Source organism: Agelaius phoeniceus, chromosome 6, assembly GCF_051311805.1.
Source record: "Agelaius phoeniceus isolate bAgePho1 chromosome 6, bAgePho1.hap1, whole genome shotgun sequence".
In the NCBI taxonomy this organism is placed as follows: Eukaryota; Metazoa; Chordata; class Aves; order Passeriformes; family Icteridae; genus Agelaius; species Agelaius phoeniceus.
Window position 1 is genome coordinate 58739498 of NC_135270.1, and position 72089 is coordinate 58811586.

The following is a 72089-nucleotide window of genomic DNA, read 5'->3' on the forward strand; positions in this document are numbered from 1 at the left end:
CCTGTGCTAATCCAGCCCCTCGGATTAGGTGTTCTGATCCCCCCTCAACTATGGGACAAATTCATTTCTGTCAAACACCCGGCGTTTAAACGCTGCCTCCGCCCCCTCCTGCTCCCGCCGCCCCAGTGCTGCAGGATGGAGCCTTAATGCCACTTTAGTCCAATTCTACAGTTGTTTTCTATTCCACTTGATCCCGGATTAGGGTCTCATCCTCAGCACCGATTTGCCGTGGCTTTGCTCCTCTCGCGGTGCGATGGGGAAGCCACGGTGGGACAATTAAAGCCCGGCCGACTTCGCTCGCTGTTAATGCACCTGAGCTAACGAGCTGCGGCCGGAGCGTCCTGATGAACGGTGTTTGCAGCCCTTTTAGAGATCGCCATCATCCCCCAGCTCCAAAAACTGAATTTCTGCGCGTAGCAGCACGGTACAAACAGAAGAAAGGATTTATAACAGTCCGTTTTCCATTTAGTGAGAATTCTGTTTTAATCACACCTAGCATTCCCACACCTTTGATTTGAATGGACGTGGTGGAGTGTGGGCACAGGAGGAGCGTGCAGGATGCTGAAGGAGCTTTTCCATCAGCAGCACTGCAGTCCAAAGGCTTGGTAACCAGCTGGAGTACGGGCTACACATCTTGTACACAAACATCTCTCCTTGCATTCTTCATTGCCTTCTGAGAACATTAAACCTCTCAAACACAACTGCTCCAGGAGCAACGCTTTACCTAAATTATAAATGTTCTTTTTCCCTAAGTGTGGTTTCGACTCTTACAAATCCCATTTGGTTCCACTAGACATTTGGTTCCACTAGATAGTAATTCAAATGCAGTTAAAACTACTTTTCTCCCTTTTATGTTACAATGTGTGGTATTGTCTTGCAATTTTGACTTGTTTATTGTGTCAACAAGGCTTTTGACTGTGTAAATCCTTGAATTGCATTTTTCTTTTGAAGTTTAAGAAATGAATGGCAAGGTTTCGATCAGCTTGGACAAAATTCTGGTCGAGTTTGGTAAGTCATTATATCATACATTTTTTATTAACAATTACTTATGCACTTCATACAGTCAGCTTTATTTTCTGCTTTAAACAGTTTTATTAACTTCAAATAAATGTGTAATATTAAGCTTTTGTTCTTTGGCTACATAATATTAGCTGGGAGGTTGTGGAGAGGAGTCCTGACAGGTATTTAATAGGAAAATTTCTATGTAGATATTTTGCTAAAATAGTTGTTAATTAGAGTTTGCGCAATTAATGCTGCACAGCATGTTTGTTTCACAACTCCACTCGTATACATGTATATAATGAGGGGTTAATTTTCTTCTTAAGCTTCCCAGATAGAAAAGAATCGCAGTGCTAAGGAACATGTGGATCATCAGATAAATTGTGAGTAGTGATAAATGATCATTTTACTGGATGCTGAACACCGATTTTGTTCCGTTAATCCTGGGACATGCTCTGTGTCTCGGGGGCGGAAGCAGGATAAACAATGGAAGCTGTCCCGTGTCCTGCTCTCACCCTGCCTCGTCTTTAGCCATCAATACTTGCTCATTCTCCCCAGCAGACTTTGCTTTTGCTCACCACTTTTAGCCGAGGCTGCTCAGCTGCCTCATGGACAGGCAGTTTCATGCTGCGCCATTTCCTGCTCTGACTCTGCAGCTCCTCACAGTCACTGGCAGCCCTTTGATTCAGCTGTGCTTGCTCAATACATCTGCCACTTGCCTCCCTTTCTTTCTTCATGGTTTTTGTTCTTTCCAGATTTGGACCTCTGCCTCACTACATCTTCTCTCTTTCTGTTTTCTTGAAATAATGAAAGTTCTCTCAGTTGCTACTACGTACTCAAGCCTTGTTCTTCTTTTTTTGCAATCAAGCAGCTGGTTACTTTATTTGAAATTCAAAACAGTAAACCCAAAGAGAAAGTCTTGCTCTGCATCAAATTTGCTCTGTCCCAGGGCTTCCAGACAACACAATACTATGGACTTATGTCTGGACTGATTTTTTTAACCATGCTGCTATGTGGAATCACTTCATGAAGTCTGAAGAATAGTTTCTCTACCACAAACAATCTGAGAACATCTGTGCTCACCTCTGGTACTTCATAGGTAGATATTCAAGCACATAACCTCCATTAAAAAAAAAAAAAAAAAAAAAGCAGAAGAGAAAATTCGGGTCTAATGGGTGTTCTTTTTGATTATAAAATTTCTAATAATCTTCACTGATATGTCCAGGTACTTATTCATTAAGAAGATTATCACAATTAAATTGAAGCACCTTAAACATGAAAACATCTGTAACACTAAATCTGGCACACCTTGGATTCTGGTTTAATTCTCCAGTCACACAACTGAACCTGAGATAAGGCTTTTCTTAACATTTATGCAGGCTTAGGGTAAATGCTCTTAGAGAAAACCCAGGGGCTGTGTAGTAACATGGCATAGCTGCTTTTGTGTTCAGAGATACCTAAATATGTGTAAACACACAGCCAACACTCAGGCTTTTAGCAGCTTGGGTTAAGTCTTCCAAAAACTTAGCAAAAAATAGCAACACTGATGTAATTTTGTCTCTGTGTGAGTATTACTTGGCAGATGAACAGCTGTAACATTCAGCCTTGGACTTTTGGTGTGAGATTCATGAGGCTCTTTGGCTACAGTCCCTTTCTTACCAGTGGAGGGAAACAGGCACTTTTAGGATGTGATTTACCTTATCCTGAAGAAACAGGTTAAAGTGGGTTAGATAAAGTCAACTTTTAAAATGCCAGCTTCTCCCAGCTGCATGTAGCTGCAGCCATGGGTGAGCTGTTCTGAAGAGGGTCCCTGCACTTTGGGGTGAGGTGGATCTCACCCACCAGGTCCTTGTGAAAGCACAGGGTGAGTTGAACAACTCACAGAAGTGCTTGTCTGTAAAAAAAATACTCAATGAGATGTGAAGTGTTTATTTTGTTAATAATGTTATGTTAAATTCTGGTAAATCTCAAAAAGCAGGGTTCTGCTACACTCAGCTGTTTGTTTACAGAAATGAAGCCATGTCAGTTGTCCAATATTTATGCCTCATGTTGAGTAAAGACAAGTTACTGACTTTAGATATTGAAAATATTAAGGGACTGAAGATAACTTAAGGATAACCCAAGATATTAAATGACATTGAGAAATTTTTTCTTTTCACTGTCTGACTCTGTGAGAAGTGGTTTATTTTTCTGCTATAAATGCAGATGCTGTTGAAAATTAATATATAGCAAATAGTGCAAAACCAGAGCCAAAATTCAGGAAAACTGAAGTTTCAGAGCAGTAATTCCAACAACTCAAGGCCCATGTTGCATCACTAAGACGCTCTTCCCAATGGAGTAGATGAGAGAAGGGCAGGATGTGATTGACTTCTCTGTAGGGCCACCTACTCTGGCATTTAGTGCTTCAGGGCAGCAGTGATAGCAAGGGATGATTTAGCGCTGATAAATCTGAAATCTTGCATAGAAAAAAAAGAATTTGAAAATGCAGAGAAAAAGCATTCACCAAGTTGTGCCTATTGCATTGCAAGGTGAGCATGCATGACAGCTCTCACAGCTTTTACTTGTGAAGAGAACACTGATCATGTTCAACAACATGGAATCTTCTCTAGCCACTCATTCAGAAAGTGTTATAAGCTGTCTGCTGTCAGAAGAGGCAGAATTAAGAGTTTGCCTTAAGAATCTCCACAAATATCATAGTCCTTGAGAACCTGTCATTATAAAGCACTTTTTAATTAATTAACCTGTGTCCTATACCAATTTATCATATATGACAAATTCCTACTTGAGTAAAATTCCTTTTTATTTTATTTTTTCTTTTTCTGTTTTCCACTAATTGCTTATATGCCTTTTGTGATGTTTTTTATTTTTTCCTTATTGTAGTCAGCTTTCCCACTCAGAACATTTGACATTCTGGGCTTCTGCAAAAGAATGCAAATGTTTGAAAGAGGGTCCTGGTTCTGGATAGAGAGTGAGGAGTGTTTCAGTGGGAACACTGAACTGGGGAATGCCATTAAGAGTTACTTCAGTTCTATACAGACTGGGATTCAGAAACAGCACAAATCATGGCAGTGTCACAATATTCAATGATAATTAAGGTACTCACCACACAGCTGAAAATCCCTGTTCTGACTGACTTTGTTGTTACCTTGCTTAACTGCCAGCTGCCCACTCACCTGCCATTATGGAGATTAAGTTTTTAGGAAGGAATTTTTAATCATTCTAAATATAGACTTTTTGTTTCATGGATTTGTTGAAAATGCATGAATATACTTTCAAATTTATTTTTTAATTTCAGTGTACACTGCAGAAATCACAGAAAAAAAGAATGAAATTGCTTGGTTGGAAGAAAATATAAAGAAAAGCAATGAGGCAATTGCTGATTTGCAAAAGCACAACGAGAGCAGCAAGAGGCACTGTGATGCGTGAGTATGGAAGAGCCTGAGCTCTGAGTTGTGCCTGGCACTAAGGAAGTCACTGAGGAAGGAAGGGAAAAATAAATGTAGGTGTGTTCTGGCAGCAGTGATGTTAAAGAAAACTTTAGTATTCTCCTGGTTTTTTTAAACTGCAAATCTTTAGGTATAAAAATTACCCATTCGCTGAAGAAGAATTATAGAAAAGCAGACTACATTTAATTTTGGGTTGATTTTTTATTTAAATCCCCAGTTCTCAGAAGATCACAGGTACTATCTTTGCAGCATGCTAAAGTATTAATGCAGTAAGGTAATAGAAGCATAATTTTTCTACACTTGGATGCACCTGAGTTTTGTCAAATTTGACCAATATTAAGAATGCTGTTTAAAAAAAAGGCTTCCTAAAATTGAACATCTTTCTATTCTTTCTTCATCATATGTTTCAAGTGACTTTTTGTTCTACCCATATTTTTACACCAGATGTGCCATAACTGGCTCTCCACACATGTGTGTGTTTCTGCTGGCAGATTCCAGTATCAGTTTTGCTCCAGACTGCAAATTTGGGCACAATCTTTTGGTGCATGCAATGGGCTGCCATTCACAGTTTTCCTTACATAAATGTTTGTATCAGATAATTAGTTCAAGTTTAAATGCTGATCACTTTTGGATCTTAGTAATTAGAAGCTTTTCAAGACATAATTTAGCTACAAAGAATTTCATCTTCCTGACACGTAATTTTTAAAAATTAAAACCTCAGATGTTTGCAAGGATAGCTGAAAAGGCAAATCTATATTTGACAATACAGAGAATTTTTCCAAACTGATAAAATCCACCAGAGTTTTCTATTTCTCCACAATCTGACTAGTTCCTCAAAAGCTGTAGTGAGGATTTTTTGGGCAAATTACGTTTTGTTTTCTTGCAATTCTATACCTAAAGGCAAGTACTTCAATAAAAATATCTATGACATACATTTGAAATTATTTTTTGCAATTTGAATGGAGACTGTGGGTGTTTCTGAGAATAAAGAAGGAAGTAAAGGTGGCATTGGGGTCCTTTCTAGGTTTATTTTGAACTTTCAGAAAGAAAAAGCAAGAATGGAATCATTAGTGAATAAAGTGGGTGTAGTGGCTGGCTTATTTCAATGAATTGCCATTCAATACTGATTTGTAGCTTTACCATTAAATGAGTTGGGAAAAGATCTGACCTTGGTAAAAAAAAATCTATTTTTCCATCACATTAAGTTCTTGCCTCCAATGTAGTATAAAATGAACACAAGTTTATGAAACTATCCCCACTGCTTCCCTTGATATCTTTTTGAGGCTGCAAAATCTGTTTGCAAATGACAAACTGTTAAGTGATGCAAATGAAGGAGTAAAAAATTAAGGGTAGAACTAAGGATCTGATCTAAATTTTAATCATTGAATTCAATGGGTTTTGGCTCAAGTCCTACAAAGAATAATTAATGGCATTAGTGTAAAGAGACTGAAAATGAGAAGTGACTCATGAATGAATACATGTATTCATAGAAGGACAATGCTTGCAGAAGAGTAGAGACTTTGTGTCTTAAATTATTGGAAATGTCATTTAACGACAGACTGAAAACTGCAATAAACAAGCCCTGGCTATAAGATCAGACAATTAGAGCACTTACACAGTAGAATCACCCCAAACTTCTAAAATTTATTCTAGTTGACACTCCATCTATACTGGACATGATTCTAATGTTAGTTTTGTAAATTCAGATACTGTTTTGGAGTCACAATCACCCTCACAGTTGACTAATTGCCAGTGATAGAGCTCAACAGAGCTCTCAGAGAAGCAACGTTTTGTCTGGGCTACAAGACATTCTGAGTATATCAAAGCAGTTTTGAAGATTCTGAGCAAAATACAAGGTTCTTATATTCAGCAAGTCTAGAGAAAATATGATTTATGGGATAGATGTATTGGGATAGTACTGTGTTTTCTGAAGAAATCCATATTGGTCTATGTAAAAAAGACCTGAAGGCAGAAAATGACCCAAATGAAACATATTTTTAGACAAGTGATGGCATTTTGCTAATATTTAGTTTCTTGAAGGATTCAAACTAGAAATGTTGATCCCAGAGTGGTAAGAGGTAGTGAAATTCTGCTGATGGAACCTATTCCAATTTTATTATTTCTCTTACAATTTTTAAATTTGGATGAAAGGATCGTGGGATTTAATGGAAATAGAAGATAATTTTAAAAAGCCACATGAACTCAGAATGTTGTTAGGAGAATTGTTGTCTTGTGCCAAGACAAACTGCAGGATCATTTTATTGCTTTCAGAGTAGTGTGGTTAAAGATCTTTTCTATACCCTGGCTGATGAAAGGAAGGACAAATAAATGTGAAGGCTACCAAGGACATCCATGAGGCAGTGATGCATTTTGCAAACAAGTAAATGAGCTGCTTGAATCCTGCATGCCTGGCTGTGTTCACAAACCACTGTTCTTATACCACATGTTTTTTCATGTCCACAGAATAGATGTGAATGAAAAATGTAACTCACAGCATGGCTTGTGCTCTGATTAATAAAATCTCTATGAATTTTACAGCTCAGTTTGGTTTTTTTTTTTCCTCCATAGAAAGTAATGGAATTTTCTGAGTAAAAGAACAAAATAGTGTGTGGTGTGCAAGGACATTTTTATATAAGTATGTTGGTTTCTGCTTTTGAAAAAAATCTGACCCTTTTGAAATTCAGCTTTCTGTAGAATTTGCAGGACACATGGTGAAGTAACATTTTGTAGTTCCACTTTTAATCACCAGTGGTGATTGAAAGACACCAGTGATGTCCAACAATTTGTGCCAGGAGTGCTGCATGGTTCATGCTTCTTATACCATTTTTTCCCTCCAACAAGATTCTTTCTTTTCAAAAACTTTTTAATATGCCTCTCCTAAAGATGACATCAGAATTTCACTTGAATCAGAAAGTCCACCTGCCTGTTTTTCTGGTATTCCCATAGCCAAGGCAGAGCTATCTCTAATGCCTGGATGTTGAGAAAGTCCTGCTCTTTCTATAGTCCTTAGAATTCAGTGAAGCTGCTCTGCTCTCAGTACCATCCACAGCCTCCTGCTGCAGGAAAATCACTTTGATGCCTTCTGAGCAGGACTTGCTTGGCAAATGGGGAAATTCTGAGTGCATTTGGGTGTGAGATGGGTGCTGGTGATACTGGTGAAAATGAATGGGTGTCTCCAACAAGAAGATTCAACATATCTAAAGGATTTATTAATGGTGATGTGTTGAGGACCTAAAATGTGGATTTAGATGCCTCATTACTTATCATTAGCTCAAAAAAATTGTGACGTTCATTCCATTAATTTCTTAAAAAGTGCTTTGTAATGTTTCTTAATTCTAAATATATATATTTTTTATTTTCTTCTTGAATTTGCAGGTTTAAAATATTAACAAAATAAATGTATGCCTGCAAAAGATTTCATTTATATTTAACTTTCAAAAAATTAATAAATCATTTGCAAGCTAGCTAAAGTAACTAGGTGTTTTCTTTTCTAAATGTTTTTTACTAAGAAAGACCACTAATATGCTTTTATTTTTTGCTTAATTTGTCCACAGCTGGAGGCCCACCTATGCAATTCTTCAAAAGCATGGAGAATATTTGATAAATGAAGTGAAAGCTTTAGAGGAAGACACAGAAATTGAGAGGTATCTATGATCACATAAGATGAGGTTTTCAGCAATAGTACTGACTAAACTGATCAGCAAAGCTAGTGCTGTCTGCAAGAAAAAATTGTTGCAAACTTTTCAGTTTATAGTCACTTATAAGTGACTGAATAATTGAAAGAATTTTTATTTACATTACTATGAGATCATGTTATTTTTTAATTGCTAAAGAAATATGGTATGAATTCTTGAAAATCATTGCTTCCCATCATAATGCCTATTATAATTTTTCAGAAAATTGTATGATTTTTTCAGAAATATTTTTTTCAGATATTTTTCAGAAAATTTTTTTCATAATTTTCCAGAAAATTGTATGAAAAGCCCAATGCATAAAAATAATGTTTTCAGGTAACAGTTAGAAACATTTAGATAATTTTATGCTTTTCCTTATTTTTGAATATGAATTGCATAGCATTATCAGAATATACAAATCAAGTTTTTTGTATACTGTTGTATATTCTTCAAAATAACCACAAAACATGCAAACTCACTCTTAGGTCCTGAAAAATGAGTAAATAGCTCAGAAAATCCTGGTCTAAAACCATTTTAAGACTAGTTGTGGGCAAGCTTCTAGTCAGCATTAATTGCAAATTCAATTCTGTTCAGTGAGTGGCATCTCAGCTCTTTCATCTTCATTAATTAGACTCAGAATTTAAAAGAAATTATTAATTGTGTAATGTAGCTGCCTACAGTCAATGAAATAAAGAACAGACCCTGAAGATTCTCACAGAAATGTTCCAAATGTGCTGTGCCAAGGTAACCCTCCAAAGTTCTGCTGAACAAAGTAAAACTGATCTCCAGTTTGGGGGGGCTGCTCACCTGCACTGCTCTGCCTGTCAGGGGGTGGAGGCTGCTGCCCTGTGGTGCAGAAGTCATGGCAGACCCCTCCAGATACCTAAATACCAGTTAAGAGTTGAAAATTTAGGCAATTTAAAACATTGCCTTGGAGTTTTTTGTAATCATTCTTTTTGCCAGTTGTCCAAGACAGCAGAAACAGCATGCCTGAGAGCCTTTAATTAACTCACTTAGTAGCTTATCTTTCTTCTTCCTGTTCAGAGCTCTAAATTTGGTGAAAAATAAGGCTAAATTGGCTTTCTATGAGTATATGATTAAGCCTTTTTGGCCTTCACTAATTTGAGCTGACAAGCCAAAGAAGCATTACTTTTAAATTGCTTCTTTGGATAACTAGTTGCAGTTCCAACATGAAAGTGTTTGATCTGTTTTCCTGAGCTTAATTGTAAGACATCATGAATACAAATCACAAAATAAATTTAATTCATGCATTTTTCAAAACTGTGCCCCAAATATAGTCTATCTGCACCAAAGCATTTGATGCTATGTTCAAGTCAGCAAGATGTACATTCAGTGAATTCTAAATATTTAAATTAGGAAGGAAAATAAGTGTCTTTAGAACTCTATGAGCTGAATGTTCTTTTTAATCTGACTTTTGGGGGCACTGAGGACATGCTGCTTTATATGGAAAGATGTGTTTTAAAGATGGGCAGATCAGTTCATGTTTAATTAGGCACTTATAATGGAGGTTTATAAAATGTTCCACATTTTTTGTTGTTATTGGTTTCAAAAACATATAAGAATGTATTTATGAACTGGAAGTTAATCCTGAAAATAAGTGATATGAAGAAGGAAAAAGTAATAAATTGCTATCCACATAATGTTCAGGGGCTTGTGAGTGCTGCCTTTTCCCTGTTGTAATTAGATTAAAACTTTTTCTGATTAATGTGAACAGTGGTGAATTCTAAATAGTCTGTGTTATCTGCATGAACTGCAGGATGTAAATTACTTGGAGAAAATATTAAAAATAGTGATGATTACTCAAGACTACTAAACAATACATGGCCACAAATATTATCTGTGAAAAATAGATTTTGGGAAAAGAAGATAAAGTTTTAGGATTATATTCATAAGCTTGAAATGTACCTGTTACAACAAATTACTTTACATATTTATATTATTTATATCTATTTGTAATGCATCCTAAGTTTATTAGCAAATTTATTTTTGATCAGTTATTGCTGTAACATTTATTTAATTAAATAGAACTGAACATTTTTCATCTTTCACACCTGAGAAATTTTGTACAGTATACAGAAATATTAAGTAAATAAAAAAACTTAGATTCCTGAGACCACCTATGTAGAAAAGCACATAGATTAGTGTCATTTTCTATGTGAAGTTTGGGAAATATCAATTTCTAGGTTTGATTCACAGTGTTGACCTACAGCTTCTCTCCTCTAAATTTTAACAGTCAGTTTAACAGGAACTCTTGCCTGGAGTGTAGTTTGATTTGAAAATTAGAATCTGACTGTGTTTTGCCTTGTGAATTTGTTTTCCTTTTGTAAGAGCAGAAGATTCTAGTATTGAATTTAGACTTAAGTTTTTCTCTCTGCCATTGCCTGGCACAGCCAGTGGGCAGCCAGGGCTCTCAAATGCAGCCTTTCAGTCATGCTGCAATTAAATGATAAATAGCAGTTGGAGATAAAATATGTTCCTTAAAGGGGAGTCCCATTGCTCTGCAAGTGGTGAGAGCTGTTCCTTAATATAGGGGCAGGTTAAGAGGTGGATTTCTGGCTTTAATTGCTTTTATGCACCCTAGTTCTTTCCATAAAGGAATTTTTGCTAATCCTTAGGTGTACTAATTATTTTATTTTTTAAAATTTGCCTCTCCATTGTTCACATGAGTTTTTCCTGCATTAATTGATGTAACCTACTTCAGAATTCATAGCTATGTGGTCACATGGTGTCAGTGAAGTTACATTTAGTGTAACATTAATTTACAGGGCAGCCCCACAAGAAGCTGAGTGTTCTGGCTCTTTGCCACTTAAACATTTAAGTGTTTGCTTAACCTTAAGTATGAATAGTCCTGTTGTTTCAGTGTGACTGATGTGTGTGCTTAAGGCTTCCCCAAGTCACACAGAGATTACTCAGCATCTCCTTGGAGGCAGCTCTCAGTCCAGTGGTGCACCAGGCTGCTCTAAATATGGGAGCTTTGGCCAAATTCTTTCCCTCTGTAACTTTGATCCAGCTCCACCAAAACTGATGGAATTGTGCCAACATGCACCAGCAGAGACTTTGGCCTGCAGTGAATTTCATGATAATTACACAGGCAAAAACACATTTGTCATCTGCCAGGCTGCCTTTGAATATGGTATGGTCTACATTCCCCTCAGAACAGGGAGCTTTGGCTGGTTTTTACATCATGACTATTCTTTGTTACATACAACATAGCCTTCCCTGAATATAGCTGGAAAAGGAAAAAATAAAGCCAAACATTGCCATATCACATATAATCTGACTTTTCTTCCTATGACAGCAGCAAATTAACTGAGCTGATGCCAGAATTTATAGTTTTTTTCCTTATAAACAATGGTTTCCTGTGAAAAAAAATTAAATTACATGTATTTTTATAGGAAAATCTATGAGGATTCCTTAACCCAGTGTAGGATGAATTTGGAGGAACACCACAAAAAATATACAGAAACTGCTCTGGCCCAGAAGTATTACCAAATAAAGGAAGAAGTTGAAGAAATTCAAAAGGGAGTTTGGAAACGCCTTGAAAAATACAAATGGAAAGAAGATGTTTGCTTGGATATTCTGGGTACTGCTATTGTCAATGCTCTTGCAATAAAGCCTTTTGGCAGTGCACTGCACATTAAAGGTGCCATACAGAAAATCTCTAATTTTCCAAAGTTTCCTTTAAGCTAATAAAATATATTCTCTTTGTCACACCATTTCTAGGGAAAAAAAAAACCTGTAGCAAATAAGAATTTAGATTATACATACTGATGCTGCTTCCTCAAACCCATAAATGTAATGGGGAGAGATTTGTTATTGAACTTCTTGGGGTAAAAAAGTTCTAAGATTTCTTTAGATCGAGCCTCTCAAAATTATAAATTTAATGTTCATCACATTTTAGTGCTGTTTTAATGCCACTACTGTTATACTGCAATCTTTGTTATCTATACTAAGCCAGGATAAATGCTCCTGATCTATTAATTTATCTTGTATTGTTTAAGAAAATTGATTTGTTAGTTAATGATCTGAAGGTAAATTTGATTTTTGCAGAGGCTGTTCCTTTTACATCCATAAATGATTGGGCTGAACGTATGTATCCTTGATTTCTAGTGTTTGTTCAGTTGTCAGGAAAGAAGTTTTATATTTACCTTTCACAACTTTCTATTAGAAAAGATAGTAATTATTTATATATTTATATATTTATATATTTATATAAAATATATATTTATATGTATATATTTATGTTTAGAGTGGCAGCATTGGCATTTCTCTGTGAGAAAACTGGAGGTCAAAGTCAGCTATTCAGTTTGAATTTATGGGAGCATTTTGGGTAAAGAATAGAAAATTTCATTTAATAGCATATCCATCAAAATGCTTCATTTAGGAGAAGCTTAATAGATGTTAGAGTTGAAGATTTGCCAAGGAAATGCAGATTTATTAGGGCTTCCTGCACCTCTACCATTTGTGTTATGGCATAGAGAGGTCAGGGATCTGGTGGCATCCCTTGCTTGAGAAAATATATTGTTGTAAAATATATTCCATATATTGTTGAAAAATATATTCCATGACTTGGAAGTGCCTCTCTGAGGAAAAAAACACAGGAAACCTTGCAGCTTGCTGAAGCTGCTGCACAGGAAACCATCAAACTGGAAAAAGAAGCTGAAGAATTACAAGTGAAAATTGACTGCTTAGAAAAGGTAACTGTATCCTAATTTTATTTTATATAAATATGTGTTATATATGTATATATAACAGTATATGTATATATAACAGTGTTATACATAGCACTGTTACATTTTCTAAAACATCAAAAAAGTAGTGTATTTCAATCTCACAGACAACAGGATGATCCCATCCTTATAATTACATTTCTATAGCATCACATGTGTTTTCTTAGAGAAGAGGGGGCCATGGATGTGAAGGATTTTACAGTTTCCTTTCTGCTGGCCTCAGTTTGTGGCACAGTTTCTGCTAAGGCACCGTGTCACGATGACTTTGGTGTCAGCTCAGGAGAAGACATTTGAAAATGGATCAGGGCCACTCCTCAGTGAGCCCCAGGGTTTGAGTGTGTAGCTGTCACCCAGTGTGTGAAAGCTGCACACTCTTTTTCCTACTGGCTTTTTAAGGGTTTTTGTTTAACTAAATATGGTTTACAATAAGAGTAATGGAAATTCTTTCTCTCCTTATTTTTTTCCTCAAAATATATGTGTGGGTATGTAACACCCAGCAGTAGAACTGGCTGATTGACTAGGAGAAATGCTGATTCCAAAGGGAGAATCTTCAAAATAATCAAAGGGATTTTATCAGTACAGATTTTGGACCTACTCCTCTGTAAAAGGTCTCTCCTAAGCCTGAGTAGCCCAATCTTGTAAAGGTTTAGTAACTTTTTATGGGGATTGCATCTGGGTGCTTTTACCCATCTGTCTGGAGCAGATGATCAAGGACTCCATTCAGTGCCTTGTGCTGATAGCAGCACATTTTGCACAGGTGGGTTTTCTGTTTATATTCTGTCATCCTGTTTGACACTCCTGGTTCCAGACTGAAGTTCCCAATGTGGTTTGTGCTGTGTAAACAGAGAGAAGGGATGTGATGAATTTGTTTATAGCTATGAAGGAGACCATGTAAAGAGCTCCAGGTTCTGACATTTACACCCATGCTCCAAAACTTCTCTGTTTATTCCAGTTGTTACAGTTGACCCAACAAAAAAAAATATTGCCTCTTTTTAACCTTGTTCTCCTCGTTTCTTCAGAACCTTTTGGCTACAGAAACTACTACTGAGCATTGATTCATCAAGTTTAGAAAACTTTTGCAGCATGTAGCTAAAATACTTCAAATTTTGTCAATTTTTTTTGCCATTTGTTGTTTATCTTTTAAGAGCTTCAAAGAGACTAAAGAAGATAAAAATAATTCCAAAAAGATTGAAGGAAAAAATCAGAAAATTCTTGAGAAGCCAGAACTGTTTAAAGAAAGGTACACTTCAAAATATTTTTTCCCCTTGCTTTTATCCAGAATACTATGTCAGAATTTACACAAAGACTGCTACAAAACACAGATTGTTGTTCAATAAGGACTGACAAGCTTCTCTAATCCTGGTCATGTGATTTAATTATGTAATTTTAAAAGTTTTATGTTTCTGGAGGTTAAGATAGTGACAACTTTTGATTATTGGAAGCTCAATGTATCTGGAAACATGCTATAAAAATATTTTGTAGAAGCATTTTCTCCTCAGCTACTGCTGAGAGATCTGTGTGAGTAGTTTTGAATGCAACTGCAGTGACTGTGCAGTCAGAGATAAAATAACATTAACTCTACTAAAGATATGTATTTGGAAAAGGAGTCAGGGTTCCACATGTCAGTTGTCTTCACCTCTGAACTACTTAAGAAATTTAACTCTTAATTTAGCTCTTAAAAACAAGCATGAGTGAAAGTTTCATAGACAGGATTAATGGCTTAGTAAATTAGTCAGTGATCATTTACAGCTGGGACTCACTTTAATTTGAGCTCAATTACAATGACTGAAAATCACCATGAGGACCATCTTGCACTTCTCTAGAGTCCTTGGGAATGTTAAAACATCTCCTGTTGAGCTGGCACTTTTAGACCAAAATCCATTTTAAAGGAAAAATATGTCTGAAAGACTTTGTCTAAGTAATTTTGTCTAAGTAATTTTGTATTATGGTGTGCTTGAAAAAGAATCCTTTTGGGCTTTAAGTAGGCATTTAGTGGAACACATCTATAAAAAAGTGTAGTTTTAGTAATATTTTTTTCACAGGGAAAGTATTTCAAGTCTTTAGTATCTTCTTACAGACCTATGAATCATTGAGATGATCATTTCTGTGTGGTGTAGCCTTTGCACCCATTTTACCTTCTCATGTAAGAATTTTGTAATTGGCAAGAACAGAAACATGGGAAAGCAAGAAATCCCCCTGGTTTCAAGACAAAGTAAAAAAAAAAAAGATGGAAAACACTCTGTTTGAATTTTCAAAGAAACCCATGTGTGTTAAGTCTGCAGAACAAAAAACACCAGTTAAAGTGCTGCTGTAAGAGGCAGAGATCCATGCTCTGGGTGTGGAGGGGTAAGAATCCCTCAGTGAGGCTCCTCGTGGTAAGGAATCCATAAGGTGCACTGCCAGGTCTGCCATTTGTACATTTATTTTCCTGTCATGGAGTGTGCTTGTACCTTCACCTGAAGTTGTGTATGTTCCACAACATAAAGACTTGTAGAAAATGGCATAAAATTGGCTTCTCAGTATTTTTATCTTACATTGGTGTACTAACCAAAGTCTTCACTAGAAAGCGTGGAAGTGACTGCTCAAGTAACTGTTGGTGTTAAAAACGGGTGTAACATGAAGCTGTAAAAAAAAACCAAAAAAGAATGTCACAGACATCTTTTATGAAAAATCCTTTCCTTAGGATTTTTCCTCCTGAGAAGCTGAGAGGCCTCAGGGACAAAATGTAACCAATGGTTATCTGCTGCTGTGGAATGCAACAGGTGCATCTGGGATGGGTCTCATGTGGTTGTTTCTAATTAATGGCCAATCACAGTCCAGCTGGCTCAGACTGTCTGTCCAAGACACACAAGCCTTTGTTATTCATTCCTTCCTTTTCTATTCTTAGCCAGCCTTCTGATGAAATCCTTTCTTCTATTCTTTTAGTATAGTTTTAATATAATATATATCATAAAATAATAAATCAAGCCTTCTGAAACATGGAGTCAGATCCTCATCTCTTCCCTCATGCTAAGACCCCTGTGAACAGGGTCACAAAAGAACTCTGAAGAAAAAAACCCAGTCAGAAACTGTGTATAGAGAAAATGAGCCATAGGAAATAAAACCTTTGCAGACTCAAAGCAATGTACAAAAATAAACAGCAGAATGTGGGTGCCAAAGGCAGGAGTTTCTTTCAAGCTGTCCTGCAGCCACTACAAAGTTACTACTGAGCAAAAAGATATTTGTGAAGAAAGGAGATATCTTCATCTTCTGCCACAAAAGAAGAAGAAATAAAAAGGAATTGTGCTGTGAATCTCCATGAAGTGGTCCAGACCAGCGTGAAACCAGCAGCAGCAAGGGAAAGAACTAAAGAGAGCAATGAAAGCACTGGGCAGAACAGATTGTACAGATTGATACCCATGAAAACCTTTAGAAGGCTTCAAGACAAGAAGCCAACTTGCAAGCCCATGAATAGGGGCTGATACACATGTTCTGCCCTGGGCAGCAGGATGCCAGGGGGAACAATTCCTTTAAAAGCCTGGAACACTGTTGTTTGAATCACTTAGGTCTGGCCAGGTGCTGGTTAGGAGTGTAAAACACAGATTCCTCTGCTCTTACCAGCTCTTGTCACTGATTCACAGCTCAGCAGTTACACTGACAAGCACCAGAGTTTAATTTCCAAAGCAAGAGCTCTCATCAATCAACAAACAGGACTCAGCTCTTTTTGAAGTTCTGGTCTTGATTTCTCAATTAGATATTCCATTTATTACTTAGAAAGGCTGGTAGTTGAACTGTGCTATGGCATATAGAGTGTTCAATCTCTCTGCTTTTGTAAAATGGTTGGGAGACATTTAATTCCATGACTCTGTAATTCTTTATTTCTTTTTCTTTCCAATTTGGTCATGTATTAATTCCATCTCTTACTTTCCAAGTGAGAGCTTTTGGCTACATCTTCACTTAAAGGAGATTCCATGGTGGATTATTGCAGTTCTTGCAGCATCTTTGCATCAGAAGTGATTGACTTCTACTGAGCAAGGAAAAAACCAGCTAATATAAATCTTAGAAAAGTACTTATGAAGTTGTTTCTGAATTTCTAATGTAAACATAGATGAAGAGCCAACTCAAAAGAATGCTCCTGATGAGAATATTGGATGTGGTTTCAGTAACTGTAAATACCACAGAAGCAGGTGTGATTCTTCATATGTATAATGAGATACACTTGATTCCTGTAGTGGAAATTAATATTAATCCTTGGGTTTCTTTATGCTACAAAGAAGAAAATACTACTAAGTAAATGGCAATTTTTTTTGGCTTAAGAATATCTGTTTTTCTCTTTGCACTTTAAAAAACACGTGCAGTATGGATCAAGATAAAGAGTTTTTATCTACTCAGATGTGTAATAACAATGAAGTAGAAAAAGAAGAAAAATTATTATTCTTGTTGCTGCAATTTGGATTGTTTTGAGCTCCATGATGCAGTTTTGGTTTTCTTCTGGTGGTATTAATTAGTGTCAGAGAAGATGTGCATGGTTTATATTTTATTAGTGCTTATGTAGAGGGAAGAGAGCAGGTGTAGAGCATTTGCATACAGTTTAACTGCAGGCTCTTTTGGAAGGCTTTGATACTTAAAGAATGAATATCTTAAGAACTTCTGAGTTCAGTTTGTAGCTCTGCCTTTGAAATGTTATTCTGTATAGACATGCACTGTAAGAGGATTTTTTATTTAATGGAGAGTAAGTCTTTAGAGCTATAGAGTTGTCTGCTAGGCTTTACAGAAGCACAAGGAAACTGACTCCAGGAACTTTTAAAAACAGAGTTTGACACCCTAAGTTCTGGGAAAAAACCCAAACCAACCAAAAAAAAAGACCCCCAACCACAACCCCCCATTATTAATGGCAATCTAACTGATGGCCTCAGGCACAGTAGCCTTGCTCAACTGATATTTGAATGATGATTGTGGTAAAATGAGCCATTTGGAACAAAGTGAAACAGAACTCAGCCAGAGTTCTGTGTTTAGCTCTGATTTCTCCATGCTTTTGACTCCCTGCATCTGAATTTACAGATAGACCAGCCACACATGTCTTGTTTTCTGTAGCATTCATTCTTGACACAGGTTTATCTAGAGCTAGTGTAACTGAAAGATTTACTTTGGATTTTAGTTTTTTAGGTGGTTTTGTGCAGTTTGTTCAGTCTCAGTCCTGCACAGCACCAGGTATGAATGTGATTGCAAGAGAAAATAGTCCTTTCATCAGAGATGCTTGGCTGAGGTGCTTTCAGGGTTTTATGAGAGCACAGTTCACACAGCTCACATCTATGTATATGAGTTTAATGCATTAGGTCCTTATATTTAGCCAGGTTTCTCAGTGGTATTTTTAAATTAGTGTTGCTAATTTTACTCCACACTATTTTATAAAGTGTATCCTACATTTTATCTTATTTTTGTTTATGGAGAATTTCAAGAAGAACAAAAAGACTGACTCAGTTCTTCATTTGTTCTGAACAGCATTGTTCAGTCAACTACAAACCAGATGTTGTAGCTAGAAGCACAGAGGCACTAAGCAGGAATGCCAGAGAGAAAATAAAATAGAACTCATTATTCTAAAAAATAGTAAATGTTCCTGTGCCAAACAGCCACTTTACTCTTCATTGTTCTGCTAACCTTTGTCTTTCTGCACTGTAAAGGGCTATTTACCCTACACAGATAATTACCCCACAAGTGAAAACACTTGCTGCAGTTTTCTCTTTTGTGTATATGTAGTGTGAGTATTCCAGACAATCTCAGAGAGAGAAAAAGTGGTTTTAAATGTGAAAATGTGATTTCAGAACTATAATAATGAGGCACTTTGATTAAAGTGCAAAACTCCACAATATTAATTCTTTTCTTTGATACTGACAAAATTTAAGCCAACAATGTTCTTATGATTGGCTTATTACTCCTTTATGGCCTCTTTTTCAGAGATATTCTCTCTCTGATATTATTTAAAGAAAACCTCATTTTTGTCAACTACTGGTGCTGAAGTGGTAGAACTTCCTTGACAACATCCAATGCCCTTGAAAATTTCACTTATTTGAAGCAGCTGTATTTTATGATTTCTTTTCTTTTGCAATGAGTAATTTTTCTTTGTAATTTAAATTTGCTTAGGGTGTTTGAAGAGCGTGAACACCCATGTTTGCCAAAGGGGAAACATCAGCTGTATAAAACATTGCATGTCCCGTGCATTCCTCGGAAATTTGTCCAGTCTGTACAGAGTTTTAGATTCTCAAAGCAAAGACCAGAAACAGGTGCAGTGTGTTTAATGACTTCAGTGAGCATTTTGGGTTATTTTTGTGCAAAAGAATGAGTAAGTGATGATAACAAACCTAGCGAGCTGCTCAACTATTTATAGTTGAATCCAGGCTTTCAGTGGAAGTTGGGTGATTACCTTTATTTATGTTCTGGAAATCTTGTGTGTCTGATTTCTACTTTGTCTGTGCAATGAGTAAAATAACACAACAGGTACACCCAATGTGTGGTGTCAGAAACATCTGAAAAGAATTTAATCTCAAATCTAAAATACCTTTAACACTGTTTGCATTAGTACAGTAAATATTAAACAGCTGTCATTCGTTTGGTACTTTCATACTTTGTGATAAGTTTCTTTTTGCTCTCTATTAAAAGGAAAATGTATAAAGTTTATTCCCAAGTTCTGTTTAACAATACCATACTTTGGATACTTAATCTTATTGACAATATTATGTAATATTTGTAAATTTAGGGAAAGAAGAAAAAGAAAAATCAGTGGAACTTTCAGTGGCCACCAGCAGTTCCTCCAGTCTTGCAGAAAATTTATCACAGGTGTGTTGCACTCCCACTGGTAAAAATATGAAGTTATATAATCTGTTTTATGTGGTTGTTTAAATCTAAAACATTTCAAATATACCTCATGGTATTATATCTAACATAAAACCTGTTAGCACTGTAAATTGCTAATCAAGGTAATCTGCAATTGCTTGGTAATGACAGCATAAATCTTTATTTTCATTCTGAAAATATCTGTGTTCTTACAAAGTGCATTCTAATGCCAAATCGAGGTGGACCATCTTACCAACTCATTTTGTATAAAAGTTTTTAGCATTGAAAATAACCTCTGTAGATTCTGTATGTAGGAAATATTTGGAACTTCAAAGGAGGATCAAAACCTTCTGTTACTGATGAATCATGAGCCATCTACCCCATAATGAAGGGTTTCATAAAGGACTGAGTGTACAGGACAGCCCACAGGTAACAGCTCCATTCTGAGGTTTGACCAGAAACAGAAATCTGGGCTGAGAGGAACAAAACCATGAGCCACAGTCCTTGGTGCACTGCAGGAGCCCACAAGTCCGTTTTCTATCTCTCACATATAAGAATATAGTTACTATGACCTTTTTGAAATGGTGGAGTGAGTTGCAGCTTTATTATTCAAGCACAATAAACTAATCCAGAAGAAAGCTGGAGGTATAACTTGCAAAGTTGTGAAAACCACCAATAGTCTCATGGAGTGCAAGACCATTCATAGGAGCAATAGATTGTTAAAATATTAAATGGAGAAATCAGAGGAGGTAAGGCCATAAGGGGTAGAAGAGTTTGTAACTGTGTTTGCTGTGCAGAAGCTTGGGGAAGTTTCTATCTTTAAACCATCTTTCTAAGGGACATCTCACTGGATAGATTTAAAATCAAAATTTAATGAACAACAAAAAATCAGGTAAAAAAAGTTAGCATAACCAGTTATGAATTTCAAGGGAACTGAAGAATGAGATGAGTAATCACTAAATGGTTTAGAATGAAGTCTGTGTGGAAGACAAAGCCTTCATAACACAAACCAAGTGGAAGGACAGTGACAGGATTGAGTGGGGCAAGACCAGAAGAAATTTCAAGCAATTCTGATTTGTGACTGGCTTAGGGAGTTGGAGATGATGAGGATGATGGAAGGGCTGTTGCCAGGGTAATCTAGAGATGAGGCTGGGAGTCTGGGACCTAGAATTGCACTTAGACAATTGTAGGAAGCAGTAAGTCAAGGTTAAGAGAACTTTAAGAAAAGGTGATGGCAACAAGGAAGAGAAGATGGAATCTGAGGAAAAATAAAAAGATTGGAAGAAAGAAGGTTGCTATGCTTCAGAAAAGGTGTGCTGTACACTACAGGAGTTGAAAGGCAGGCAGATTCTGCAGAACCAGCTCTTTTGTCCCCTGCCCTGAATAGAAATCAGTTGATACATTTTGTTAATTAAAAAGAAACAAGAACTAGACACTCCCTGTAAAATAATGTGTTATTTGATGCTGAGGCATAGATTCCTCACCCTGCCCCTAAGGCACAAATACATGCTACATAGAAGAGTGATGGCTTCTGCTCTGATGAAATTCTGTGAGGTTGGGAATATTTCCATATTTTCTGCAGTTTTTCAATCCCACATGAGACCTGTGCCAGCTGAGACTGATGTGGATGCTCAGTTGGCCTCCAGAGGCAGAGCCAGGCCTGGCCCTAGCCCTTTCTGTTTAAAAGTAGACCTTTCTGCTTAAAAGAAGGGATTTCCACTGTCTAAGGAGAAATCAGAGTGATTTCTGGCTCCAGCCCTGTGTTCTCAAGCACAAGCAACCAGGCTGCTGCAGCAGCAGCAGACTGCATGAAGTTTGTAAATGGCACAGCACTACTGGTGTTACAGAAAAGTTAATTAACCACATCTAGTTAGCAGAGCTGTGACTAAGTATTAGAAAATTGCAGAATACAGGGTATCATGCTGTCAAAATGTAGGTAAAACAAAGTTTTTACCTTGTCTGATCCTTAATTTCTGGTTGAAAGAAGGGATTTCCACAGTCTAAGGAGAAATCAGAGTGATACTGTTGAAGTGACAATTTCACTTGCTGCCTCATGTGAGTTTTTTCTGTTTTTTAGACAATGGTCATTGGCACTGCAGGGACTAATCGCCCACAAATTGCCCGAGTTCCATCAACAGTAAGCATAAAAAAACAAGTGAAATTCAGGTAACTTTTCTTTAACAAAATAGCTTTCATTCTTGAGGCTGGGGTTTATGAAAATAATTCACATTTAGGCAAACATTAAACTTTGTCTTTTAGACTGTCAGATCTTCCAAAGCCGTTGACTCCCTATCAACAGTTTGAGAGTGGAAATGCAGTAATGGGTAAAGTACTACTATAATTATTTTTATAAGGTTGAACCATATAGTTATAAACTAGGAAATTCTAGGGACCAAAGTTTAACTCTGGCATTGAGAGGGCCACCATTTGCATTTCTTTCCACCTTGATTGTTCAGCTCAAAATTTGAGTAGAGCAGACAGGCAGAGTCCTAATTTAAATAGAGACTTAACTGCTCAGTAAGGTGGGATTTAGTCTGTACTGACCATTGTGAGGGAAAGGATCTGTCCAACATCTCTTCACACCTGAGTCTCAAATGATTTGGGTAAAATGAAATCCAGTCTTAACATCTAGCCAGAAGGCATGAGAAAATGCAAAGAACATAAATATAATAAACCCAGTAATTTAGGTATCTTGAAGAATCAGATCAAGATTATTAAAGATGAAAACTAACTGGAGAAAAACATGCAGAATGCTTACAGAAAAAAAGCCAGGGTAGTTACAAATACACCTGTAGTTTTTGAAATCACAAGGAACTGAGCTTCAGTTTAAATATTTATTTTTCTAATTGAACTTCTAATTTAGATGCATGTAAGAGATTATAGCCTAGATTTTTTTACAAAGAGAATACAGACCTTAACCCACAGTGCTTGAAACATAGCACAGTCTGAAGCTTAGAGCGGAAACTCTGATAGCAGAAAGTCTGATAATATTTCTTCTCATTTCTCCTCCTGACTCTTGCCCAGTTCTTTAAACTACACTTCATCACTGTCACATGGATGTGCTTTTTATATTGTTCCCACCTGTTTCTATTGACTATTAGCCCTCTCAGAGGGTAATAGCTGGAGTAGACAAGCACAGCACTCTCAGGAACAATGGGCAGGTTTGAAGAACACACCAAACCACAAGCAGCAGCCTGAGTAATGCTTTGACAGCAACGAGTGGCAGAACAAGAGGTAATTGTTATGGACAGAGCCACAAAATGGGTTGTTGAGAAAACCACAGTCAGAACACTTCCTTACCAATAGCAATGCCAAGCTAGTGAACTTTTCTCAAGGATTCTTTCCCACAATGTCATTTTTCTGTGTTTGTTTAAAATGCTGTTATAATCCAGACAGTGCTGTCTTTTTTGTGCAGCAAGCCAGGAGGCCAAACATGTTGATGAAGCAGCAGATGAGCACATGGACTGTTCGTATGTACCTCAAGTAAGAAAAGCATTTCTTATGCCATAAGTAAGAAGTTTATTTAGAATAGTCAAATTATTTTGACATACTTGATTCAGTTGGCAAGAGGCAAGTCTCAGAGATTGGTAAAGTGTCAATTGGTGCATAACACTTTCATTAATGTGAGCTGATGAAATGTTTTGAAAAGAAGTCAGCATTTAAAACTCACTTCTTGCACAGAACTATAAATAAAGAGCCTCAGTGCTTTCTCCACTGAGAACATATTTACAGTTAAAAGGAATAATGATATTTTGGGAAATGTTGTATGTTATAAACATCATTGTATATTTCTTTTTAATAGGATGTGCACACAGGTTTTAAGCCAATTGAAGATAATCCTGACATAGAAGAAGAAAGTGCAGAACTTTTCTTAAGAGCACCTAAAACACCTGACTTGAAGGGGAAAAAACCACACTTCTTAAAAACACCTCTATTTGACCCGTATGATTTCAACTTTTATTTTAATTCTGAGCAAAAACTTGTACTCACACGTATTATATAAGCATTTCTGCTGTTTTTAAAAGACACTAGTAAAATAATTTTCTGGAAATCTCTTCTGAAAATATTTAGAATTTTTTCCGAAGCTATGCTTGATATTTATTACGTTTTCTTCCTACAGTATCATTTCCAGTTGAAGCTGTTTTGAAAGATCAGTATTTTGCTTAGAAATATATGATACACATTGTGTTTTTCTACAGTAATATTTGTCACTCTGATTTCTATCTTTAACAGGCTTTTTGGTTTTTTTGTTAAGAGGGCATGGAGTTGATAAGAACACCACCTCCCTTTACTTTAAATTGTGTTACCTGTTCTGTGATGCAAAAAGCAATTATTGATGGAAGCTATGGGGATGTAAAATAGTGAAAAAACAGGAAAAGGAAAAAGTAGAAGGAAAAAAGCCATCTACAGCACTTAAAAAGCTATTAATACAGTTTCTACATTTCTGTATTTACAGCATTCAAAGTTTAGGTTGTGAAGAAGGAACACCAAAATCTCCTGCTTTCTTTTCTCACCTCAACTTCTCCCAGAAGTCACCTGGCTTTAATTTATTTGATTCTTCTCTGTTTGGAGCACAAAATTCATCTGATGAGGTAAAAAAATGATTAATTGTGAACATTACATTTCCATGAAGCAAAATATGTGAACAAAACAGCATTGACACTGAATGAGATTTTTCAGACTGGCTATCTTTGCAGCAAGCATTTTTTTAATGTCTAGGTTATGAATCTCTCTCATCATGTACAAATATACAGTGACTCAATTCACCAAAAGGCTTCTGGTCCAGTGTTCCAGTGCAAAATTCAAGTTCTCTAGCAGAATTCATGACTCACATGCTTCTCCTGTGTGGTTTTGTCTTGATGAAGTGAAGAAAGTGAGAAGGGAAGAAAGGACAGTCTATTAGGGTTACTGAACAGCAAATATGGATTAGCTATACTCAAATACAGGAGCTAGGCAGGCAACTAAATGGAACAGGGAATGGAATCCAGGTCTTCCATTTTCTTTGCAGTGCTGTAGAGTAATTTTTCCTCTCCTGGGCTATTAGGTAGACAACTGGGGATCCAGGATAGATGCATAGGACAGGGCTTAGCATGACCTGTGTGTAGGAGAGAGCACACTGGTGTGTGGTTTGTGAACTGTTTAGGAATGAGGTGGGTTTTAAGTCACCCAGTGCTATCAGAACCCACATTATGTTGTGCCTGCTCAGCAGCAGAAACCAAGAATTTACCAGCTGTAGCAGATCTGGGATTCTTTAGAGTTACATGGGAATTTGAAGAACTTCAGTATCTATTTTAAATCTAAGAACTCATTTTAAGATTGACAAGTGGTTATCCTGCTACTCTTTCTGGCAATATGAGGCCCTGTTCAGTAGGAAGTATTTGTGTTGTTGCTTGGAGATTTTATAAAATGTCACAATTTGAATAGTTTTGAAAACATTTGGTTTAAAAACTCACCATTAAGTCAGGTCAGCTTTTGGATGTTATCAGTCTGGTTTTTTCCTAGAAGAATGGAGGAAGAGTGTTTGCAGCTGCATGCAAATATCATAAAACCCATCTGATCAAAGAACTTACCTTGCAACTTTAGGGACTGATAAATACCTTTAAATCCAGATTTTGTAAAGCTGCTAACATTCACTGAGTGTGTTTTTCTCACTAAAAGCCAACATATCAGCATTAAAATTTACTTTTGCCTTTCTCATTTGTTAAATAAAAAATCTGTTTACATTTCAGACAGAGGAAAATTATTCTCTGGGAAACCTGAACTCTCCGTCCTCACATGAAGATATTAGTAAGTCTGAAGCTCAGATGTACTTGTGTATATCAGCTCTCTTCTGCTTGTGCTCCCATGACTGACAGGCTCATGATCCAGCTTAACAGAGCTCCTTTGGTTGTCTGAAAGGATGTTCAGCTGTGATAGTGTAGCTCTGTGGTTTTTTGTGCTCATTTGTGTTTTAACTAAACCTTTAGCTTAAATCTTCCCTTGCATGTTGGGCTCCAAATGCCTGATGTATCATGGAAAAGAAGAGGTATGAGAAAGAAAGAAATAGGGATAGTGTTAGGTGTGTTTGAAGCAAAATGAGAGGACTTGCAAGGGAGAGGACAAAGTCCAAGTATTTCAATGAGTCATCACATTTTTCTCTAAATAAACACTTTTGCAGATTCTATTTACAAACACCTCAGTTGCAAAATGTATCATGCAGAAGTGTTTTGTTGTTCTAAACCTTCGAGTGCTCCACACTTTATCCCATGTCAATTCTAATAACAACCCCCTGGAAACATCATCTCTGGTGCAGCAATAAACACACAACTGTAGGGTGATTCTCAGTGGGATATTTGGCACAATATGTTAATAAAGAAACATGTGCTGAATGCAGTATTGGCTCAGATTTAATCTAATAACAAATATTATATGTATTCCATATAGGTAGCTTCTTTGGGAAACCAGAAAATGAGGATGCATTTACCTTTCCCTTCCCCTCGGAATCAACTTCTCATGCATTTGGAGATGGAAAAGATGATGTTGGTTTTTCATTTGCATTTGGACAGGATCAGAGATCACCACAGTCTCCTCCTCTGAAAGGTTTTCATTCTTCCACACAAAATACAAAGCCATTTACATTCTTTTGAATACCTTTGACTTCCTTTAAATTATTTTCCTACTTAGCCTTGACAAATGTTTCCAGTTTCTTGAGATAAAGTACAAAGCATTTCTTCTCCTTCCATTTCTTGTAAGAATACATAATTGCAATTGCTGCAATGTGTGTTCATCAACCACACATTTTGAGATTTCCTTACTTATCTTTGAAATGTGTTTGTTCATAAACTGTTATTATATGCTCTTACTAAATTGGCACTCACAAACAGAAATATCATTTTAGGGTAGATATTTTTGTTTAAGTCAATGTCAGTGTTAAGTCAATGTCTCTGAGAGCATTCAGCTTCTGATATAAACTAAATTACTTGTCTTAGTAAGGATGACTGTTGTAGCAGTTAAAGCTGAATTTGAATTAAAGACAATGTTCTTGAGTATTCTATGTATAACAGCTGATTAATAAAATATTTGAAATAAACATTTTTATTAATGTAATTTAAGTTTTGTAGGTATTTCTTAATATCTGAAGTGGAACAATGATGCAATTGCAATACTTAACACTTCATTCCCTTTCCCCTTTCCCTTCTTTTCCTTTTTCCTTTTCCTTTTTCTTTTTCTTTTTTCCTTTTTCCTTTTCCTCTTACAAAAGCCCAAGGGGAGCAGAGTCCCTTCCCCTCTGCTGCCCTGCAAACCCCTTAATGACCAAAAGCTTGATTATCTATGCCACTGTTTCTTTTATGCCAATCTTCTAAATGACTCAGGACTAATTTTAGGCCTAGAGATTTGTGAAAATTTGATTTTTTTAAACTGGAAGTGAATCAGGAAGTTTTAGTGAAATCCTACTGAGGTCTAGCTGCTAAGAAGTGAGACAGTTTTTCTAATCTCCTGCATATCTGTCAATCTGAAAAACCTAAGGTAGAGGCAAGTTTGATTCTCTGCCTTTTATTTTACACTGCTGATAATTATTCTGAGATTATTTAGAAACATAAAAGTTTGATTTTGTTTGCTCAGTTATTCCATAACCAAAGACCTTTCCTGATGAATTCTGTTGTCCATGCCTAAGATGTTACAGGGTAGAAGTCAAGGCTGCAGTTGAAGTGGGAGAAACCACAGTCCTAGGTCTTGCTGGATGTTCACTGACACAAATTGGATAGGCTGATTAATAACAAAGCAGAGAAAGCTGCTTCAGAAGAGGCACCCTCTCAGCATTTGGGATCCTTTTCTGAGGCCTAAGACCATGAGCTGCTTATACACACTGGGATTTTTTCATTGGTGCCTGTCAAATTCCACCTAGAAATGGTCCCTGGTTATGCCTATGAAGTCAGTAGCAGTTGTGTTGATGGGTTGCTGACACTGGTACACCTCTCACTGCCCAGTGTCATTTTGGTTTGCCCTTTACACACCCATCCATTGTGTATTACACCCATTTCTAGCCTGAAAGCTGGGTGGAGAGAGATTCTCTGGTCAGTGTAGCAGGGGCTGCTTGAGAGCAAACACCAGGTACTGCAGGTATCCCTCCCACACGTGAGCAGCTGAGCTGGAGCCCAGGAAGCTCCAGAAGCAGCAGCAGCTGGGAGCTGTAATCCCTTCAAAGCTGTGCAGCTGTCAGCAAAGTGACAATATGGTGACACTGTGCATTGTGCTGGGACTCCTTGCAGGTGGGGCTGCCTTTTTGTTCCCTCCTTGGATTGCATGGAGTGAAACAGAGTTCAGCCTCACAGCCAAGCCCAAAGGTACTAACAGCAAAAACCCCTCTTGAATAAGCAGGGTAGGGATTGGACTTTGAATCTCACTAGAGTATCCTAACCAGAAGGTAAATGTTTATTTAGAGCCCTGATATCTTTTCTGTTCCACTTAGGTTTTTAACGATGTTTTTGACAGAAAACCACTTCACTTAAAATACTGCTTGTAAAAGCTGATGTGCCACACTCCATTAGGTTAAACAAATATTATAATAAATATTTTGTGTCACCAACCTTGTAGGAAATACAATGATACCTGAATAAATAAACTTTTGAATTTGTTGAGTAAACAGCTTTAAAGTTTACCAGTGAAATTCACACTCTTTGCTGCTTCTATGGTGAGGAAGACACAGATGCCTCGGTTTTCTTTCTCCCACAGAAATAACAGCTGTATGGAAATGTCATTTTTCTGATCAGAAATAACATAGAGAGGATTTCTACACATCTGCCTTGTCCTGCAAAGTGGTCTTCCAGTAGAAAAATTATTTTAATATCTAAAGTAACATAACATCTGGAGCACCATCTTCTCTTTTACTGATAATTTTACTGATATGTAAATGTAAAGCACTTTTACAAACATTCAGGGATATTTGGCTGATAAATAAGCAACTGCTGTGTAAGTTTGACACTAAAAAATTAATTAAGAAACTATGAGGTAAAGACTATTGTAATGACTTCCAGGAGTTGTGGAATATAAGATTTATTTTCATGTACTGCTGTTTTATGCCTTCGGACACCACCTTTAATAGGAAATAAGGCATTCAGTAAGCTGTTCTCACTCAAAAATCAAGTTTCATGTTCAGAGCAATTTATGAATTTTCTGTAACTTCAGTCCAAGAATATGGATCTAAAGTGCATATACCCAGCATAGCACTCTGCAGGACAAATTTTGTTGTGCTTTTATGTATAATACTAAAGGTGATAAAACCACAAGAGTTATTTATATTTTATATCAGAAAAACTGGATGAATAGGGCAACTGAGAGTGTTAAAATTGTCTCTTAACCACACTGAATTGTCAATGGCAATGTGTGAATACTTTGAGGAAAACAAAAAGTTTATGTCATGATAGTGTAGGGTCATCTAATTGATCACTGATTAACAAGAGCAACCAGAATTCTGAGTTGGAAAAACTGCAATGGTGCAAATGGTACAAACCTGGAGTTACAACCCACAGAGAAGTTCAGAGAACATTGTGTAGAATAGTGGCTTGATTTCCAGCTGTAAACAGTGCTCTTAAACACAGCACTGAACCCCACAGAAATCCTCTCCATCCTTTCATCCCCAGTCTGGGCTCTATGCAAAAAGAAAAAAATAGTTTGAATTTTTCATTTCAAGACCATGAACATAATTAAAACTTTGTGTTAGGAGTAACAGGACCTCTCTGCATGTTTGTGTGTAAATGCAGGCTTTGGGGGCAGGGGCAGGTAAATCACTGCACCCCAAGAAAACAATCTTACACTACAGCATTAATTCGTTTAAGTATTTCAAGGAAATAAGCTTTAAGTGCTACATATTGTAACAGATTGGAATGTGTAGACTTACAGTATTAGATGGTCATAATCCCCCCAGTGCAAGGCTGATTGTGGGGGTAGCAAGAGTTGCTAATCCTTTTGGGCCAATGGCATAAAACAAGGATTAGTTTTTCATTTACTGCAACTGAGTGGGTCATTAGGACCCAAAGACACTAATGAGCCTGAACAGGCAATTGGATTCTGGTTTCAAAGTTATGGGCTAGTTTGAAAGGAGATTGATTGTGTCTTTTCATGATTTAAACCATGATGTTTTGGTGACATTTTGCCTGAGAAAAATGAATGAAGGATGTAACGGTGGAACATAAACCTGGAATGCTGACTTTTTTTCCTTCCTGAAACTTGAGTTGTTGCCAGATTCATTGCCTTAGAGGCTGAATGGCTCATTTAGAAATATCTCTGTTGCCTTGCTTTTATGTTCTGCTCTTGATGTCTCCAGAGTTGACACAAGTCACATGCAATCAAGTCTGTATTCCTGGTGGACAGGCACTGTCCTAATATTCTCTGACTCACACCCAGGTTGTTTGCAGCTCAGCAGTTCTGCTTCCAGACACATCACTTTGTGTTCTGATGCTAACATCTTGCTGAGAAATTGCCTCTTGGCACGTTGTTTCTTGGATCCTGTACCTTGCTTGATTTGATGTGAAGATGATGCTCTTTTTAGCACTTGCAACATGTTACCTTTGGAAAGGTAAATCTTTCCCCCTACCTTGCTACATCCCAGAGTTTTTCTTTTCAGGAATCACTTGAATTCAGCTATAATACATAGCTTCTATTTGGTTTCATTCAAATTAAGCAAGGGTATGAAAGAAATATCAAAAGGTGCTGATGCCATGCTAATAGAATGTTTAGACATACAAAAAAGGAAAATACTTTGACTGTTATGACTCCATAGGAGAAATAGTGTCAAAAATTTTAATAACATGGACTTCAATTTTCTGTATCATTCCACAGGTCCACAAGCATCCATAAACTTATTTCATACAGCACAGGACTTGATCCATAATCCTTTGAGGCTTGGCTTGGGGAAGGGAAAGAGTAGAAGATCAAGTTACAAAAAGTTCTTGCTAGTGGGGAACCAGCTGTTCTGACTGGTGGGAAGCTTGGAAGCTGACAGTCCAGACTGGAACTCAGCTTTGAGCCTGCAGTTCTCATCTGCTCCCTTCTGCCACAGCAGGACTGCCTTGAGCTGTGTGGTCTCTTGCTGCTGTTCTCTTCTTTTTCTTGAGGCACATGTGTGGCAAGTTTTAACTGTTTCCACAAAATTCCTGATGCTGTGGTCAGTGATGTTGCTCACTGCCACAGCTGCAAAGGGCTCCTGACCAGAAGTTATGGGTAAAAAGTGGTTAAAAATGTTTCTTAACAATTACAAAACCCCTGGAAGTGCTGTTTCCATTGCATTCCAGGGAGGTGCCAAGCCTCTGAAGCATTCTAGCCATTACCCAAGCTGTACAATAAAATTTCAAATTGTGCTTCATGGGCTTAAAAAATCCCATTGTTGGGATGCCCATCCCTGGGCACAATACATTCTTCAAGGTGATTTTTTTTCCTTGGGAATGAACACCACCACTCGTGTATCTCACTCCACATACATTGAAGGAGTTATCATGGGCAGCTGCTTGTTTATTTTTCTCCCTCTTGGAAAACATGCAGGTTGTTACCAGTGTGATCTTTAGTGAGGAGCTGTTAAACCAAGGCTTGAGCACCTCTGCTCAGTGCAGACCCAGTGTTTCCACTGCTGCTGTTTTGTTGAAGGAGAGTGATGCAGATCCATGGTTCTTTGACTTTTAAAAATTTTTCTTCTTGACCTAAGACTTGTGACTCATCATCAGAAACTGAAGAGCAGTAGGGTTTTGATAAAAAAAGATACAAATCATAGATTACATGGAAATCACCACTGAACTTCAGGGGTGCTTTTGAACCCAGGCTGGGCATCCAGCCAGAGCACTTAAAAGCTGGTTCTGTGAAGTAGGTCATGACTTCATGTAAACCTCCCCTTCATCTTAGATTGTGCTCTTCCCAGCTTTCTTAAAAATAGATCTTTAATACATTTCTAGCACAAGAGAAACATTCTGATCACTTAAACAGGGGGATCAATGTTTGGGCACATTTTTTTGTTGTAGATAGAGTGATGTCAAAATTAGCAATTGTAGTGACAAGTTTTTGAAGAATTTGTTAAAAGAGCCAATACTTGGATGGACAGAAGAGATGAATTCTCCAGATCTTTCTTTTAAATAGTGCTGTGATATTCTTGTTGCTTATCAATATGACACTTGGAATATTTGTCTTGTCTTGCATTGCAATTATATATGGTCCTTAGGTGAGTTTTGCCACATTATCACTGTGATTGAGCATCCATAATCCTCATTAACATAACAATGAACAAGAGTTTGGGGCCAGATTGTTCTAAAGCAGGAAAATTTCTGTGTTGCCAGAATTTCCTTGGAATTACCTTGGGAGTCTCTGTGATCCAGAGCAGAAGCAGAGGGTGTTGAAGCACAAATCTTTTTTTGGTGTGTGAGTGCCTTGTTTCCAGCACTGTAGAGCTGGCAGCAGCATAAGCTGCCCTGAATGTTTATCACAGCTAGCTCACATATTGCAGTGTCAATATTTTATCAGAGAACACTTTACAACACAAAAAGAAAGGGGAAAAAAAAGAAAAAAAAAGAAGGATGCTCCAGTGGATGCTGTATATGTTTCAGTTTCCTCTGTTGAGTTTTATCTGAGCTGACATTACTCGAATAAAGTAGATTGTCAAAGGCTGGGCAGAGTGCTTTTATCATTTGCAAGTATTGGCATAGAGTAAAATAATGATTCAAATTTCTGGTTTCTGTCTTTTGTGGATTACTCTGTCAGTTACAGTGATGCTTTTGACAAGGGAGTGCTGCTGGGTTAGTGATTTCTTCCAGAGCTTCAGAAACAGTGAAGTTATCTGGTATCATCATCAGATCAAGGCTGACAGCTGACGGTCAGCGCTTACATATTATCTTTGTAAATTACAAAATGAAGTTAGGAGCAGCAAATGCATGTCTCCACTTTTATAAGGCTAATTCCATGGGATTATTTGCCATCTACTTATATCCAGACTTGGCAACATTTTTGGTAGTAGTTAAGTTGTGCAGAACAACTTCAGATAAGATATTGCTTGGGTTTGATGGGTGGCTTTGAGTTTGTTTCGGTTTTTATTGTTTTGGTTTTTTAAGCAGGGAAGGTAAAAGTTCTACACTGAGCATGTCCCTTGAAAGATTGTAGTGTTATGGAAATATTTAGATCTCTAAAAGTTCCTGAGTGGAAGCTGTTATTAAAACAGGTGTGGGCTTCTATTACCTGTTTTTGACACGTGTCATAGCTTTATAACCTAATGGTACACCCAGGTAACATTTAACTATACATAAAATATCCCCAGCTGAAGCACTGCTCCTTATATGGACAGTTCTGTTACTGAGGCTGTAATATGAGTACAGTTTAATCAATGTACCAGCATACTGCAAGGGCATACAGTGATGGGACAAGGAGGAGGGGCCTTAAGCTGAAGGAGGGTGGATTTTGATTAGATATTAGGAAGAAATTCTTTACCCTGAGGCTAGTGAGGTACTGGAGCAGTTTGCCTGAAGCAGCTGTGGAGCATCATCCCTGGAGCTGTTCAAGGCCAGGTTGGATGGGACTTACCTGGTCTAGTGGAAGGGGTTCCTGCCCATGACAGTGGCTTGGAACTAGATGGTCTTCAAGATTCCTCCCAAGCCAAACCATTCCATTCCATTACTCTATAATTCTATATTGAAAAAAATAGGGAGGAAGAACAGAGAATTTTAATGATTGCAGTCTAAAATAGCTAATAATAAAATAGCTAATAATAGCTAATAATAAAATAGCTAAAATTCACTCACATGACAAAATGATAAATAAGTATCAAGGTATACAACTAACTGTCCTGTGCTTATTTGGAATGTAGGCCTGTGGAACTGTAAAGTAGAATTGGTGTGGCTGAGGTCTGGACAAGAGAAAACAATACTCACTGCTGGATCATATTGATAAATGTGGCTGAGATTTCAGGAATCGTGTAATAAATGAACTAAAAATAAAAAAACTAAGGAAAACTTAGTTTATGCAATCAGCTGCTTCTAAATAAAATAATCAGCTTTTTTAATTACTGCAGGTGAGAACTGGGTAAATTTTGTATACATACCCCTAGCTGGAAAAACATCATTGCTATTATGATTGACAGATTGTTTTGTGATCAATCCCTCCCATTCCCCATCAGTGGAAGCAGGGATGTGTCTGAATTACTGTGCAGTTATAGCTGGGAGTGCCATGCAACAATTATCATTTATTTTAGAGTGCCCACAGGGCACAGCTTTGTTCAGGGCCTCATTGTGTTACACACAATGAAAGAGTCCAGGCCTTAAACATTTTACAGTTTAAAAAGACTGGCAGACAATGAAGGGCTGGATGATAAAATGCTGAGGCCTTCCCAAAAGTTCTAAGCAACTTGACTGGAAATCAAATGTGACCAGTGCCTTGCAATACCAGTCAGTCTGAGCTGTGTAGAATCCATTAAAAAGAAAGTACCTACTAAAATAGTAAAGAATAAACAATTCTCACTGATTTCATAGCTTTTGCAGAAGGCAGAAAGTCTTAAACTAAATTCTAAGCCTTCGGAAATTGTGCTAGATGGAAATAAAATGGAATTCTTCTCATTGGCCAGGTTTTGTTAGGATATTTCAGGAAGGCACTGTGCACCAAATTCAAACCAGGCCATTTCCACTAGATCAATGTTCCTGATGAGCCATGCTCTGAGCAGAGTTGTCATCAGGAACTTAAGCTGGGAGAAATTTATAAAATCTGAAAAACAGCAGCTTTCAAAGTGTTGAATGTCCTTTCAAGTGCTTGTCAGTCTAGGAAGATGATGAAAGAACAAATCTGATGAGGGAAAGAGAGGCAAATGGCAAGAAGAAAGTTGTAGGGGAAAAAAGAGACAGACTGACAATTAGTGCCTGAGATGTAACACATTTCCCCCTGCTTACCCCAAGACTGTAGTAAGACTTTAGGCAGGGTTGATCAATGTCTGCATGTTTCAGTGCTTTCAGAGGTGGATTCAAGCAGAGGAAGGTGGATCTTTGGCTCAGGTGCACATCCCCAGCCCTTGGCATATTTCCTTTTATCAGGGGCTGCAGCAGCAGCTCCTGTGCAGGGCGGTGTCAGTCAGCATGAGGGACTCCAGGCAGCCTGGGAAACCAGCCTGGCTTTTCCTATCATAAATACTGGCTCTGTTGGGGCCATTTTTATTGTCCTTACTCCAGTCAGCACTGCAGCCTCTGGCAGCTGCTGAGGGAGGTGGAAAGGAGGGCGTCCATATGGCAAGAGCATCGGACCAAAGGTGCCTCAGCGTTGGGGAAGATCCCTGCAAATGTCACTGGTGGGTCACTTCAGGCCTGATTTTAGTTCAGCAAAGTCAATAGGGATTTTGGCATTTATTAGTAGGAGCAGAAACAAAACCTTAATCCCTGGTAATTCTGTTTGTGTTACATTATATGCAGTGTCACAGATGTGCACAGGATACTGTGAAAAACACGGGGTCATATGCTGCTGTCACTTGCTCTGCCAAAACAATGGGACTGAAGCCAGGATGGACCTGCAGGAAGGCAGCCTTTAAGCCACCAACTTCATTTTTTTCCATCCTATGGGACAAAAAAAAGCATTTTGGGGAAGTAGGGGTGTGTCACTAAACTTACTGATGCCACCTCCAGCCTCACTGTTGTGAGGTTGTGCTGTTGTTGCTGTTGTGAGGTTGTGCATCCTGTTGTGCTCTCAGGATGCTGAGAGCATCACTTGGATCCAACCACTTGGATGCAACCTTAGTTCCTGCATGTGTTGTAAGATCTGGAGCAGAATGACAGACACGAAGTGAAGGCAGGGGCATTGAGACAGAGCTTCAAGCAGGGGAGGACGAGCAGGAAAACACAAACTAAGCAAGAAAGCGGGATATGAGAAAAAGAACAGGATCATGAAGCGTGAAGAAGGAACACTGGGTGGGAAAATAGATCCCCAAATGGGTCCTGTTAATTCCAGCTGAGTCACTGTTCTTTGACCCAAATTCTTTATCTCCTCAGTGTCTCCTCCCTGCTGTGTGCTGGCTCCAGCAGCGCTGGGCACCACTCTGAGGACGTGGCCAAATCCTGCCAGGCAGGGACCTCTGCCTTCCTACTGCTTTTGCAGCTTATTGTGAGGACCTCAATGGCTGATTACATCCATTTAGATGGGCAGTGATCTGAGGAGATGCTGAAGTAAAAGCTCAGCAAGTAAAACCATTGCTGAGACAGTCAGGAGCAAGGAAATGTGGAAACCCTGGTGCAGAAATGCCCGAGTGTCTGTGTGCTCCCACTTATGTAACTCCCCTGCTGTGCAAAGTGCCAGCCCTGGCACTCAGCACTGCCACTGGCCTGGCCTGACCAAGGCATAAAGTATCTTTTCATCTGTGCTTGCTGACAACGTGCCCTGTTGTTGTGCAGAGCTGACCTGGGCAGGCCCAAGCGGGTTTGTGAAGTGGGCTGCACTTAATCCAGGCACTGCTCCAGCCCCGCAGGCTCCACGGGAATGAGAGCTGCAGCTGAGCTGCTGCCAGGCTGCAGAGCAGGACCTGTGGCTGGCCAGCTTCTTGGATATACTCTTGGGAATGCAAGGACACCTAGAGCTTTACAAATGGAGGATGTCCCTGTCAGCCTGGTGGGATTCTTGTAAAGGAAGGAGCAAAATCCCTGAACTCACAGCTCACTTCTTTCTCCATCTCTTTGTGACAGCCAGAAGTACCTGCTGAACTCCAAGAAATGATTTTGTTGAGACAGTTGTCCATAAGTGGCAATATTTATAATGTGATAAATTTGTTTTGTATGAAGAGTTTGTTTAATAAGAAGTCAAGTGTTAACTGAGTCTGGTTGCACTCCAGAGCCAGGGAAAGCAGGGCAAGGACAAAGCACGAGTTGCTTTTCAGCTTTGTTCACCTTGCTGGTACTTACAGCCTGGTACAAGCACCACTCACACGCTCCTGTGTCTGGCAGATCTGGCTGTTTGTGTCCTTATGAGCACAAGAACTTTGTTTTCATAAACTGAATATGTGCAAGCAGAGGTGTGTGCACATGGAAGCAGCACAATCCCTGTTCAGCTGTCAGCTCCTGCTTCCCAAGGCACGTGTGGGTGTAGAAAGGTGTGGAATCAGTGCAGAGTCCAAATAAACTGAACCCCAGAATGGCTTGGAAGGGACCTTAGAGATGATCTAAAGACAATTCTAACAGCCCTGCCACAGGCAGGGACACCTTTCACTAGAGCAGGTTGTTCCATCCAGCTTGGCCTGGAACACTTCAAGGGAAGGGGCATTGACACCTTGGTGTGCCAGTGCCATTAAATAAACTCATCATTAAAAACCATGTCACCATTTCTGGGGCCAGTCTTATTTTATTTAGGTCAATGGCAAATATCTAAATTTATTTGTTTTACATAACCTCTGGAGAGCTGGGCCTGTCTCTGGACAGTCTCCCCATATCTCTTGTTTTCAAAGGGTGTAAAAATGAACATGTTAATAATGCCTTTGTCACCATCATTGTTACTTTTATGTGCTACAAGGTCCCACACATTTTCAAACACTTCCAGGGATGGTGATTCCACAGCTTCCCTGTTCCAATACTTTTATTAGGCTGAACAAGTGGGAGAAGAAGCTAAGTTGGTTAATTTGATGCAATTTCAGTTGTGATGGGGCATATTTTGGTTGTTTGAGCTGCATATTGAACAGGGTACAATAAATCTTTTCCTGGAAGCAAGCTGAGTGTCTCTTATATAAAGGCTTATCCTCTGAGCATGAAGTCATGATTCTGGTAAAGCTGAATTATGATCTTAGTAATGCACAAACAGAGTTCACCCCAGGATTCCACTGAAAACAGACCCATATGCCACTGAAATGCCACAATCATAGAACATTTATGGGGAATAAACACTGTGAAGCTGTGCTGAGCTTTTAGCTCCTGGAGTTTCAGGTGAAAACCTGCTGCAAGCAGTTCTAAGTTTTGGTGGAGAAAAAATATTTTGGGTTTTATTTTTATTCACCAGGAGCACAGTCCTTCTCTCCAGGGAGCACATGGTCCTTCTAAAGCTGCTGGCAGGAAAAGCCAACACTGCTCACTTGGATGTTTAAGGTGTGCATTCATGCTGGGGCTCTTCCCTTTCTGAGCACTTGGAGCTGCTGTGGGTGCTGTGGGCATGAGTCTGGTCACATCAGCCCCAGCCTCTCAGAAAGGGGCCCCCTTCTCCCCAGCAAATAAACTCTGGTAACAGAACATACTAAAGATGGTAATCACTTTAGTCAGACCATACCCTGGATCTTTATTTAATCAGAGTAGGTATTTTGCTGACACTGGGGGTGTATTTGAGCCACTCACCTTCCCATGCTGTAATGGAAAGACTGCATCACCCAGCATCCAAACCTCAGCTGGGAAGGCAGAAAAACCCCAATTCCCAGCATTTTCAGCAATCAAGATACAATATTTATTGACTATTTTCTCTTATATCTCAACAATCATCTCTTGTGCCAGAACATCTCTGAACTGGTCTTTTCTTAGTCCCACAGGTGCTGTTTCCAAGAGCACCTCACCTCCTGCATGTGCAAAACAAACCAGATTCTGCTCTACTTTCATTGTGCTTTGTGTGTGTGCTTGTGACATCATTTAAATAAGCTTATCCTGCTCAGAAAGAAAAAAAAAACAACATTCCTACCACAGTTTAGGTAAACCAAGCAATTATTCTGTTACTAAGTGTAATTAATGCCTAATGATTTGCTTTGATTAATAGGACAATCAGCATCTGCTCCTAGAAATAGGGATTAGTAACCCAAGCCATCTCTAGTATTAGAAGGTAGGGGGTCCTTTTGTACTAAACCTTATTTTTCCGCATTCATCTGCAAGCAGGAAAGCCCTGTGCTGTGTTCTAAAAGCAGAATAAAGGGAAGGTAATATATTTTGGAAAAAAAAATACAGAGAAAGCTTTATAATATTCTAATGAATTTGTGTTTTTTGAGTGAAACTGGTGCATCTCTATCATTTAAGAAATTACTCTCATCTAATTCTCTGATAATTTTTACAAGCAATGCTACAGCCAAAACACTTAAAATTTTGCATCTGCTAGGCTAGAACAGCAAGCTGAACTAAATAATAAATAATAACCTATGTTTGATATTTCTGAGAGATATTCAGATATTGATATTCTGCTGAAGATTCCCAGTATAGGAAACAATAAAATGGTATTTCATAGACATGATGTTGATTTTTCTAAATCCCCTGATCAGTTTATCTTTTTTTCTCCCCTCTGTGGCTGAAGAACCACAAGACACAACCCAGCTGCAAGGCTAATCATTCTTTAGCATCTTCTATTGATCCTGGAGACAGAGCTGGAGTGGGGTTAGGCCCAAGCACTAATCCAATCGTGTAACAGACATCCCCATATGGTTACTCCCCAGCTTTGCCTTAAGCCAATCAATAATCACTTTGACAAAGAAAAATATGTTTGGATTTTTTTTTCTTCCCCTGTGGAAAAGTTGGGCTCTGAGTGCTCCATCTACCAAGTGTTCTGGACTTCTCAGTCACTTCTGAAACAGAGCTTGTGGATGACCAAGGGAATGGTCTCATTTCTGGGATTAGCACACAGCCAAGGACAGAATTAACTTGAGCCACACTTCTTGCTTCTAAAAGCTTTAAAAAGGGACTGAAAACCTTGTAAATGAGTTGGGCTTTCTGTTTAATATAAAAGAATAATAATATAAAATATTTTATTATAAAAATTTATATAAAAACCGAAAAAATGACATTCCTTGAAGGAACAATGTCAGTTGGAGCTGTTGAACTTGGGAGGTGTGTGAGGCTCACCTGGAGGCTTTTCCTCACTACTCAGGGTTTGGACAATACAAGAGCACAGACAGGGTTTGTAGTGGGCACCTGGTAAGACCTTGGTTTATTCCATTTATTGATGTTTTCACAGGAATGTTCATCCACAGTGATGTGTGCAGTGCTGAATGCAGTGATGAGACACCATAAATGCCAACTTTTCATGTGGCTCCACTTCAGCTCCCTTCTGAGTCTGGCTGGCTGGGGGCTGACTCCTGAGTTTGGTCTTAGGCCACAGAAACACCCACTCCTCTGAGTCCAGACACTGGATTTCCAATGCCCTTGCACAGGAATTCAAGCTGCAGTTGCAGGAGGACTCTGCCAGGTCAGGACTGGTGGTGATGGCTGAAGATCAAACACTCCCTGAAGGTTCAGGTTAATCCAAGGATTAATTCTCTGCTACCAAAACTTCAATATTCAGAATGAACTGCCTTTGGCCAGATGGGAGCTGAACCAGAAGGACAACACATAGATAGTTATAGGTATTTTTCCCCAGCAGGTCTTTAAATTAGAGAATCCAAACACCAGCAGGTACCAAGCACTCGAGATGTCAGAAAGATATTTGTAAACCAGAATACTGCAAAGTGGGAATCCAGCAAAATTAACCTGCCTAAGTGTTGCAGACATCTTCCATGAAAAATCCTTTCTTGGGATTTTTCCTTGTGAGAAGCTGCAGTTTCAGCAACCAAAGTAAACAATGGTTATCTGCTGCTGTGGAATGCAGCAGGTAGACCTGTGATTGGTCTCCTGTGGGTGTTTGGATTTCCTGACCACTCATGGCAGAGCTGGCTCTTGCTCTCTGTCTGAGACACAGATCTTTGTTATTCATTCTTGTCTATTCTTAGCTTAGCTAGCTTCTGAAGAAACCTTTTCCTTTCTATTTCTTTTTAGTATAGTCTTAATGTAACATATAGCATAAAATAATAAATCAAGACTTCTGATCATGGAGTCAACATTCTCATCTCTTCTTCATCCTGAAAACCCTTGTGACCATGGTCACACCTAAGAGATGACAAAATCCAGCTGCTGGACAAAGTCTTTCCTGATCTTTCTCCAGCTGGAGGATGAGACTGTTAAGGTGTGTGTTCTCCAGTGGGTCCCTGCATTCCTCATTGCACTGTGATGCATTCTTTACTTTTGCTTATAATTAGAGCTGATTTGGGGTTAATCTTGACAGCAATTTGAAGTGGGTTTTTGTTCAGAAATGTCACAGGAAGTAAATTAATGGAGAGAGATGCCAAAGGTATTAAAAGATATGAGGTCCCACATTTCAATGGAGGGAAATTCTGGTGTATATTCCAATGCAATCTTTGAAATATAAAAGCAGAGACAAAACATCCCTGGTGGTTCTTTCCTCCCTTGAATTCCATCTTTCACCACCCTATTCCCTTTGCAGGCTGGTGAGTGGCTGTTGCTAAATATATGCATAATAGTGAAAACCACTACATAATACAGTGCATTGAGAAAAGGTCCTGCCAGGCTTCTAGGTCAAGGGAAGGAATATCTCTTTCTTCCCTGGTTAGCTTATCTGCCCATTTGTCTCCTTTTGCTTTATGAAAGAGCTGATGGGGAAGGTCTCCAGTTGATGGAGCTATTCAGAAAAAGAACTGACATTTTGAATCAAAATTCAGGCTGCCTCCAAACACCGTGTCCCTGGTGCTACTAAACAATAATAAAATATAATGAAATTCATATTTACTCTGAAACCAGAAGGTACACAGGTATTTGATTTCAGAAAACCCAGGTAATTGACTTAGAAATGAAATCTGTGACAGATGGCTGTGGAATGGATGATTTAGGTAGAACATGAAAAAAAGTAATTCTTAAACCTTTGGGAAGAAGAGACAAGAGCCAACAGCAGGCAGAAATACAGATGTTTGCACTCTTATTCTATAGAGAAGTGCACAGAAACATGGGGGGAAAGGCATGGAAAGGGATCCCCACTTTTCCAAAGCCCACCAAAGTCCACCACTGGGGTCACAAACAGGGTGGTGACAGACTCAGCACAGCACGCAGCCAGTCCCCACACACCAGGGACTGCCCCTGCCTGCCTCTCTGACACTGACACTGATTTTAACACCCCCAGGCTGTTAAATTTGCACCTTCAGTGTGTTTTACACCTTTATTGTGTGGCAGTGAGGACATTGAGAGGATATTTTACTCCACCCTGTGGGTAAAAGTTGAAAGTTAGAGAGAAAAATTAGAAAGAAAAAAAAAATTAGAAAGTTAGAAGACCTAAACCAATGGCACATGCCTGCCTGATTTATGCCCAGATTCCTTCTTTGCCTCAAGCCTGTCACCAGTTTAAGCCTGACTTAGTGACAAATCCCCCACTGCTTGAGAGCTTTCTGGAGATCAGCAGAAGCAACAACTCAACTCTCATGAAAATCCATCCACATGTGCATGTTTCAAAGGAAGCTGGGGATAAACATCCCCACATCCCAAAGGTGTCAATAATTGTGGGAAAAAGTCCTCTCAGAGTCTTGGAAATGGTCTTTCAGACCTGCAGGTTTTGTGGTTTTGTGGTTTTTGCTTACTTGCTGATCTCACCACCTTCCTCAGATCCCACATAGTCCTGACACAGATTCTGCTGCCATGGAAATTGCCACAGACCAAGCTCTGTCCCTGACCCTGTGGATGGAGCACCTGAGTAATGTCTCTGCAAGGGTGACTCCTCCATCCCTGGTGCTCAGAGCTGCTCTTTGTGAGGTGATTCCTGAGCTGGGAACTGATCCCATTGCACGGCCAGGTAGGAATCACCAGCGTGTGCTCAAATTCCTGACCATGTCAAGGATGTGCCTTTGCTTCTCCTGTCCCACTCATGGGTGTGTGATCACAGGGGATAACACAAGAGCACAAAGCCAGGCAGGTGAAGAAGGGCTTTGTGTGCAGTTTGTCACCCTTTAAAGTGTCAGGGACAAGATGACCACGCTGCTGCTGCCCAGAGCTGGAATGAGCTGGAACACCACGAGGGCTGGGAGAGGAGCATTTAGGTGAAGATCCACCTAAAAACCTGTACATGTCCCACAGAGTTTCAAACATTTTCATGTCCCACAGAATTTCACACAGCCAATACTTGGATAATGCATCTCCAGGCAGGGTAATTCCACAGTGATGACCACAACCAGGGGTAGTGCAACTTGGAGATGGCCTCCCACCTATCAGCATCCCTGAGACCTGAGCCCTGCAGCAGCATGAGCAGGATTAGGGAATTGTTGGCATCCCTATAAGATCTCTGGTGCTGAGACAGGAGTGCCCCAGAGCAGCAGCAGTTTGTGCAAGCAGAGTGGGTGCTGCAGCTGCTGCTCCTGAGTGAGAATCTGTTGGATTTCTCCTGTTGAAATCCCCCTGTAAAAGCTTTGCTTTGACTCTGTGCTCTCAGGGATGTGCACTCACCACCCACCCAGCTGAACTCATCTGCCTGTTGCCTGACAGGACATCCCAGAGCACTGCAGGAAGCTCCATGCCCTTCAGAAGCTGGATGAGAAATGTCACTGAGCTAAAGAAAACATCAGAATTGCTACAACCTCCCTCTGTGCTTCCCAAGTGAAGTGACTGCACTGTCCCTGCCCTGCCTTCCCTGCCTGCCAGCTGCAGGTTTAAAAACCCCCCACCAATACACATCTTCAAATCTTCCAGGGGCAAAACTTTCCTCTGCAGTCCTCACTGTGTTAGCATTCAAAAACACATAATCACAGAAGCGATTATATGCAGTGCTTTTTATTGAAGAGCTCTGGGAATCGGGGTGATTTCCACCCAAATCTGATTCTGACCATACATTCGAGGTGAATGTGTTTTGTACTCTATCATTATATAACTTTCATGTTAATTATTAAACTTATATTGTTCTATTGTATACACAGATTTCAGCTAAACATAGCCCCCTTTAAATTTCCAACATAGTTTCTCACGATTCTTCTTATGGTTATATAATAATTACATTTAACTACTAAACAATCATCACATCTAACAATTATATCATTTATCATACTGCTTACGCAGGTGCAGTGATCTGAGAAAATAAAAGGCCTAATATTTTCAAAGACTATTTTTTAACATTTTCCAGGGCTCCACTATCAACTGCACCTCTCAGGCTCATATTCATAAGTACAGGATTTCATGTAGAATCAACACCCACTCAGCACAGAGATCGTTCTTGACACTGGAGGAAAAGTTAATGTATGAAGGGATAGAAGAATATGTAATTGATATTTCCCCAGAGCAGAAAGGAGTGGAGGAATCTGCCACTGCACATCATGCATCTCACTAACAGATCCATATTCATTGTGCTTAAATATATTCTGGTAGTTCTTATGTATTCCTTGTAGTTCCTAACAATTCTATCTGATCTCTTTGTTAGGGACAGAAAATGTAGGCTTAATAGGATGTCAACAGACAAGGAGTACAAAGTAATTGCCCATTACACTATAAATGTGCTATAATCATTTGCCAGAGGGAGAAAAAGTCTAATTGAATGAAAACTCTTGATGGTTTCATTATGCTTCTATTAAAAGGCAGTCAGGCCCCCTGATCCAAATACAAGGCTTAACTCTTCTTTCATTTACATCTGTAAAAAACTGGGGGAAATCACAATGTTACTGATGGATTTGCAGCAACAGAGAGCTGGAGTAAGAGAGCTCAGAGTAAGTCCTGAGCAGTTCTGAGTCAAGATGAAATAAAGACATTTACCACACATGTGGGAGAGGAAGAAAAGTTCAATACAAATGACAGCAAAGCTGAATAAAAAAAAGTTCAATACAAATGACAGCAAAGCTGTTCCCAGAAATAGCAGGAATCAAAATTTGTGTGTGTGGAGAAACCAAAGGAAGGGGCTAAATGCTGCCTTTCCAACTGCACTCATAAAAATCCACTCTGATGATTCGCTTATTAGTTATTAAATAAAACTTCCTTTTCTCCATCCTCCCTCCCAGTCAGAGCAGAGCTGTTGAAATCCTTTTCTGTCTTTGCCAAGATCAGCCCAGCCTTTCACAACCCCTCACTGACTCCCCCTTTCTCTGCTGCATTCGAGCTCCTTGTCCTTGTCCCTGTGCCCTGCATCATTCCAGCTCTCCCCCGCATTTTCCATGCCCTGTGCACCAACCCCTCTGCACTTTCCCCCCCTGCCACCACTCACAGCCCTCCCCAGGTGCTTCACAAAGTCATCCCCTCCCTGACTTCCAATGGTTTTTGAAGACCCCTTTTCTTCCATGACCTTAAATAAACAAAACCCTTGGTACCTTCATCCACACAGCCCATGACAAAGGGGCTGCTGCTCCTGCTCTGCATCAGCCTGTCCAAATGTGGGTCTCCAGTGCTGTTTGTCCCTGCCTCCCCAGCCCACCCACCTCAGTGCCTGCTCTGGAGTCATTTCTGGGCTCTGGGGGATGGCAATGGTGCCTTGAAGAGGGATCTCACCCACCCTGTGAGGAAAAACAGAGATTTGGGTGTTTCTGACTCCAGCTGTGCTCCTGCAGCAGGGCACGGTGGGTGACAGGGGATCAGGCTAGGAAAGGGTGGGGGTAGCCATGATTTAGGAGTCAGGAAGAAGAATTAGCCATGATTTAGGAGTCAGGAAGAAATTCTTCCCTGTGAGGGTGTGAGGCTCTGGCACAGCTTGCCCAGAGAAGCTGTGGCTGCCCCATCCCTGGCAATGTTCAAATCCAAGCCCAATGAGGCTCTGAGCAACCTGGTCTGCTGGAAGCTGCCCCTGCCCATGGAAAGGGGGTGCAATTGGGTGGTCTTTGAGGTCTCTTTCAACCCAAACCACTTTGATTCCATGATTTTTGGGTCATTCTGGGATAGTTGCTGGTCCCCTGCCCACAGCAGGAAGCTCCTGATGTCTCATCAGCTGCTCACAGACCTCCATGGGACAGGATTTATACCTGGGGACTCCTGGACACAGCACAATTTTGTGGCTCATAAGGTCAGGGACACCCCTCAGCTGAGCTGTTTCAGCAAAACCACTTTCAGCTTGTTTTGACTGATAAATGTCTCTTTTTCCAGCAGGAGCAAGCTCTGCTATTTCTTTCATGCCTTTTAAAGGCTGACTTTTCTTAATTGCCCTTGGAGGGTCTCTGAAGCATCACACACAGATCCCTGAGGATCTGCAGGCCCCTGATGGGGGAGTGTTTAGCACTCACTCCCTGGCTGCCTCTGAGCAGGCAAATGATTGAAGCTGCCTGAGCAGAGGTGTTTGTGTGAGCTGGGGCTGTGCTCTGCAGGCAGCAAGGAGCAGAGATCTCCCCTGCACGGGGATTTAAAAGTGGTTTTAAAGCCAGACAGCTGCTCCTCATGCTCCCTTGCACACATGCAAGATACTTGTGTAAGCTATAAGACAACAGAAAAAGCCCCACTGGCCATTATATTGGTGGCAGAGATGATGCTCTAACGAGAACCATCACCCAAAACAGAGAAAAAGTCAATATCTCTATACTCCTAGCAGCAAATCTTTCTGGCCCTCATTCTGTCTGAGTACGTGCCTGCCCAGACATTTTGTTGCATGCCAAGCCTTTTGCAGACTGAGAATGCAGCAAAGTTTTGCTTTCCCCCTCCCCTCTCTGGGTCTGGCTCTCTTTTAGATCTGGTCTGAGCTTGTGTCATTCATCACCAGCACCTTCTCAAAGCTCATGAGGTTCAGGGCTCAGCACAATAAACACCTGAGCTGGTTTTGTAAAAAGCTCAGCACTGAAGCTGATGTTTGGGCATGCCTGACCCTTCACTCTGATTTTTGGAAGGAAAACCCTCACTTTTTCATTGGGTTTGTTTTTGAGGGAACCACGCTGTGCTTGGCCCAGCCTCTGGGCCCCACTGGCTGTTTTCAATCACGTCTGAAGTGTTGATTTCTTTGCAGTTCTCCTGAGAAGGAGCAGAAGAGGGGCAGGTGAGTCCCTGGCTGAGGAAGGACAGGCAGGGTACAGCTGTTTCCCATGCCCAGATGTGAACATCTGGCCAAGCAGCACCTCAGCTGAGCAGAGGTGAGTGGGGGAGGCAGAGGGGGCAGAAATTTGGAGGACAAAGGAAACAGCCCCCACTGCAGCTGAGACACCACCACCACCTCAGGTTACAGCACTGCTTCATCATCCTGTGCTGCATTTCAAGCTGCATTTAATTGAACAAATCACTGCATAATTCTTGGATTGTGAATCACAGAATAATTCAGCTGGGGAAAGCCCTGCAAGACCATCCCAGTCCAGCTGTTAACCCAGCCCTGCCAGGGCCAGCACCAACCCATGTCCCCAAGTGCCACATGCACACATCTTCTACACCCCCAGGGATGGAGACTCCATCACTTCCCTGGCAGCTTGTGCCAGTGCTGGACAACCCCTTCATGGAGAAATTTCCCCAAATATCCAAACTAAACCTCCCCTGGCACAACTTGAGGCCGTTTCTTCTTGTTCTGCCCCTTGCTCATTGGAAGGAGAGATTCTGGGAGCTGTAGAGGGAAATTGGCTGCACATTTCATTAGAGATCCCTCTACACAGCACTGGGGTTATTGTTCCTATCTCTCCTGGTTTGTATAAATATAGTTACTCTCTGCTCAGGAAACCCCAGCAGAAGAAATGTGGCTAAAATTCTGTGCTATGAGCAGCCCTGTGCTCTGGCTGCTTTATTTCACACTATTGGGAATAAAAATAAATGGAATGACATAATAAACAAAACCTGGTGTAAAAGATAAGCAAGGATCACTAAACCCATCTTGTTTAAAGATTAAATATCACTGTTGCTTTTAACATTACAAAACCAAGTTCATTCTAAAATATCAGGGAGATTTTATCACTTTTGGATTCTATCTAAAACTCAGAAGTTTAAACATTTTCTTTTGGTTTAATACAGCCAAACAAAGGATATTAAAGTGTTAGCAGAAATTAGAAGTAATTTGCTAAAACCTTTAGACAAAATTTTCACCTTGAACATGTTAAAACAGATTTATATATATTTCTTTAGAAAATCTGACTTTTAGTGAGAATTGAACCAATATCTTTCCTGGTCTTGCAAATCCCCTTCACACATAGTTACATTCTGACTTCAAAACCATCAGTATTTTAAATGTTTCACCTGATGTCTTGGAATTTCAGTCCTGAGAGGGAAAAATACAACCCTGTTTTGGACAGTTATCAAAGCATAGATTTAGGAGAGTAATTTTAGGCACCCAGCCTTGAAGTTTTGAAGTTTTCTACATTGGTAGAAACAACAGCAAAGCCCCAAACCTGTGGAAAATAACAAAGCAGAAAGATCTTCTGGAGGGAGGGCAATCCACCTCCTACAAAAGCTGCCAAGGATTACTGTAAAGCAATAATTAATGACCATTGCTGCTGGGTCTCTAACTGATGCAGGGGGAATATTGATATAATCCTATTAGTGTGTTGCTCTCATTAATGTACTTATGTCAATTAGCTGAGCATTTTAGCAGAAAGGTGAATTTATGATTTTTTCCCTCCATCCAACATAGATTTCCATTGCAAAAATCAATTTTGAACAACCACCAAAGATCAAGGTCCATTAATGAATCTTATCTGACACTAATGTTGTCTAATTACATTAAAATGTCACAACTAATTTAATGGCAGCAGAGCTCCCTACTCCATAAACAAACATAAGTTTGGTTACATTTCTAAAGAATTTAATGTTTGATCAGGAAAATAATGAATGGAAATTCCAGTTTTGATAATTTTCTGCATTTCTGTCATTCTTGAGTGTTTTGAAATAAAGAGCAAGAAAATCCTGGGCTTAGCAGAACATTCCAGGAGGAATTCTAAGGCCCTCAGGAGACCTTAGAACTCCTTCCAGTACCTTGAAAGGCTCCAGGAGAGCTGGGGAGGCACTTTTGACAAGGGTGTGGAGTGAAAGGCCAAGGGAAGGTGGCTTTAACCTGACCAATGGCAGGCTTGGATGAAATATTAGGATTTATTTCACTGTAGGGTGGTGAGGTCCTGGCACAGGTGCCCAGAGAAGCTGTGGCTGCCCCATCCCTGGGAATGTCCAAGCCCCATCTGGATGGGCCTTTGAGCAACCTGGCAGCTCAAAAAGAGGGACCAGAGAGTGCAGGGGAGGCACAGTGAGAGTTTTCATCACTCCCACCGACCTGAGCCTCGAAAATGAGTTAAAATGAGACACTGAACCAGCAACTCCTCACATGACTGAGAACTGGGGCAAGGAGGGGAGATCTTAACCTAATTCCCACTGGGTTTTTTTTTTCCTTCAACAAAACAAAACAGCAGACTCTTTCACAGTTGCCAGAGCTGGAGCCTCAGTGAGAGATTATGAGGGATGCAGCCAGTCACTAAATTCGGGTACAAAAGCATTTCTGATTGGCTTCCCACAAGATGAAATTCTGTTATAAAACCTGCTGCTCATTTTCCATTGAAAGAGTAAATTGGGAAACTGTCTCTCTTTGTGCTCTAACTAGGCAGCAGATGGCTCCAGATATGTTTTACTTGGTCCTATTGATTTCACTTCACGATTTAATTTTATTTCTCAGCAGAGCAGATTAAAATATGTGAGATGTTTTTATAGGCCCCTGAAATGACAGAAACCTGCCCTGAAAAAGCTCCAGCATCAGTTCCTCACCAAGAGCACCTCTTTTCCTTGTGTCAGCTCAGAGATATCCCCTTCCTCCCCACAGTCTCCAGGAGCATTTTTTGGGTCCAGGGAATGGTGTTGGCAAACCCAGGGCAAAATACAGACAACAAACAGCTAAAAGAGAAATGAGAGATGCTGAGGAAAAGAGGTGCAATGTGGTGGTTTTTTTTTTTTAACCCATCCACAATGTGCACTTAATAAATAATTAATTGCTGTTATTTCCAAGCTCAGATCCATTTTCACACAAATGCACTTGTAATTCCAGTGATAAAAAAAAAAAAAGATGCTTTTTTGTTGATTCTTCTTCAATGCAACTTTGAAGCAATAAACCAAATTGACTGCTAAATTTAGACAAGAATACAGTCTGGCCAAGTCATCTCAGAGTCCATAAATTTATTAATAAGTGAGATCAAGATGAGTCAGGAAGCAAACCCTGAGATGCAGACCTGCTCCTCCTTTTACTGGGTCAAGGATAGTTTGGGGTATGAAACACATATTGTACTCTCCAACTTACATGTCTAAATCTGGATTTATGCTCTTAACTATGAAAAAAACCTTCATGGAGGAAAAAAAAAAACTTCCCCTGCTGAGGGGCTGCTTGTTCCAGACCTGTGACTCCACACTTCTCCTTGTGCCCTTAGGATTCCTGCTTTTTCCAGCAGAGAGAGGGGATAAGTAGTACTTCTATCTTTTTATCTCTGTATTTTTTCTTTTGTAAGCAGCATTTCCTTTGTGTTCCCTGGCAAAGGAGTCCCTGGGAGTGTGCTTGAATCCCACACTGGCCCCTGCATTTTTGTGGTGTGGTGGCTGATGCTCAGTCCCATTCCTCACACAATTCCTAACTTTTTGTCTCAGGTATGGTATGAAGTTTTCCCCCACATTTTTCCAGGTTAGAAAACAAACCCACAGCAAGGACAAGTGCTCTGCCTCCAGTGCTGAACAAAGAAAGGTACAGCCAATTAATTACAGGCATTGTGTGGCAAGGTGGGAAAGGAAAGAAGCAGGACATGAATGGGGAATCCACTCCCCTCCCTGGGGAAAGGAACTGAATCTCATCCTCCTGGGGGAGAGCAGACAGGCAGGTGTCACCCCAGAGTAGCTAATGCCATAATCTGAACTCCTGCTCTTCATCATCTCCTTGTACTTCACAGGCAAGGCATGACAAGAACCTTCCTGGAGAAGCCTGGAAGTTTCTCCGGGCACTGCGCACCAGCCCTGGCTTTGAGGAACATCTCCCATTTCTCTCGTGATATTCCTGCCATGCCAACACAGCCACAGGCAGCAGGGTCACAGATTTTATCACAGTTTTATGTGCAACACCTGGGAAAAACACTTTGGGCAGACTTTGTGTCCAGAGACTGGCCAGTGCTGTGAGAGGGACCAGGCTTTTCCTGGAGCTGCCCCTCTCCGCCGCCTTTCTCCCCACCTTTCCTTTCACCTTCCCAGCTCTTCTCCCATTCATGCCTGGGGATTGGTGCCTGGAAAGGGCTCTGCTTTGCAGAGACAGATTGTGGCAACAGCTGCATCTCCAACAAGGGCTGCATTAAAAACTGGAGAAGCTCAGAGGGAGCTGGAAGCTGAGGATGTGAGGAGGAAAGGCACCAGGTGACAGTGGGGGTGGTTTGTGCTTTGTCCTGATGGAGAACCTGTTTTCCTGCAGTACTGTCATCCTTCAGGAGCTGCTGAAGGCAAACATGAATGGATGGTGCAGGGGCTTTCTCTGGGGTTAGAGCTTGCACTCAGGACTATTCCTGCCTTTTAGATACTGAGCAGGAACTTCCCTCTACTTTGCCAGGACATTTGTGTGTCCATCACCCTCAGAGGCAGGGAGGGAAAGGCAAGAACTTGTTCTGTGCTCAGAGCATGAGCCCCAGGCTGGGGTGGTACTGTGAGCTTGACCCTGTCACTAACAGAATGTAATTTCATCACCAGGTTTTCAATACTGATCTGTGATTGTGAATATTTAAACTCACACTCCACCATAATTATGGGTGAAAGTCACTCCACTCACATCTCCAGGCTACAAACTTGAGGTCCAAGCTCATGGAATCACAGAATTGTGGAATGGTTTGGTTGGAAGGGGCCTGAGAGACCATCCAGCTCCAACAGGAGAGTTAGAAGTTGATCATCTGGAGGGATCATTTGGGTGGATGGTTGGATCTAGATGATCCCTACCAGATGATCTCTGCAACCTTCCACTATCTCAGGTTGTTCCAAGCCTCATCCAACCTGGCCTTGGACACTTCCAGGGACGTGGCAGCCACAGCTTCTCTGGGCAACCTGTGCCAGGGCCTCCCCACCCTCACAGTCAAGAATTTCTTCCTAAATTCTAATTTAACGCTGTCCTCTGTCAGTTTAAAGCCATTTTCCCTTGTCCTATCACTCCATGCCCTTGTGGAAACACCTTCCTCATGGACATTAATCAGGTGGTGCTCATTAACCCACCCACTCCTGGTGACCAAGGCTGCCCCCACAGGACCCTTTTCAGAGAAGCTAATAGAGACTGACACAATTTACAGTTCCTGCTGTCAGTAAAACCTTTTGCACTGGTGAGGAAAGAGCTCCTGCTTAGAAGCAGCTACTTAACAGTCTTTGGGATTTTTTTTTCTTCCTTTTCCTTTAAATTGCTCAAGTCGAGCACTCCACTGAGCAAAGAGGGGACAGTCCCCCAGAAGCAACAACTGCCACCTAATTTCACCAGCAGCACTTCTCCCATCTGCCTGGCCATTCTTCTTAAATTGCTGTCTAATTTTCAGTATAAAGAGTGTCTAAGGTACACACTTCCCATGATCGCAGCTTTATTACAAACCTGTGAGAGGAAAAAAGAGCTTTTGTTGGTTTAATTCCTTGGAACTTCTGAATTGAGCCTCCCCAAAACACATGCACAGAAAATGAAGAAAAAAAGGTGCTGTTTGAAAGAGTGCAAGGAAAAAGCAGTGGAGCACATTTTCTTGTCATTCTTTTTTAAATAAAAAACCCCAAGCAAATAATCCCATATCTGCAATTAGAATATTCATCAAATACCCTGTATTTTGAATTAGCTGTTGGAATAAAACCTAAAATTAAAATAAATGTATTTCTGGAGTGACTGATGGGTGCAAACTGGGAGTGTAATTCTCTAACACAGATCCATCCTCAGAACAACAGGGACCTTCACAAATACAGCTAATGGCTGAGCAGCGGGTGAAAAATAAGAGCAAAAATAAGAGTAAAAAGAAGCAGGGTAAACACTTGCTGTTTGGTTGACTTCTGCCACTACAAATCTAGGCCAGATGCAGCCCTGGGTTTCCAGTCATTGAAGAAAGAGCCTCGTATAAAGAAAATCTATTTTGCAAAATACACAAGCGAAAGAGCTTGGAAGGTCACCAAACCTAAACAGTTAAAAGCAATCACGTTTCAATTAAGATGAATTGAAACAAACAGGCTTTAGAGAGGATGGTAAACACAGCAATGTTTCACTGAGCATTAGGATGAACAAAGAGCATACATCTCCTGAAATGCCTTTTAAGAGCCATCTCATCCCAGCCCCGCCACGAGACGTTGCGCCGCCCGAACCGCCCGACTTCTCCCCGCCAAGCAAAGCACAAAAATTAAACAGTTTTTATCCTCCCCTTCTGAGATTAAATAACATGGAGAGAACCACGTGAAGCAAAAGGGAGAGAAATGGCTGCATGGTATTAAGAGAGTTAATTATAGATGCAGATTAAAAGGCAAGACTGAGTGGTGGAAGAAAAGGGAAGAGTAACCTCCGGCACAGAGATAGTGACATGCAGCAGTTGTCAGTCACCTAGCAACAAGTTTCCTATCCCTGCTGTGCTCTTTAATTCAGCAAATCTGCTCAGGATGTTGGGCTGTTCTCCTGACAAAACGCATTATGTAGTAGACTAAAGGATACAAAAATCCACTGTACACAACACTCTGCTCCCTATTGACCACTGATCCTTTCTCTCAACCCACAAAAGAGCCTTGCATAATGCTCTGAAAAGAGAAAAGTCTCAACAGAGAAAACATTTGCTTGTAATTGAGATTGACTACATAACGAAAATGATGTTCTTTTTTAAATTCAGCTTGTTGAGGCCATGCTTTTTGTCTCCTGGCTCTCAAAACCCATCCCTGCTGGGAAAAGGGGCAAACATTGTACAAACTCAAACCTGTGGGTTTTTTTCCCTTCTTTTCACTGGGAGCACACACGCGCATGCATGCACGCACACGCATTCTGTGCCTAAATGGGCAAGATGGGCTCCTGAAGACTTAAACAAGTTTAAAAAAAAATGAGGAGACAAATAAGAAAATTGTGGAGTGTTTCTGTGTTGAAGGGAAGCTCCTTACTTCTGAATGGAGGCTGAGGTGTGGAGGGCAGAATGTATTTTATAATTGTTCTGGCTGATTAAGGAGCAGCACTGTCTGAGGAAATGAGTTGTTTTATTCCCAAATCCACACAGTAAGTTATCAGCAAACTCAAGTATCACAGAATGGTCTGGGTTTGAGGGCATCTCAAGGATCGTTTCTTTCCAAACCCCCTGCCAAGGACAGGGATGTCACCCACTACTTGCTCCAAGCCCCATCCAGGTTGGCCTGGAACTATGCAGGGCTGGGGCTGCCACAGCTTCTGTGGGCAGCTTTTGCCAGTGCCTCACCACCCTCACAGTCAAGAGCTTCTTCCTCATGTCCAAGCTAAACCTGCTCTGGCTCCCTGATTGCATTCCCAGACACACGCATCCCTACAGCTCCATCCAAGTCAGGACTGTGCTCTGAGATAACAATTAACTAAATACCAAGAATAAAAAAGGAACTGAGTTTAAAAGATCTGAATTTTGACACGATGAACTCTACTATGGCCCATGGCAGAAGTTTTGTTGAGTGTTCCTCACAGAATGGCTGCTCCAGCAGGAGAGCTGAGGGAGCTGGACCAGCAGTGCCTTCCTAAGACTAATTGTTGGGTCTCATCTGAGTCCAGAAGGAAGCAAATGAGAGAAGGCAATGGCAGAGAAGCTAAAGCCCCATGCAGCTCACACAGAAGCCCACAGGAAACTCAGCAGAAGAAAACAAACCCCTGGAGAGGGGTCTGGGTCCCATTGGGCACTCAGCTCTTTGGGGTGGGAGTGGGTGCACCTTACCACAGCCAAGCATCAGCATCCTGGGAGCTCCACAAGTGCAGAAAATGGCAATAAATCATGTTTAAATCAAACTCTTCTGCTGACATCAACCAGCTGAGTCTGCAACTGTGCAGCTCCAGATGAACCAGTGGCAATGCCCAAAATCATCTGGAGTTCTCCTACCTCCCACCAGACCAGGTGGCTCTGAACCACATCCAGCCTGGCCTTGAACACTTCCAGGGATGGGGCATCCACAGCTTCTCTGAGCAGCCTGTGCCAGTGTTTTACCATCCTCATTGTAAAAACTTCTTCCTTACATCCAATCTCACTTGACCCTCTTTTAGTTTAAAACCACCACCGCTAAAAATTTTGTCACCATCCTTTGGTTCACAGTATCAAAAAAAGAGAGGTGGCTGTGCACCAGGAAATGCAGCAGTGCAATTTCTCCTCCAAAAAGCCACACAAAAGACTTAAAAAACACCTTGGTGCTCCAACTGAGAGAAAATGGAAAGTGTATGATTCATGACATGAAGCTCACAGAGCAGCATCACTTGGAGGTTGTAGCTGGCCAGGGTGAGGCTGGTGGGTAAAAAACTTCATCCCAGGAAAACAAACCCACTTGGAATTTGCTCAAGCTCAGCAGTTTCCACCCTCAGCTCTCCTAGGAAGGGATGAAGGGCAAAGATCATCATTTACCCTATAAATTGCATATTTCCAGGGATGGTAAAACACATTCCCCACTTGTATCTATAACCCCCTGAATATAACACAGAATATAACAAAGTTTGTTCAGGTTAAAGGATTGGGAAGGGCTGACATGAATATGTTATGCAGACACAACCAAGAAAAAATAGACTCTTATTTTTTAAGTTCTCTCTCTCTTAAAAGAGAACTTTTGTTCCTTTGGAAACAATCAAATTGTTTTCAATAATTTTTCTCCCCTTTTAAACAAGACAAAAAATTATTTTCGATCAGAAAATATAAATTATACAAGAATTTATTTCAACTGATAAATACAAACTTAAGGGAGGTCTTCAGGAACTGGGAATGTTCAGAAAGTAATGAGCAGCAGTGGGAAAGGCGGCTTTGTGAACCCCCTCAAGAGACACTGAAAATAAAAATCAGAAATAGCAGAAGGTTTAGAGGAATGCAATAGGGAAAAAAAGAAGATGTGAATAATTGTGGTGCAGGGGAAATACATCTTGTTTTCTTCATAAACAATATAGTGTTGCTTACCATAGAATTTAAGACTCTCTGTCATTCAGAGAGTTCTTCAGACAGATTTCATAGACGTGACAAAGAAAATTCCCTGTTTGAGAGCTGGATCAATCCTAGAATATGCAGGAGTTCCAAACTACTGAAAAAAGAAAGGAAAAAACCATCTAAGCAGTAAATCCTAGTAATACATAATTAAAAGAACACACAAAAAAGTATTCCAACCAGTTCCTGGAACTTTTAAATATAGTCTGCAGGGAAATTTGCTGAAATGCACCTCCAGTAACAACCAGTGTAAATCTTGCCCTGGCTTAGCCCTGGGTAGCCCAAGCACACAAGCTGCAAAGGGGATCTTGTCTCCTAAAAGCAGAATTTCTGCTCAGCAGGATATGAATTTGCAGGTATAGTTCTTAGAAAAGTTTTCTCTCAGAAAAGCTAAAATTAAAGTGGACACTGGGGTCAACCCGGAATAGTTGGATCACGTCCTACCAAAAATAGGAATGGCGAGGGATTCTCCTGTTGATATTTTAAACTTTTGTTCATGCAAGTTTTAATCAATTAAAATGCATTATCTACCCTCTTAACTTTCTCAGAGAGGATTATCTGACATTTACTATTCACCAGTTTTGCTGAAAAGGTTAATAGTTCACGGGCTGGAGTTGGGGGTAAACAGAATTGATCATTCCTAATGCCCTGGCTGGAACGGAGGGGCTTTGTGTTGACAGGCTGGGAGATGTAATGAGCCTCTAGTACATTCTTAAGGCTTGTTTCATTTGCTCTGTGAATGGGGAAAGTAAAATTATAGTCTATAGGTGTTTTCCATGGTCCTTTCATAAGCAGGCCTCCTGACACCAATTAAAGAGATTATGTCATCAACTGAAAAGAAAGCTATAACCTTGTATGTTAATGCCGTGATTACTTAAGACAGGGTCACTGGACCCAATAGAACAGGGAATGACCTTGGTGAAATTAACTTCAGAGCTCAATTCCTAATTAACTGTTTTCAATGAAAGAATGTGTGATTTCAGGCTATTGGTTAAAATAGTCACTTTTTTCTGTACAAGGACTTTGCCACCAGAAATTGGTCTCCAGCAGCATTAAAAAAAAAAAGAAAAATAAAAAAAAAATAGGAATAAGATTAGGAGATGGCAAACAGCATGTTCAGAGCTTTATGAAAGCAGATATTGTCCCCTGGATATTTTGCCTGAAAAACCTTTTTCTTTTGAGGCTTCTTTGCCCACAGTGCAAAATTTACCATCCTCGGGAGGAAATGACACATTTGAACACACATCCAGGGCCGGAGAAATTGAAAAAAAAAAAAAAAGTATTGAAAACACAACACTACTAAAAAGTAACCATGTATAAAATACAAGCCTGTATATTTGTAGCATTTTAAATTTAATGTTTCAAATAGAATTGCAGCATATATAAAACTTTGGCCAGGAAAGCTGTATTTTGTAGCATTGAAGGAATAGAAAAAGAAGGCAGGGAAGGGTTTTAAGCAGCTGTCTCTCAGGGAAGGGTGGTAGTGAGGTTCCAGAAGGATGGCAGATTGCCAGGGCACCCAGGACTTTGAGCTCTATTGGAGATGCTCACTCAGAGATGCACTCTCAGTCCTGGTGAAGGCCCTGGCAGGGGCTGCCCCTTGAAACCTTTTTTTGGCTCTGAACCCACCTTGGATCTCTGGCCAGCTACACTAAAGTCACACTTGTACCTGCTTAACTTTCCCAGGAAGAAATACACACCTGAAAACATTTTCAACATTAATATCCAGCTGATCTGGTGGTAAAAAATAAGTTTAACCTGTCAGCTTTTTTCTACTTTCTTAAATAACTTTTTTAGGTGTAGTCCAAGTCATACTCAGACTGGGAGCACAAGTCCTGAAGATGTTGCTAATCCAACACTCCAGCAAACAGCAAATTCCCTTTCAAAATGGTTCAAAGTTAATGGCAATTGCTTCATGTGTAGAAACACTTCAGACTTGAGCCACCCCTCTGAACAGGTTCCACTCCCAAAAGGTTTCACAGAATCATTGAATTGTTGGGGCTGGAAGGGACCTGGAAAGGCCCAATCCCCTCCTCAGCTGTGGCTAACAGGGCTCCTTGTTATCTCTGAACAGGGCAGAGGGTCCTGCCTCTGAAGGCCCTGAGCAAGGCAAGCAGAGAGGATGTCCAGGGTGTCACACAGTGTCCAGGGTGTCACACACTGTCCAGGATGTCCCTCTGTCCATGGTGTCACTCTGTCCATGGTGTCACACACTGTCCAGGGTGTCACACACTGTCCATGGTGTCACCCTGTCCAGGGTGTCACTCTGTCCAGGATGTCACACACTGTCCATGGTGTCACACACTGTCCAGGATGTCACACTGTCCATGGTGTCACTCTGTCCATGGTGTCACATTGTCCATGGTGTCACACACTGTCCAGGGTGTCACTCTGTCCATGGTGTCCCTCTGTCCAGGGTGTCACAGTGTCCAGGATGTCACACTGTCCCCAACCCAGGACAAGCTGTGGTGCCCTGGATGTGCTCCTGCTGCAGAGCTGGGGGATGGAGCTCTCTCCCCTCTGGTGTCTGTGGTGGGGTGAACATTGAAGGGGAAGCAGGAACCTCTCCCATCTGCCCACATCTTATTCTAAAGAAGTGGTGACACAAAATGTCCCAGAGAAGGTGGGAGTACCTGGTGCTCAGGCACAGCAGAGGAACCTCTGTGCCATGGGCAAGCCCCCAAAGGGAGCCTGCAGCAAAGCCAAGGATGAACCAGCTTCCTGAAACCCCACCTCTGTTCCCAATCCACATCTGTGCCAGCCACAGAGCATCACTGGCTGACCCTGGGCCAGCTGCTCCTCTCCTCACGTGGAGCCAAAATCCGCCTGGGCTTGGGCACAGACATCCCTGTTCATGGGAGCACTCTGAATTATCAGAGTGCAAAAAAGACTTTTCCCACAGTGCCCAGGTCATCCAGCAGCCTGTTCCAGTGGGGACCCAGCTCTAGGGGACAGCTAAAGGGACTGACTGGCACTGGGAATAACTCTGGTGTGACCACTGATACCTGCCTGGAGACGTGGCCTCGGATGGGAAGGCGTCAATTAAACATAAAGGTCTGTGACCTTGTATTGCAGGCACAAAACACTCAATTCCCTTCAAACCCAACCAAATGTGGGCAGCTGCTTTCTCTAAGAATCAAGAAAACAAAACCTCATAGGGCTTCCTGGCTTTATTTTCCTTCCAGGGCTAAAGCATCCCCCTTAGACAGGGCATGGATGTAACCAAACAAGCCCCAGGGTTGGGTATCACCACCCTCCCAGAGCACACTTTGCATAACCACCCTTCACACCCCAGCCCCTGGCAAATAAATGGCAAAGGAGCAGTTGGTAAATTTGCTGAAAGGTGCAATTAAAAGCAAATAGAGACATTGTGCCTGCTGAAGGCAGTGTATTCTTTACTGCTTGTTTGTGGAGGAGGGAAAAGAAAAAGAAAGGAAAAGATTCCTCCCTTCCTTGTGGACCACCCATGGAACTTATTTGTCCCCTAATTCTGACACCAGAAGAAAAAGAGGTACTTGTTGCTCACAGCTCCCAAGCACACCCCTCCCCATACAGTAAGACTTTGGGAAGTTAATTGCATTAATGTGTTCCCTGAGTAAAAACAGGTGTTGTAACACCTGCATTTTCTAAAGCTGGATTTCCCTAAGAATGTGAATTTCCAGAGGGTTGGAGCATGTGGTTTATACAGAGGTGATATTTAAGGGACTTGGGACTGCACAGAACCACTGAATTGTGAGGGTTCCCAAATAATCCCCCAAATTATTGATGACCAGAGCTAAGCCTGGACAATTCCAGCAGTCTGCAGGAATTCAGTATGGGCATGATTTTCAGGGAGTGGCACTAGAGTCCCTGTGTGTGATTCCCTTTTTGGCCAGTGCTTTAGCCCCTGCCTGGACCTGGCAAAGAAGTTCAGCCCTTCACAGGATGCAGCTCCTTGGCCAAAGCCCCTGGGCCCACGGGACTGAAACCTGCAGGCTCTGTGCCACATCTCCATTGAAGAGCCAGGCCAGAGTGGATGGGATGAGGCAGCTTTTAGGGAATAATATTATAGTAAAGAACATGTCAGCAACACCACTATGGCTGGAAAGCCTCCTGGCACCGAGGATTTTCTAGGAATAGGGAGCAGCTTAGAGGCTGCAAGGGCTGAGGTGGAAGATCTGCTTACTCACGTGAGTAAGGGCTGCCAGCAGCAGGAAGGATTGCAAGATTAAGCTCTTAAGGAATGAAGTGCTAATGGCTGTGACGGTGAAGTGGCTCTGCAGCTGCTCCCACAGCTGAGGAGATGGCCTGTGACACAACAGGCTCAGCCATGCAAGCTCCATGTGTACATGTCCATGTCATATAACACCAGCAACCTGCTAAGTGCACACCATCACCCCTCCCAGCAGAGACACGGGGCTTGCCTCCTTGTAAAAAGCATGTTAAAATCCTGGCAATGCCCACTGCCTCGTGCCAACACTCATCTGTACATTGAGTCATGTCAGGGGGATGCAGCTGGGGTGAGAAGCCCTTCCCTCAGCCCTCCCCCCCCACTTCTCTGGGCTTTTCTGTGAATTAAAGGTTCACAGCCACAGGAGAGGGTTTGGGATGCTCTGGTAAGAGCAGGAAGATGATTCCTGCAGTGGAGACAGCAGGAGATGGCTGAGATTTCACCTTCCAGGGATAAGTTCTGGTGCTGAGGGTGTGCAGAATCCAGACTATAAAGAGGCAAGGCACAGAACAAAGCTGAGTGATAATTAAGACAACTTAGGGAGATCATTCAAACACAAGTGGAACTGGGGCTTTCCTCGTGGCTGAGAATATTCAGAAAGCATTTAAAATCTGTGTTGCCTCAAATGTAACAGTGAGCATGAGTCCAGCTCTGTGTCCTTCTAATTACCATGGCCATATTTCATGCAGTGCTTCAAATTAATAATTAATACCTATTTCTATTAGGCATATTAGTATGATTATTATTACTACTAATACTACTATTATTATTTTATTATCATCCTTGCTCACATCCAGCCTTATCATACTCTCATGATCTATAAATAAAGTGCTGCATGATTTCATTCCAACTCACTACAGTTTTTAGCCCAGTCAAACCTTTTGTAGAAAACTCTCAGTTGCCAGCAAACACAGAGGGAAATGCTGCTTTTTCCCCCCACTGGGTGCACTGGGTTTTCTGGCTGGAATGCAGGACTTCCATGGGATGTTTGTTGTCCTGGACACACAGGCTAGAAACACACCACAAGGGAACCAGTTTAAATACTGGTATCAATCAAAACATTTAGTTCAAATGCTTTAGAGCACAGAAAATCAGTGGAAGGCTCTAAATATCTCCTCCAGAAAGCAGATTTACCTTGTAATGAATGTGGAATAAAATTTTCCAGGGGGAAATGAGAGATGAGCAGCAGAAATGACTGACATCCGTTTCCTTCCTTCTGTTGTGGGCTATTTTCAGTCATGGGTGACAATGGCTTTCCTTGCTTCCTCTGAAGTCCACTCTAGGAAATTCAGAAGCACAGAACAGCAGAATTGTTTTGGTTGGTACACAGCTCTAAGAGCACTGAGCCCAGCCATTAACCTGGCATTGCCAGGGCCACCACCAACCCAAGTCCCCAAGTGCCACAGCCACACAAGCTTTAAATCCCTCCAGGGATGGTGACTCCACCACTTCCCTGGGCAGCTGTGCCAGTGATTGACAAACCCTTCAGTGAAAAATTACTCCTAATACCCAAAGTAAAACTATCCTGGCACAACTTGAGGCTGTTTTCTCTTGTCCTGTTGTTTGTACCCTGGGAGCAGAACCTGGCTCCACTCTCATGTCAGGGAGTTGTAGGGAGTGAGAAGGTCCCCCCTGAGCCTCCTTTTCTCCAGGCTGAGCTCCCTCACATCCCTCAGCCTCTCCTGGTGCTCCAGAGACCCTTCCCCAGCTCCATTCCCTTCTCTGGACAGCTCCAGCCTCTCAATGTCCTTCTGAGGAGCCCAGAGCTGTCCCCAGGGACATTTTGAGGTGCAGCCTCAGCAGTGCCCAGCTCAGGCACAGCGCCACAGCCCAGGTCCCAGTGGCTTCTCACACACCTGGGCTCACCCTCAGCCCCTGCTGAGCAGCACCCCAGTTTGACTGAGGGATTCTGTGTCTTCCTGAGCTGGGAACCCTGTCCCACAGAGCCCCAAAGTCCCCTGCTGTCCTTTGGGGCAGCGCTGCTGGCAGCACACCCAGACCTGGGGCTGGGGAGGACACGGGGCTGGGTCAGGCTGGGGGCAGCCTCTGCTGACCTCTGAGATGCTGGAGCACAAACCCTGAGGCTCTCACACGATTTTATCCAGTCTCACAGAGGCTCTCACAGGATTTTATTCAGTCTCACAGAGGCTCTCACGTTGTGCCTGCTCCAGGTGTTCCCCCTCCCATCCCCTGGGCAGCCGGGCACAGACACGGTGTGGAAAACGCCAATCACTTGTTTTTAAAATGTTAAAAGTTTCATAGCAATAAAATGGTTATAAAAATAAGAATATGATTAGAGTAATAATAATTTGGACAATTTGGATTAGGACAATATGAGACAGTAAGAATGAAGAGTTACAGACTGTCTGGGTACCTTTTCTGGGCAAAATAAGCCTGAAAAAGGACCCACGTTAACAGAGGATTAACCCTTAAAAACAACACCCTGTTGCATATTCATACACCTCATACATGATGCATAAATTCCATTCAAACACAGGATTCTGTCTGGGCAGTGTCAGCTTCTTCCTCTGAATCCTGACAGCATCTTCAGGCACTAGCAAGGCAGGAAGAAGTTAATTTCTTCTGATAATAGAGCAATAAATTCTCTTTCTCAGAGATTCAGGTGAAGATTCAAAGATTTATTCAAAGATGTAGGTGTCCTGTGGCTGCTATCTCACTGCAAGTCCTTTCTTTAGAAAAAAAAGTATCCTACATAGCATAGTTCCTATTTTAACATTTTGTTTTAATGTAAAACTATATTTAACACACTACTTTAGAAAATTAATACAGCATCACTTTCTAACATAACACATCTAATATTCATTTTAATATTTGCGAAAAGCCAATCATAAAATACACATTTTTCACACATGGCATCTCCTGCCAGCTCTGTCAGTCCCAGCAAGGGCTGTTCCTCTCAGCCTCGCTGCTCTCTTCTCACAGATTTTTATTTATTTTTTTTTTCCCCTGACAAAAGGAGCTGGAGCCCTCTTGTGTTGAGTTCTGCGGCTTGCAAGGATCCCTTCGGAACTCCCTTCGGATGAAGCCACCGCAGCTTCACCGGGATGCTGCAGGCAAGCTGCTATTAATAGGAACCCATCTGCACTGCTTGTCTGTGCTTCTGTAGCAGCGTTGCACATAATAATGGGAGGAAATGGATTTCAGCTTCCAAAGCCACGTGTTTAATTATGAAGAGACAAATAAAAATCCTATGGTTTGAAGCCCTACTCTAATCTCGTCTTTTGAAAAAATGTGGCTTTTTCATAGACTCAGAGAATCACAGAATTGTTTGGGTTGGAAGAAACATTAAACATCATCCAGTTCCACCCTGAAGGTGTTCAGGAACTGGATGATGTTCCACTATCCCAGGTTGCTCCAAGCCTCATCCAATGTGGCCTTGAACACTTTCAGGGATGGAACAGCCACAGCTCCTCTGAGCAATCTGTGCCAGAGCTTCACCACCCTCACAGAAAAGAATTTCTTCCTAAAATCTGACCTAACCCTGCCCTCTATCAGTGTGAAGCTATTCCCCCTTGTCCTGGCACTCCAGGCCCTTGTCCAAAGTCTCTCCAGCTCTCCTGGAGCCCCTTTAGGCCCTGGAAGGAGCTTTAAGGTCTCCCCAGAGCCTTCTCTTCCCCAGGTGAACACCCCCAGCTCCCTGCAGAGCAGCTCCAGCCCCCTGTGCATCCTCATGGCCTCTGGATTTGCTCCAACAGATCCATTTTTTAATCCCTGCTGTTTAATTCATAGGGTACAGTATGTACCAGATAGGTAGGAAGCCTGTGCTAGAAAGGTGACTGCAGGATTTGCAATTTCACTCCAATTTCAAAGGGGCATGAGATAATTCAATCTGCTCACACCTGCCACAGAGCTGTGCCAAATGTCTGATTTCCACTGATTTCCTCTGATTTCCACTCAGTTTGCCTAAACCTGATCTTCCAGGTTGTGGCTGTGGTAGGACAGCACACACATTTGGGAAGGGGCAGCACCCTAATGGCAGGGAATTCCTGAGATTATTGGAAACTGATGGAAATTTGGTGTTGCTTTTCATTATTTTTATGCATAAATAATGCATTTTGTAATACCAGCTTGACAGTGAAAGCTGATATTGAAACCACTTCAAATAGAAGCATCAGGATTTTATTTTGAGAAGTTATTACTTAAGCAACCAATCATTAATTTGTTCAAAGTTGGGGAAAACTTGGGATGATTTTTGCTTTAGGTTTGTATGTTTGGAGATACTTATATTTGTTGTAATACCCTTCTGACAAAAGATTCTCTGCAGCACTTGGAGCTTTCTGAGCTGATAGAGCAAAAAAAGAATGTGGCTTTCTATGACCACCCCTCCCAAAATTCTTTTTAAGAATTTTAAATTTTTAAAGAATTTTAAATTTTTAAGAAATTTAAAAATTCCTTTTAAGATACTTCTGGTTGTTTATTTGTGAAAAAAATATAAAAATTCCCCCAAACATTAATCACTAAAACAAAATCTGTCTACATTTGGTTGGAAATATAAATTCAGTACAGGTGAAGGTCATGTTTGATCTTTCTCTATTTTGCCTCCTGGTTCTCACCCCATGTCAAAGCCCTTGATTATAATCTGCCACAAAAGCATTTTTGGCAGGTGATGCATTTCCTCTGCTTGTGGTTAAGCACAACACCTACAGGCAAAATGATCTTTTTGTGGTTCAGGACTGCTGTGGAACACCTGGAAGAGGGGACTGGTTTGTATTTCAGCTTTTGTGCTCTGGGTTCCAGAGCCATCAGGGCCTGAACTGCAGTGAGCAGTGCCTGAGTCCCACCCCAGCACAGCTGAAATGGAAATAATTGATGCTGATGGTACCTTTAAGTGAGAGTCCTTAATCCCTCCTGCCAGCAGCAGCTGAGTGTCTGAGCCAGAGCAAGGAGGGAGGGCTCTGACAGAAGACATTATGGTAATGTACTCTAATGGGACTTGCTGATTTGAATAAAGTAGCATGTTAAACACTCCACAGCCTCCTTGCTGTGTGCCATGACCCTATTTACAACTCCATATTTAAGATATTTGCACTCAATACAATTTGAGACAAGACAACACGCCCACATTACAGTATTTTTCCATTTGTTTTATTCTTAAAAATTTAAAAAGGGTGCATAGAAACTTTGTCCCTTGGTGGAAACCTGACAGCTCAGAACAAGCTTTGCAGCAGCATTCCCATCATTTACCTCTTGGATGCATCTTTGGCAGTGAAATGCTTGTCCCAAGCCCAAGGTCAGCACAAAGTCACCTGTCACTTGTAGGCAGCACTGCTGATCTCAGGAAAGAGCTAACACTTGGGTTTGTAGTTGTTAGAGCAATAAACATGCTTTATTGCCCACTCCTAATGGAAAAGAAGAGCTAATATTAATAACTGTACATGCTGGTGGCTGCAGAGCACCATAACCTGTGTTCACACAGGCCCTGGAGAGCACTGTGTTCCAGCTGAGTCAGAGCAGCCCAGGATGGGTGTGATGAAAATAATGATTAAATCACTAAAGATTACACTCTGCTGCTCCCCTGACCTGTGCAGGGCTTTGTTCTCCAAGCACCCTTTGCCATGCAGCCTCTCCTTCCACATCCAGAGGGGAGCATCTATTCTTCCTTCTCCTGCTGCACAGCCCCTGTCCCAAACACCTCCCTGCACCACCTTCACCTTCTGAAATCATGGCTGGCTTCATCACCAGAGGGCCAGGGGCTCTGGGTGTCTGTCCTGTGATGGAGCTCCTCCTGCTCAGCCCCTGCACTGCTGGTCTTGGACCAGAGGAGAATTAGAGCCCGATCTTCTTCCCAGAGGAAAATTAGGGCCTGATCCTCTTCCCATCCCCTCCATCCCCTCAGATTGCAGCCTGCATTTATAAAAAGCCAAGGTTTCATTAAGCTGCAAATGTCATTTGTAGTCTTAATTTAATCTTGTGTTTAACTTGAAATGGGAATCCTTTATTTTCCTTGAAGTTCCTTGACACAATTCTCCTTAAAAATAAGGGATCTTAAAATGAAAAAGTCTCATAGAAATAAAAAAGTTTAATATTACTACTGGCAAAGTGGCTTTTATGAACAGCTTAATTGCATCAATATGATTTACAGCTTTCTGAAATATTTCAACCAGTGATTATTTGTTTACTCATTACCCATCTTGGCCAAGACATTTTGAGGCTGAATCTTTCTCCCTCTTTTACCTGGGGAGGCTGCTGAGCTCTCGTGCTCAGAGCTGTGTGTCACACAGGGATAGAATGGTTTGGGTTGGAAGGAACCTTAAAGATCATCTCATTCCAACCCCTGTCAAGGGCAGGGGCACCTTCCACCACCAGGCTGTCCACAGAAGTTGTGGCTGCTCCATTCCTGGGAGCCTTCAAGGCCAGCTTGGATGGGACCTGGAACCACCTGGGACAGTGGAGGATGTCCCTGCCCTTGGCATGGGGGTTGGAATAAGGTGATCCTTAAAGTCCTTTCCAACCCAAACCCTTTGATTTTGTGATTCCAGTTTGATGGCTGAGGGTTGTCTCTGGTGGCTGCAAATGGGTAACTTTAATCTTGAGAAGATCAGTGCTGATGAACAGGTTGCTGAAACCTGCTGAGCATGGCCAGCTGAGGAGCTCTGTGTGCAATTTCTCTGCTCTTTCTGAGAGGTGCAGATGGTTATGAGCTGACACCATCCACCACAGGATGCTGTGGGATGTACAGGTGAACAGGACAAGCACCCCCAGAGCCTGTGCTGGGGCAGTGCCCAGCTTCTCCCACCTCCTGCTGCTCGAGGAACCTTCTGCAATGTGAGTGCTGGGATGGGAAGGCAGAGGGGGAGATCTGGGATGGGAAGGCAGGCAGGGGCTGGCATGGGGGCAGGGGCAGCAGTGACACTGCACTGCAATGTCACAGACTGCTGTTGCTGCTGCTGCTGCTCCTGGCGCCCTGGAGAATTCATGAGAATTGACAGTGAGGTCAGGGAGGTAATCTGAAGGAGCTAAAGCAGCTGGAAACCTGGAGAGAAAAATGACAAGTTCTTTTGCACTTTTTGAAGCTGAACCTTGTTTACTTCTGGGGACAGATGGTCAGAAGGACTGATGCACAGCAGGGGCTAAGGTGGAAATTCCAGGAGAGTAAGAGAGCATCCCTTTAGAAACAGTTGGGTTAGCAGAGGAAAATAGGCAAGGATAATTTAGGATCTGAGATCAATGCTACTGGAATTTTTCTTTTGATATAAGAAAATTTGCAGAAGATATCTCACTGTTCAGAAACCCCAAGCACACACCCAGATGCACTCAAGCATGGCCAGATCTGAAGTGTAATTCTCTCAGTGACACGAGCATCACCCTGGGTTTTTTTAGCAAATATGGGGCAGGAAGCAGACAGCAGGGAGGAAGAAGCTTCCCTGAAAAGGCAAATCTTTCATTTTGCATAAACCTAAGGTAATTCCATTCTTGTCACTGAATTCCTGGTTCATAGCCCTCTGTGAGCAGGTTTTTAGGGCACAGGTTTGTTCAACACAGAGAGGACTTGCTGAGTGTCCCAAGTTTAAGTGCATCACCTTTTGGGTTCTGTAAATACAGGAATACAAACTGGCCAACAAACTTTTGTGAATTGGACCATGAGTCATGATTAATTTATCAAGCTGTTCTAATGCATCAACTGAAATAACAGAAATATAAACAGAAGTTATGTAATTCCTCCTTGCCTGTGCTTGGGCCTTGCCTGTGATGGTGGAAATATAAACTGAACTAGAGGGTATAAAAAGATTTCCAAGAAAAAGCCTTTGTTTAATGTTTCCTATGCATCAGATATCCCACTTGCCTCCCAGACACATATATTCCAAATCATGCTTTTGCTGTCCACAGAAAATTCCCCCATCTCTTTAGACTTTCAAATCCATGATCTTATACATTAATAAATAGTAATGAAGTCCCCAAGTAAATACCAATGTGACTGTTTCACTGGAGATCTTGCTGACATTTATAAATATCTGCAGCTTTCATGGTTCAGGACACTGGCAGAGCTCACAGATTCTGTTAAACTTTATCATATAATTGTACATATGGTCCCTCTTTTGAAAGTATAATGCACAGGGCTGATGGAATATTTCTGTTAGGCAGCACTGCCTGTGTTTGCATGCTTTATGAAAAGCCATGTTCCTGGGCAGATGTATTTTAGCTAAACCCACCATTTTTCATCTCAGCTGACACCAAACAGCCCACACAGCCTGGACTTCCCCAAGCTATGGAAATGCTGCTATCTTGTGCTTACTCACTGCTCTGACTGAGTCATCCATTTCTATGTCTGTGCATTTATACTCCAGGAGATAATCCAACAGGACTAAAAGCCACTGCACTCCTTGTGTGTGCCCTTGTGTGTCAAAGGGATTACAGGGCTTGGATCCCCACGGTGGAAAGTTCAGCTCAGTGACCCAAGAAACACTTTCCAATTGAATTCTGTCATTGCCCTGCTCCAAAAGGTAAGACAGAGGAATTTCACAGGACAGCCCAGGACTGAACCTTGCACGGGGCAATCCTGGGCCAGGGATTTTGATGCTGGGATAAGCCAAGGTAAAGAGCTGCAAAGTAGCAATGGGTTTGAGTCCAGCTTTTCCAGGTATTTAAGTGACCAAGAGCAAAGGACTTGAGATGGAAATTCAATTCAGCCTCACATTCAGGGGTGGCACAGGGATTTCTGAGCCAGTTTCTTGCTGGAAACATTCAGTACTGCCTAACTGTGCAAAAAGACAAATTTCTCAACAGACAGAGCCCTACATAGTGTATGGGGAGGTGGGGAAGTGGGAGGGAATTCTCCACTCCAGAGAACTCTGACAAAGTAGGACTTTGCTCCTCATGCCAGCAGGGAAGGTCCTCACTGGCTTTAGTCTCCCAAAGCTCCTGTCATCTGAGCAGGAATCCAATAGTTGCCATCCCTGATGTCTGCTACAACTGGCAGCAAATGGATAACTTCCAGATAAAATAATGGCTAAAACTCCCTTTTTGTAAAATTTTCACACTCTGAGGGAGTTCTGTGCTCAGTCATCCCTCACCTGACATTTGGTGGAGGCCTTGGGACATCCAGAACAGAGGAACTGCTCAGAAAAAACTCCTCAGTTTGTGTGCAGATGAGACACAGACAGAGCTGCTCCCAGGAACTCTGGGATGGTGAAAGGAACTTCCATCTCCTCCTAGGAAAGGAACTTCCATCTCCTCCCAGATGGATTCTGCCAGCACTTCTGGAGCCCCAGCACTGCTCACATTTAAGGTCAGTTTAAAGTGTTATGTGCCATCTCTCTGGGAAACTCCTTAAAAATGAACCTCTGGGAAGAGCTGCTTTAATCCTCTGTCACTAGGGACATGAGACCTGTGACAGGTCACTGCTGCTGCTGAGGATGAGACTGGAAGAGAGCAGCCAAGGCAAATGGGGTGGGCTGCTGCTGAAGTAAACACTGAACCCCAGATCTGGTGGGATTTCTGCTTGCAGGCTGCAGGATGGAGGCTCACTGCACAAACCCAGCTTTTGCAAACAATGCACAAAGCACCTTTAGAGTCTCTCCAGATTGCCAGAGATGTATTTATACTGGCCTAAACCAAATGTAACACAGAGGAAGGGAGAAGGGCTTGTGCATATGCCACAATACAGATCAAGTCAAGCGAAAAAGCCAGTGTTGGTGGCACATGAAAAATTAGATCCCTGGAGCAAAGTAGGCAACAACTTATTTATGCTGGCTGGAAAAACTGCTTGTTCTACACACTTGTTTTCCTCTTACCTACAGCTCTCCCCAGATAAGGGTAACCAGCCTGGTAATTTTGCATGTCACATCTTTACATGCTGGTAATGTTTGCAGGCGCTGGATGTGTGACTTAAGCAGTGATTCACTGCCAAGTGATTTAAGACATGTAACCCATCCCCAGTTATCATTCTGATAAAGGGAGGAAAAGCAGTGATGAAAGTGTGTGCCTAAATGTCAGGATCTCTGGCTGCTCAGAGGGACCCTGAGAAAAGTTCGAAAGTCTCTTTTCCCAGCCCGGTGCTTGAAGAAGGAGTCAGGGCTCTTCATTTCTTGGTCTCAAGGTTTTTTATTGTTCCTTATCTATAAAATATTTTCTCCTGCCCTGCCAAGATCAGCTCAGCAGGGCAGTTCCAGGCACTCTGCCTGCCCCAGGGCAGTGTTATGTCTTTATACCAAAAACTACATGTGCAATGTTTACAATTACTTTCCAATACCTGTCACCTATGTTAGACAGTGAGCTTCTACTCTAAACCAATCCAAAAGTGCCAACATTACAGCAGAAGATGGAGGCCAAGAAGAAGAAGGAGAAAGGCTGGACGTGCCCAGATCCCTCCATCTTGCCCCCCTGAATCCCCATTCTAAAAACCCCAAAATCTACTTTTACACCTTGTGATAAATTCACTATCATTCTACTTAATTTGTCATGGCTTGCAGATCTTCATCTAAGATTGGTAACTTGCTCCATGGGTCATAAACAAACCCACAGGGGCATCTTGGGCTCTGTGCCAGGGTCTCTGAGCCCCCTGGCAGGGGTCTGGGCTGCTCAGGACAGCCAGAGGGATGTCCTGGGTCCTGACACCTAAAGAAAGGTTGTGAAGTCTTGTTCTGATCCATATCTCACAGAGTCACAGAATCAGAGTATCCTGAATTGGAAGGGGCCCACAAGGATCACCAAAGTCCAGCTCCTGGCCTTGCCTCTGCTTTGCCTCCTCTGTGGCTGAAGATTTTGTCCAGTTTGTAGACACGTGTGTGACCCCAACAAATGCTTCATGTCACCATTTGAGACCCAGGGGCTGTGCAGGGCAGCTGGTTGGTAAAACCTGCAGAACTGAAGTGTAGGATAACCTGGGGCAGGAGGGAAGGGTGAGGGCAGCTGGATGTGCCACCTCTGTATCCTACTGAGGGAGAGGTAACCAGGGGCAGGAGGGATGGAAGGAGCCTCAGCTTGCACCAGGGGAGGTTTGAGATACATATTAGGAAAAAAATTCAGGGCTGAAAAGGAAGTTGGGCATTGGAACAGGCTTCTCAGGTCTGTGGTAGAATCACCATCCCTGGATGGGCTCAAAAAATGTGTGGATGTGGCACTTGGGGACATGGTTTTGTGGTGAACACGGTGGTGCTGTGTTAATGGTTGGACTCAGTACTTTAATTACTCCATGATTCTATGAATGTTGCTAAACATGACCACTGGAAAAATGAAGTTTAAACATGCTTAGGTGAACTCACCACATTAGTGCCCTGGTTGCCTCATTGCACTTTCTCAAGCTGTTCTCTTGCTAGCATGGATAATTACTCCCAGCTCAGAGAAGCCGAAAGGTACCAAAATAACATCCCTCCCACAATATATTTTTTTTTAATATTTTGATTCTCCAAAGACGAGGTCTTTTAAAGGTCATATCTTGACAGAATTCCCCTTCCCACCCCCCTGTTGTGCTAAAGCAGATCAGTGTTATTGACCTTGACAACAATGCCTGAAAGGTTTAGTGACAATCCATTCTGTATCAGCGAGCACACAAAACTGCTGTTTATGGGCTGGGGCGCTCTCCCCGCGCAGAGATCGGCTTCTCCTGACAAGGCAGGGAGTAAAAAGATTTAATGTATCCATCTGAACGTGAATTGGATCGTACCCTCCTGACATGAGATCCCCAGCCCCGGGGAGAGCCCTGCCCGGGCTGTGGGGCCGCATTAGTGGCTCGAAATGGCCACGAGAAGAAACAGAGCATGACAAGAGGTAAAGAACATCAGAGCGGGGAATGGCCAGGGTTCCCCAGCCCCTCTGCTCCCCCAGACTTTTTAAAACCTGGAAAGCAATGAAATGCAACTAAAGGGGGTTTATTTTGCCTTTGAAACAGCTCTTTTTTTTTTTTTTTTGAAATAAGCATTGTGGAGGTGAATGAAAAAAGGATCCATGCGTGGCTCGTGTTCAGCTGCTCTCCTGTGAAAAACACCAATCACTTGTTTTTAAAATGTTACAAGTTTAATAATAATAATAATAAAATGTTTATAAAATTGCAATATAATTAGAGTAATAATAATTTGGACAATTTGGATTAGGACAATATGAGACAATAGAAACAAAGAGTTACAGACTGTCTGGGTACCTTTTCTGGGCAAAATAAGCCTGAAAAAGGACCCACATTAACAGAGGATTAACCCTTAAAAACAACACCCTGTTGCATATTCATACACCTCATACATGATGCACAAATTCCATTTAAACACAGGATTCTGTCTGGGCAGTGTCAGCTTCTTCCTCTGAATCCTGGCGGCATCTTCAGGCCTGAGCGAGACAGGAAATTTGGTTTTTTTGATAAGAGAGCAATAAATTCTCTTTCTCTGAAAGATTCAGGTGTCCTGTGGCTGCTATCTTGGTGTGAGTCCTTTCTTTAAAAAAAAGTATCATAAATAGCATAGTTTCTATTTTAACCTTCTGTTATAACCTAAAACTATATTTAACACACTACTTAAGAAAATGAATACA

General features: G+C 41.2%; 1 protein-coding gene across 1 annotated transcript; it reads left to right on the forward strand.

Moving 5' to 3' along the window:
• Nucleotides 1–959: 959 nt before the first annotated feature.
• C6H14orf39 (chromosome 6 C14orf39 homolog) lies at nt 960–26348 on the forward strand. Its single transcript, XM_077179430.1, has 17 exons — nt 960–1008; nt 1326–1382; nt 4295–4421; nt 8000–8089; nt 11536–11723; nt 12191–12233; nt 12717–12837; nt 14016–14110; nt 18991–19130; nt 19604–19683; nt 21758–21846; nt 21940–22004; nt 23096–23163; nt 23483–23622; nt 24137–24272; nt 25410–25467; nt 26104–26348. The coding sequence occupies exons 1-17, from the start codon at nt 960–962 to the stop codon at nt 26304–26306; spliced, it is 1749 nt and encodes a 582-aa protein (XP_077035545.1). The 3' UTR covers nt 26307–26348.
• Nucleotides 26349–72089: the final 45741 nt, after the last annotated feature.

Coding starts and splice junctions, on each gene's coding strand:
- C6H14orf39 (XM_077179430.1), top strand. CDS start 960: ATGAATGGCAAGGTTTCGATCAGCTTGGACAAAATTCTGGTCGAGTTT. Junction 21,847..21,939: donor AAAAAACAAGTGAAATTCAG/GTAACTTTTCTT, acceptor TTTGTCTTTTAG/ACTGTCAGATCTTCCAAAGC. Junction 24,273..25,409: donor CACAAAATTCATCTGATGAG/GTAAAAAAATGA, acceptor TTTACATTTCAG/ACAGAGGAAAATTATTCTCT.